General features: G+C 51.0%; 2 protein-coding genes across 6 annotated transcripts in view; both read left to right on the top strand.

Moving 5' to 3' along the window:
* Window positions 1-6,245, top strand: part of ZNF592 (zinc finger protein 592) — a 53,461-nt gene extending 47,216 nt beyond the window's left edge. For all 5 annotated transcript variants that reach the window (XM_032391907.1, XM_032391908.1, XM_032391906.1 and 2 more), the window contains 2 exons: window positions 1-91; window positions 1,389-6,245. The exon at window positions 1-91 is cut by the window's left edge and continues 45 nt beyond it. In XM_032391907.1, the coding sequence (XP_032247798.1) occupies window positions 1-91; window positions 1,389-1,874 (577 nt within the window). In that variant the 3' untranslated portion in view covers window positions 1,875-6,245. The remainder of the gene's footprint in view (window positions 92-1,388) is intronic.
* A 7,989-nt stretch (window positions 6,246-14,234) lies between these two features.
* ALPK3 (alpha kinase 3) lies at window positions 14,235-67,962 on the top strand. Its single transcript, XM_032392016.1, has 14 exons — window positions 14,235-14,377; window positions 19,482-19,520; window positions 22,904-23,025; window positions 33,768-33,885; window positions 34,484-35,711; window positions 50,367-52,446; window positions 53,705-53,852; window positions 54,261-54,388; window positions 54,547-54,582; window positions 56,723-57,003; window positions 57,548-57,636; window positions 58,406-58,629; window positions 61,100-61,148; window positions 61,727-67,962. Exons 1-14 carry the CDS (start codon window positions 14,235-14,237, stop codon window positions 62,070-62,072), a joined length of 5,031 nt encoding a protein of 1,676 aa, XP_032247907.1. The 3' UTR covers window positions 62,073-67,962.
* The last annotated feature ends 1,902 nt before the right edge of the window (window positions 67,963-69,864 follow it).

Genomic DNA, 69,864 nt, shown 5'->3' with positions numbered 1-69,864 from the left:
GGAGAGCCACATCAGCCTTATGCATGGTATCAGGAGCCCTGATCTGAGCCAGACGTCCAAAGTCAGACCTCCGGGCGGACATTCCCCTCAGGTGAGTGTGGCCCTGCCCCTGGAGCGGCCCGCTCCGTGAGCCCCTTGAGCAAGCAGCAGTGACAGCTTCCCTCACTGTGGCTCATTCTCCAGTCCTGTGTGACCCCCCTGGGGACCGCACACAGGTAAAGGACAGGGACAGAGCCCTGGGAGACAGCCCGCTAGCCTTTTTTTCCGAGGCTTTCCTGTCATTGTGATCCCTTCCTTAGCCACATGACCTGTTGTGTGGACCCTGGAGTGGATTCACACATGCCATCCTGAGGCTGCCCCTCTAGTCCCGGGGCGGGGGGTGCAAGGGGGGCTGAGGATGGCAGTGCTCACCTGAGTGTGTACACGTGCGTGTGTGTCTCTCTCTCACACATGCACACTCGCTACGGGAGGAGCCAAGCCTAGACTCCTGGGATCCTGACCCTCGTTCTACGACAGCATCCCTGTTCCATGCCCTCGTCCCATTTCTGGTGAACTTCTGGAACAGCATGGTTTCCCCTCCTCACGGCAGGCTCTTCCCACCCCATGGTAGGGAGGGCTGCTCCTCAGAGGGTCAGTCGTGTCTGGGAAATTCTGAGGGCTGCCTGGAGTTCCAGGGCATTCCTTCTTGGCTACTGGGAAAAGGGCGTTGGTCGGCAGAAGCCCTTTCACACACAGCAGGTGGGGTGTCTGCTGACGTTTTGGCGACATCTGTCTGTGATTGAGATGCACACCCCACCCCCTCCAGATGCACATGCCCTTTGATCCAGCAGTTCCGTCCCTAGGATTTATCTGTCCTACATCTTTGGCCTGGGGCCTGAAGAGGTCCGTGCACCGCACTGCAGGGCTGTGTGCCGTAAGCAGTGAGGGAGCGCAACTCCGTGTCGGCCAGAGGGGACCGTTCACCCCTCTGACGCGTCAGTGCTGCTGTTAGGAGAACGAACCCTCACAGAGACAGCGGCCAACACATGTCCTCAATTAGAAAAAGCAGGGTGAAGGGGAGTGTGCGTGTAATGCTCTCATTTTGTCAAAGACACAGTTGTCTCTCTGTGCGTGCACAGACGGGCTCTGGGAGGGACCTCAGGGAGAGCGGGCCTGGGGAGTGGGCTAAGAGGGACTTCATCTTCTCTCTGCCCTTCCCATAGCTTTGGGATGTGGCGCCGCATGCATCCGTTACATGAGACAGAACGCGAGCACGCGGGAAAACCTGAAAGACACCAGACGTAAAGCCGCGGTCAGGGCGGGGCCGAGCGTGGCCGGCGGTGGTTCTGCGCGTCCCGGTTGGGGCTCCGGCCTGGGCCGCGGCCCGGCTCACGCTGTCTCCCCTGCAGGTGAGCCATCTGAAGAGGCCAGGCGGCGGAGCCGGGGACGCTCCGGGCAGCAGCAGTGGCGCGGCGGTCTCCTCTACCAAAAGGCACAAGTCCCTGTTCCAGTGTGCGAAATGCAGCTTTGCCACAGACTCGGGGCTCGAGTTTCAGAGCCACATACCTCAGCACCAGGCGGACAGCTCCACGGCTCAGTGTCTCCTCTGCGGCCTCTGCTACACCTCTGCGGGCTCCCTCAGCCGCCACCTCTTCATCGTCCACAAGGTGAGAGACCAGGAGGAGGAGGCGGAGCCAGACGAGGGCTCCGGGGAGGAGGTGTCCATGGAGACCAGGGAGAACGGACTGGAAGAATGTGCCGGAGAGCCTTTGTTGGGCGACCCAGAGGCGAGATCACTAGGCCCGGCTTCTGAGGAGGACGGTGCCCAGGATGCTCAGAGTCACCCACAGGCCTCTCAGGACCAGGACAGCCACGCACCGTCCCCTCAGCTGTGACCGGAGGCTCTGCAGTGCGTGCGGTCGGGGTGGTGCCCCGGCGTCCCCCCCCGCCGCGGGGACAGTGGGAGAGAGAAGGCCCCGCGCCGGTGTGAGTGCGGCCGGCCGTGCCCTGGAGCAGTGTCTGCCCTGAGCTGCGGGTGCCGGGTGTCCCCCAGCCCTGGGAAATGTGTGGTCGCCCAGGACCCTCACAGCTCTGAATCTGCTTCTGTTATTTATGGCTTTGTGCTGCTTCTTGGTACCCCAACTCTTGTCCGTGTCCTTCCAACCCCAGGCTGCTTACGTGGCCCGGCCCCAACGCTGTCAACTCGGCTTGAAGCCCCTCAGCGCTGTGCTCTTCTGGGAGGTTCCCGGGTGCTGCCCTCAGCCGGGGGTCTCCTCGGAGCTCTCCTTCCTGCCCGCAGAGCCGGAGAAGGGCTGAGGTACCCGGGCTGGCTCGGTGAGGGCCCTTGATCACCTTGCCTTCCTTCCTGTCTTCTCTGACTCTTTCTCCCCCGAAATAGTCCTGGAGAACGAGGTGTCACGTTGGCTCCTCCTGTCCGTGGGTGGGAGAGAGTTCTGCAGCGCCGCCGCTCGGGACGGAGAGCGGGCAGCGCGCGGGGCAGGCAGGCGGCGAGAGGCGGAGCCCGGCCCGAGGCGCTGTGCGTCCTTGTGCTGCCCGGGACCGGGGACCGGGGGCCGGGGGCCGGGGGCCGGGGGCGCCCAGACCTTGGAATGTTTGTTCTCTCGCTCCTGTGCCGTTAGAGAGGCTGCTGCCTCAGGCAGGTCAGCCCCTCCTCCTCTGGCTACACTCATGTTGCTCAGACTATATTTCAAATAAAAAATCTTCTGACCATGCAGGTGGGCTCTTGTATTCCTCTTCAGGTGAGCCTGGCCCTACCCTGCTCCACTTCAGTCTCTCCCAGACTTCCCTCACTGTCCCGTCTCTGAGGGAGAGCAACGGTGCCTACTGTCCGAGGAAGGTCCGCTCTAGATTCTGGAGCTGTGCTTAGGAAACCAGGAGCTCGGTCCTCGGTCCTCTAGAGACCTCCTAAGGGCGTGAGGGGAGGGTCCTAATACTGGTCAAGGGGCCCCTGCAAGGCCTCCCCCGGGCTAGCAGCTTTGGCTTAGGGCCTATTGAAATGTTCTGGGCACCCCCATCTTTCCTACAAATGGATTTTCCTCCTAAGAGAACCTTTACCGGTGGTGGTGGTGGGAGGGGTAGAAGGGAGGAATTCTAGGATTATCTCGCCGAGGTCCCGGTGTTGCCGCTCCCACCGGGAGCTCTCGGGTGCGGCAGAATCTGGGTTGGGGAGGCTGGGCTGTCTCTCCACCGGTGGCAGAGTTCGGGCCTGACCAAGCCCAAGGGGCAGGCCGTGTGGAGGTGTCCTCTGACCTCCGACCCAGGCTGCTACTGCAGCCCTGCACGGCGGGGTGTGCCACTGGGCCCGGCAGGATCTAGTGCAGCAAAGGCAAGTGCGTGCTGGCTGAGTTCTTAGAGGTGCTCTTTCAAGGAAGGCATTGAATAGCGATTGTAAATTGTTAAGTCAGTTAAATACACCTGACCTTTCCACAACAGAAAAAAAAGTGCATTTTCTCTTTTCGTCCAATGCCAGATTTTGAGTGGAAATGCTCATGGCCCTGAGAACGCTTAGTGCTCGCCTCAGTGTCAGACTCTGCCGTTTAAGGATTGCTACACTGGGCAAGGCCGCCGTGGCCCTCTGTCCCAAGCAGGCGGTGAGGCCGCCTGCCAGGCCTGTGCTCCCCCCATCTTGGCTGTCGTCCCTTTCCTAATTCCACTGCAGGTGCCCACCCCGCACCGCATGGTCCGTTCACGGGAACACTGCCGAGGAGGCCCTGAGAAGGGTTTGGGATGGATTGTCGGATCTCTTCCTGCTCCCGAGCAGCAGTAGGGGGAGGAGGGACGGGGACGGTGAACGTGGGCACCGCCGCGCCGACCCGGGTCCGCCGCTCTTTCCTGGGAATGGTGCGGAGTGGAGAGAATGTCCAGCTACTCACCGGGAGACCTGGGGCACAGCCTGGATTCTGCCCTTAACCGGCTCTTAACAAACCCCCTCACTTCACCGCCGCCCCCCGCCCCCCTTCCAGGTAGTCCTAGGAACTCCCATGCAGCTGGCTCCCCGGGCTTCGTGAGACGGCGAGCGTGGAGGCGCCCTAGGCATGTGAGGGATTCTTGCCTTTAGGGCGCGCGGGGAGGGGCGGGGGGTGGAGTGCACACCCCCCTCCCCCTCCCAGCCGTCGGCCGTGGACGTGGACGTGGGTGTGGACGCGGATGCCGCGGGCCCGGCCACGCTGCGGCCGCGGTGACGCCAACAAACAGCACGTCGGCCCTGCTTGCGCGGCCTGCATCTTGCTAGGGACTTTGCCGTGATGTTCGTAATCACGAGGATCTCCCGGTTACCCCCCCTCCGTCTCACGGAGAAGAACAGAGAACCTGCGGGGCGGCCGGTACGTGCCGGTGCCGAGTCAGGCCCGTCTGGTTCTAAAGTCCACGGCGGCACCCCCGTGCTGTCTTGGTGGCCCGGCCGCTTTGGCTGGCTCCCAGCCTGTCAGCACTTTGCAGCCACCCAGACACCGGCTTTCCTCCCTCCCCGGTGGTTGGGGTGCCCCCCGGAGTGCCAGGTTCTCCTTGGAGTCCTGTGCCTCGTCAGCCCGAGGAGAACCCTGCGCGAAACATCCGTGCCCAACGGTCTGAAGCAGGGGAGGTGTTCCCGTGACCTTTCATTTACCTTGGGGTTGACCTTGCCTTTGAGACCATCATTTTGCGGGGGCATCCCAGAAAACATGGTTCCCTCAGGGTCCAATATCTTCTGCTCTTTTCGTAAGATGTTTATAATGGGTGTGCTATCCTATCATTTGTTATCATCAGCACATGCTTGCTGTAACAAGTGCTTATGTGCACGTTAGCTGGAGTGAACGCTCTACTGATCAAGTTAAACAGATAAGCTCCCCACCCTTGTAGAAACTACAACTTAATACACTCTCAGGCTTGACAAATGACTAGTATTTATTTTCCAACTGCTTTATCTCTGTACAACGATGTGCCGAATTACTATAATTGGTGTAGAAAGAACTGTTCCCCTAACTTATGTAAACAGTCTGGTTTTGAAAACTTAACAGTTGTGGCTTAGCAAGTTCGACAGACTTTGCCTTCCCCGAGACAGAGGAACCCCCTGCCTGCTCTGTTCGCCACTGTATCCTCAGCTCTGGGCACACTTTCTTTTACTTGTTTTAAAAATTTTTTGTTACTGTTTTTCTTTTTCTTGAAAAATTAATACACATACATGGTAAGATCCAAACAATACAAAAGAATATACAGTGCAAAGTAAGCTTCCTATTGGAGGTCAGCCTTCAGTTCCCCAGCCTGCCTCCAGAATTAATCACTGTTATCTAGATCTTGTGTACCCTTTCTGAGCAATTCTATGCATTTACAAGTTTATAAATATGTATATTTATATATCTATTTTTAATACAAATGGTAGCATTCTATGCACAGTGTTCTGAAGCTTGCTTTTTTCACTTACGTAATGGAGATTGTTCTAAATTCATCCAGTGGGTCAGTCTAATTCTTTAAAAGCTCCTAGCACAGTTCCTTGCATACAGTAGCAGTCCAAAGAGTGTTCGAATGAGTGAGTGAATGCATGCCCGTATGCACATGTGAATGAAAGAATCTAATTCAACTGGTAGCTACAAAGTTCTCTCAGGGTCTGCTCTGAGCAAAGCAGGATGTTCTAGATTCTAGAATGTGTTGTGTCATCACCCCTCCACCCCACCCTCGTCTTTTCCAAGGGATCCAGGCTGTTCTTGACCTTGTCCACCAACAGATGCCACAGCAGTCTTAGGAAACTAGGTGCTGGGAGCCTTGAGCCCCTCTGGAGGAAAGAGCAAACTGAAAGAGCCAGGTCCCAAGAATAGGATTTTTTTTTTTTTTTTTGAGGTCCCTATTTAAAATGCCTTTCTCTCATTGGAAAATGACATCTCATTATTAGAGAAAATAAAAAACGTGCGTATTTATAATTCCATCCTACTTTTGCAGTTGTTTTCATTTTTGTATATCAGTTTTCAGTCCTTTCCAACTGCTTTTCCAACTGGACTCTTGTTCAGTTCACAGATAAATATGATTATGATAATAACAGAAGTGGAACATTTCTGCATGACAGGTGTGATTCTCACCTTCATTCTCTTATGTAGGCACAAAACAATCCTATGAGGTGGATACTGCTATTCTTTTGGAGGTTCAGAGTGGTTGAGTAATTTCCCTAGGCCACAGAGCTCATAAGGGGGCAAAGCTGGGATTCATTCAGGTGTGACTAGCACTACTTTGCCTCTGATTTTGTACAGCACTTTTTTTTTTTAAAGATTTTATTTATTCATGAGAGACAGACAGAGGCAGAGGCTGAAGAAGAAGCTGGGAGCCTGATGCAGGACCCTGGGATCATGACCTGAGCTGAAGGCAGACGCTCAACCGACTGAGCCACCCAGGCACCCAGTACCCTACTTTTTTCTACTTAACGTTATATCTGGACATTTTCCATGTCTCTACAAAGCCCCTAAATCCTCATTTTCAATTATTGTAATCATTTTCAAATCAACATAATTTACTTACCCCTTTCCTGTTTAACATTTAAATTTCCCACTTCATGAGTGCAGGGAAGAGTCCTGCGTATACAGCTTTTTGCCTCTGCAGAATTATTTCCTCAGGGGGTTATCCCTATTTTTCTTGACTAAACTCCCTGGCAATGCGATAACATGAAGAAAACCAGTGACTAGAACTCAGAAGCCCTGGGTTCCAATGTGAGCTCTGTAAGTTGTTTGATCTTTCTTGGCCTCTGTACTCCCATCTGTCAAATAGGGGGGAGGGTGTTGGCTTAAAACTCTGGGGATCCTGAGCCTGGCTAGATTTTATCTTCTTGTTCCTTATGTTTATGCCAAAAGAGAGGAGACCTCCCTAAAGGCAAGAACTCTTAATCGGATTTCTTCTCCTGTTTAATTGTTTTATTTATTGACTTTTGGTCTAGCCATATACAGAAATAGAAATGATCCCTCTCTATCCCCTCCCCCCAAGGTAGTATCACTTTCATTTGCATTTGTTTACATTGTAATCTGCATCAGATTTATGCTTTTTCAGATGGGGTTCTGGCTCTTTGATAAGTACCTATTTCTTTTGGCTTTTGTCAGGCCTTTCCAAGTTTGAACTGTCTGTTTACTTGATAATTTAAAAGCATCTTAAGATGCATCTTTTCATTAGGGACCTGGGTCCGGATGAATTCTTGAGCTAGTTCATTGTATTATGCATTGGCCTTTTAAAATGCTTTTATTTTTTATAATATTTATTATTGCAAATTGAAGTTGAGTTTTTAGTGAAAAAAGTCAATATATATGTAACTGATTGTACTGAAAATGGGGCAAAAGGATATGATAAAGCCATTTAAGTCAGTTCTAAGTGGGAAAAGCCCCCATCCTCGTGAGTGCTCAAGTGACAGAGGACCAGCAGAATCATCTCACTTCATGGGTGGGTATGGTATTTGTATATACATAGTGATAGTCTAAAATCTACTAGATCTTGCTTCTACAACTTAGTCCCACAGCTTTTGCCTCTACTTTCTGTGAAGATGGGGATAGTTGATCATGCCTTTGATGTCTGAAGAGTGGTTAAGCTCCTCTCTGGTAGGGTGTTCATTCATTAAACTGGGAAGATCTGTTTCTCGCCTCCCTTTTTCAGTGATAGCCCAGGGCACACTGTATACAATTCCTATTTTCCTCTGGGGTTTTCTGGTCCTTACACCGATTTGCTTGGAATTTCTCCCTAGGACCCACTGTGCATAGACAGGGCCGAATATTTTTTGTATCTGAGAAGGAGGGTAGGTTTTGCTTCCTAAGAAGCTCTTTGCCTGAGATGGAGGCTTCACATTTCTACCCTAGGCTGGTTCTGGAATGTGATTTCCAAACAGGGAAAGGGTATGACAGACAAGGTGGGAAGTGGGGAGGGGACAGACAGCAAGGAAAGGGTAGAAAGTTGTGGAGGGCAGGCAGGAGAGTTTGGACAGGTAGAGGGTTTAGAGCCTGGAGATGGCATTTGACTTTTTGGGTGGGTGAGGGTGGTGGTGGCGACGGGCTTACACACTAGGAGCAGTCCTTTAGGAGGAAGCGTGGTGGGTGCCAGCAAGCTCAGAAATGATCTGTCGGTGGCGCCCCTTGGGTGAGCACTCCTGGCAGCCAGTTGTGGCCGCTGTTGCTGAGAGGTAGTAACAGTTGCTAAAAAAAAAAAAAAAGAGAAGATGTAGCTGCAGAGGGCTGGCTGAGATACAGAAGGGTCCTTAGAGAAAGACTTGTAGGGGAGGAAAAAGAACTGGTTCGCCCTGCAAGAAGACCAGGAGAGGCCTGGGCTGGGAGGCCTGGGCTGGGAAGGGCCTTTCCCAGGTCTCTCTGAGGGTGTGGAGCTTGTGTCCTGGGCCCGAGGGACAACTGCTGCCCCCTGACCACAGAGTCACCCTCTCATCTCATGATTGCTTTATTCTGGACAGGGCCTACATCTGTGGCAGAAATTCCTGACTCCTCCAATCCGATGTGGAATCAAGAGTAGGTGCATTAGGGAAGGGCATCTGGCTGGAGCAGCTCTATGCTTGAGTCCCCAATTCCCCTTCCAATCAAACCAAAATCAGGAGTGGCTCCTTGTAGCCTGTAATCCTTTAATTGGTGTCCACTTACTCCAGCACAGATGTGGCCATAGCTCCAGTCCCTGGAGTGCCCGAGTGGCCAGCTCATCCCAGAGTGGCAGGACCCGGAGTCTCCACCCTCCAGGGTCAGGGGCTCAGCTGCCCGAGCTGGGAGCTGTGGGGGTCCTTGGAGGAAGGTCAGACGAACACTTCAGAGCACTGCAGATTGACTAGCAGGAAGGGCAGCTTGCAGCAGAAGGCAGTAGGTCCTCACGGCCGGGGGAGTGGGGGCAGGACCAGCAGAAATCTCGGGCTTTGTTGAGCTCAGGGCTGAGACCTTTAAAATGAGTAGAATCAAAAGAAGGAAAAACACAAGAAGCAGGAGGGGTGGACATGTGTTTGATTCACTTACCCTGCTACATGACTTGCCCTGAGATGGGCCACAGGCCCCGGGGGGCATGGAAGACTGGAGTGGAAGCTGATGTTGCTTCGTAAGGAAGGTCTCACTGACCTCTGACCTCAATTCCTATGCCATCGCTTGTGGAAAAGGCCACCTCAGTGTGAGTCTACATGGGTGCCAAGAAGAAAAATATGATCTTGAAAGATCTTGATTCTATTGACCAGAATGGTGTTGATGGTAGCTGTGCTGTGCCCAGAAGAGCTCACAAGTGCAAGGTGACGTTCTCGGCCCAGCAGCTTAAGGTGGGCCCTGGCAAAGTGGACATGTTCTCGGGAGCATCCAGCATGGTGTAGGGCTCTCCAGGCCGTTTCACCCAAGGACGTACTGCAGGAACCTGATAATTCGTCAAGAAAAGAGGTGTTCCCTGATCAGTATTATCACACCTTTCCAGGGCTATTCTATCAAAAAGACTGCCACTCTAGACTTCCTCTGTGTGGCCTCAGAGGGCACAACAGAATTAGACTCATCAAAAGGAAAATCCTCCTGAACATGAAGTGGGCTGCCTGGAGGAGGAGTATTCCCAACGAGAGGTGGAGGGGGTACTACGCGATGACCAAGTCCGCTTCCTGCCAACCCGGAGTGGTTCCTGCGCCCCCCACCCCGTTTCCTCCCTTCCACATGTTCTTCCACTCGGACCTCTCCCTGCTCCAGGCCAGGGAGCCAGCTCTGACCCCCAGGAGCTCCACTGTTACACTCAGGGACTGGCCTCTGGCCCCTCTTGCTGGGCGGGCCTGGCTCTGACCTCCGCTTCAGCTCTGGTCATTGGGCTGCTTCTGTCTTGTTCAGGATGCCAAAGTTTGCCCTTTATAACCTAATTCTGGTAACTCATTACTGCTTGATATTGTGCCTGGTTTCCTCTGAACGCTTTTGAGCAACAGAGGTAGTGAGGGAAGGGAAAGAAGGGGTAAATATGTCAGGGAAAAGCAAACAATCATCCTCTGAGGTTGTGAGGAAGGAGGCTGGGCGGGGGAGGGCAGGGAGAGCTGACAGCAGATGTTCGAGAACCTTCTAAACAACAATGTCCATTTTGAAGCAGAGGTTAGTAGGACTCAGAGATGCTAGCTAGCCTGTCCTCCTTCAAAGTTGAAGTTCTTATCCAATGGTCTCACGTTTCCCTGTATTTTGAAGGAATAGTTGACCGCTGCAAGTCAGGAGGGCAAAGGGGAGGCTGGAATCTTGTTTGGAGCTGTTGCTATAGGGAAAGGAAAAGGTCAGCCTGGGGAATTGGGAAAGGATTGCCAAGCTGCCTGAGACCAGACTCAGGTTAGAAACCAGAGCTGGCCAGCCTTGGAGCAAGAAGCCACAGCCAGATTCCAGGTTAGGAACGGGCAAGGCAAATTTAGTAGAAGGTCAGGGGCCAAGGGAGAGGAGACCTCTGAGGAGAGTACAGTTGTCAGAGTCATTGTCCTCCCCACACTGTGCCTGTGTCCAGACGGGGCTGGGGGGAGGTGGATAAAGGAGCCCAGGAGAAACTCACGGGAGAGCATGTTAGGGGTGTGGAGTTCCCTTAAAGCGGAGGGCAGGCTTAGTAGGGGGCATTTTAGAGGTGGAGAAACTCCTCTGATGAGGTTCAAGTGATGGGCATTTGGTTGGGTTGCTAAAGGGAAGTGGGGGTGAAGGTCTTCGAGAGGGTGAGGTCACTGGACCTGCTGCCAGTGTGTTGACTGAGTTATTAGAAAGGCAGGGATGATGGCAGGGGGCCAGAGCCTGGTCCCACCCCTCATCCCACCCCTGCCCCTCATCCCACCCCTGCCCCTCCATACATACACCATAGCGCTCACTGTGCAGTGGCCTGAACTCGGTAAGTTCCGGGGGAGGATGGTGAGGCACACGGAATGGTGTCGTGGCAGCTAGTAAATGTTGGGTAATGTACGCTTCAAAGGAGAGCAGAAGGGGAAGAGATGGAACTCAGTCGGAATACAAGGCGTGTTCGCACTTATCTAGACCTCAACGAGAGGGGCTTAGGTGGTGGGGCCAGAGTGTCCGGGGAGCCCCAGCCACCCCAGGGCAGGGACCAGCTTCCCCCGCTGAGCTATGTGTGTTAATGGACAGTAGCCCAAGACTTTCCTACCACAAGCGCCCAGTTACTCCAGGGCCCTGGGAAGTTCAAAACAACCGGGAGAGGGGGTCCTGGCATCACTAACAAATGCCTACTGATGATGCTTCATCAGTACACGTAACTAATAGCAAACCTTGGATTATGGTTATTTCCAAATGCAGAACCACAGCATGAGCTTCTCTGTGCCCTTTCAGCACCATGCACGAACTTCTATCCGAGGTTCTATCTTTCAGGCTGGAGAGGTACAAACTCTCACATTCATTTCTGTACCCTCAGCACCTGGCATAATGCCTGGCATGGAGTTGTTAGCAATTACTTAATAAATACTTGCTGAAGGAACAGCCATGACCTACAGGATCATAAAGGGAATGCCTCATTCCTCTTTCCAAAGGAGAAAGCTAAAACTCAGGGATGGGGAGCAATTTGCCCAAGGTGACACTCAGTGGGAGAGGAGATTTAGAACCCAAGTCTCTGGACTCCCAGCCTAGGACTTGACACCACTCCACAGGTCCTCTCTCTCCTGCTAGACTGTAAGCTTAGAGAGGAAAGAGACTGTGCCTTTCTGACCTCTCCATCCCTAAGTGCCTTGGCACTCCTTACTCAGCTCTGCCCCTATCCTCATAAACGTCTGCTTATTTAGCTGGCACAGGACAAGAAGCTGGGAGGATAGTTCGTACACTAGATGACAGGAGCAGAACTCATAAAGGTTTAGACAAGAAGGAAAGGGAGTAGGAGATTAAGAAGATGTGCTTTAACTAAAAAATGGTACAAGTTTGCACTAAAGATAAAAAAGACTTTACAAGCAGGAGTAGGAAAGACTTAGACGAATGGTAGTTCGTGCTGAACACACACAGGCTCAGGATTAATGAAATAATTTGGCTGTGACAATGCTGTTCCTAGTGAGTGGGGCCCAAACTCAGAGAGGTGCTAATTCAGTTGTAGCCTGCCATGGAGTGACCTCTGTGTGGGTCACATTTTGAAAAGGAAATTGATCAATTAGAGGGTCCCTTGGGTGACTGACTAGTGGTACCATATCCATGGTCATGTGAGAGGCGGCCTCAAAGGGAAGTCTAGCTTCCTTGTGGACCAGACAAAACCTTCTGGATCTGGCCCTAATTGCCTATTTCCCCATCTCCTTTACACTTGAACACCATGCCCACCAGGCGATTCTGTATCTCCTTATCTTTGCCCACACTGTTCCCTCCATCTGGAATATTCTGTCGTCCTGTCCCCCCCACCCCAACAGTCCATTTGGTGAGCACCTATGAAATTTTCAAAATCCTTCTCAAATTTACTGCCTTGTAAACCATCCTAACCCAAACCCCGGGCAATCCACTCTTTTCTCTGTACTTTTGTGCTCCCCTATACATAGTTTTATATTATACATTTCATCTTCATTGTATTTTGTTTATATGCCTGTTTCTCCCACTGGACAAAAGTTTCTTGAAAGCACAGATCCTGTGACTCCCACCTGTAGCACATTGCCCTAGCATGATCCATGGGTGTTCATACAACTTAAACAAATGAACCAAAACTTGAAGCATGCTTTCAGATATTTGGAGGACTGTCCTGTAGATGACTGAAGAGATTTCAATACATGTACCTCCAGAGAGCCAACAACAAGGATAAATGGGGGCATGTGGTCAGGAGATGGATTTGGGCTCACTGGGAGAAACTGCCTTCGTATTGGTCAAGACTCACATTCTATCAACAGAAGCCTAATTCGAAGCAGCTTGAGCAAAGAGAACTTTTTTGGTACACAGATTCAACAAACTGGTCGGACTGCCAACCTACAAAAATGTCGGGGACAAAGCTGGGTCTCAGGAACACCTACAGCGATGTACCTGGAAGCCATCAGGACTCTGAGCCCCTTGCTTTTGCTTCTCTCTCTGTCAGCTTCCTTCTTCCTCACTGCAGACTGGCCTCTTCCGCCAGGTAGGAAGCATGGCTGCTGAAAGCTGAGACCTCACAGCTCACTGCTTTCCAGTGCTGCTTTTCTCACCCAGTTCCAGTTAAAAAACATTTTGGTAAAGAACTCCCATCGGCACAGCTTGGGCGTGATGCTTACCTCTGTGGTCAGGGAGATGGGTACCACGAAGAGCCTGGCTTAAGTCAGCTGTCAGCCAACTGAGGCCAGGGATGGGGTCATGTAGGAATAAAGGCATTTGCCATTGGGACCACACCGCGAGAGTGGGGGAAGAACCATTTCCAAAACCAGTGGGAATGTACAGCGTGAAGCTTCTAGGACAGAGGGGTGGTACTCCTTTGCTCTAACTTCCTAAAGATCATAGCCACCCGGCTGCAGGCACTTTCTGGATGCTTCCAAGGATAAAGGAGAGAAAAAAAATGGATAAATATTGGTCACTCCCAGTATTTAGAACCAGGTTTAGTCCGTGCTTACAATCTTACTCTTAGAAATTGTTGCACGGTTGAATCGTTTTCTGCGCATTAGGACTCTGCCATTTCCCCCCGAGGTGCGGAGGAATGGAGGCTGGGTGGAGTAGGAGGTCCAATTATTCTAGAAGTGGTTTTTGAGCCCTTCATCTATGCTAGATAATGGAAGGGAACGCAAGACACCTCCAGAGGAGCTCCGTGGAGATGTGTGGGCTTGTCTGAGTCGTGGACCAGCCCCAGTCACCGGCAAGGCGAGGGTCAGCGGGGGCTGCCACCAGGAAGAAGGGGGCCGGTCCCCGGCTGCGGCGGCGCCCACCGTGCGGAGCCCAGGCTCCAAGCGGCCCGACGCCCCTGAACTTCGCCCGGCCTGCGCCCCCAGCTCCTCGGGCACTTCTGCACCTTCCGCGCGGCCCGCGCTTCCACAGTTGCGCTGGCCACCCCCCCACCCCCACGAGCGGGGGAAGGAAGGTTGCCAGGAAGCCGGGGTCCTGGGGCCTGGAATTTGGGGCACAGCGGGAGGCCTCCCGAGGCCCAGGCCCCGACGCCGGGCTGGCTCCGGGCGCTCCACGCGGCCCCGGGAATGGCCGAGCGCAGGGGGTCGGGCCCTCGCGCGAGGCCCTGCGCCCCCCGGCGCCTCGGAGGCCGCGCTCGTCGGCCGGGGCCGGGGGAGGGACAGCAGCAGGTGACGACGGCCGGGCCGCGGGGCTATAAATAGGGGCGCGCGTCAGCCGCGGGCGGGAGCGGCGGCCGGCAGGGCAGGGGCCGGGCGAGCGCGCGCGGCCGGCGGCGGGATGGGGTCGCGCAGGGCCCCCGGACGCGGCTGGGGCTCGGGCGGGCGGGCCGGGGCGGGGGGCGACGGCGAGGACGACGGGCCCGTGTGGATCCCCAGCCCGGCCAGCCGCAGCTACCTGCTCAGCGTGAGGCCGGAGACCAGGTGAGTGGCGCGTCCCCCCGGGGGGCCCCGGGGCCGGGGGTGGGGTGGGGGGGGGGGGGGTTGGGGGGTCGGCGGGCGGAGGCCGCGGCGACGCCCTCGAGGGCACCCTGGCTCCCTCCTGCCGAGGCCTGAGAGCTGAGGCCGTGGCCGGGCGCAGTGGCCCTCGGGCCCCTCAAGGCTCCTCCTGACCCCTCAGGGCCTGCGGGGCCTCGGGCCTCTGGCAACGCAAGGCTCGAGAGAGGAGAAGGGCCCAGCTCTGGGGGTGATTTCTCAGGGGCCCGAAGGCCTTCCTTTATCGGCCCTCGTCCCGTGGGCACCCTCACCCATACTCAGCTACTCCCTGGCCTCGGATTCCACAGTGAGCGATAAGGAAAGCCAGAGTGGCTGGAATTCCTCCCCCAGCTGGAAGGGAGGGGGAGAGCATTGACGGGGTAAGGGTAGGGGCAGAGTGGGAGCGGGGGAGTTGGGGAGGGGCGCTAGGGGGACCCCCCCAGTGGGGGCTCCTTAGCTCAGCGGGGCGGGGGTGGTGGGGTTCACCAGGAAGAAGTAAGGTTCTTATTTCTGTGCAAATAAGGTTCTTCCTCTGGGCCCAGGGCTGTGGTCTTCCCCAGGATCTTTGTGGGGGCTGGTGAGGGGCAGGGGTGGGATGAGGGGCTGATTGGCCCTGTCTGAAGAATCAGAGCTTGCGGTTCTGAGGGAGCCAAGTGCCCTGCCCAGTTTGGGGGAGTAGGATGCCAAGGGAGGGGCCCAACCGAGGAGCCCTGTACTCGTCTGCCAAGAATTAGAGGTGTGGTTGCTTTGTTTTAGGAGCTAGGCTCCCCACAGATACAAAGACACACAGATAGTCAACAGAGAGGCCCACAGGCGCTCAGAAGCCCCCAGACACCCAGGGACACGTGCATTGCCCCGGAGACGGACATTTCCTGCACCCTCTGGGCAGCTCAGTTTCCCTCCAACTCTGGAGCCTGTTTTCCAAAGGGAATTGTGATGGTTGGCTGTTGGGATAGTGGTTGTGTCCCGGCCCCAGAGCTTGGCTTGTCGTAGCTTATGTGGAAAGCAGCCACTCATCTGAGAAGCTGTCTGGGGACCTCTTGTCCTCCGTTCCTAAAACAGCACAGAAACAGGCATCAAGGACATTCAGGAAAAGTCCCAGGCACTTCCTCGTGAACTGGCTGAGTTCTGTTGACCTTGGAGTTGGAAAAGTTCAAATGTAACCGGAACCGGTTTCTGCATAAAACTCGTCAAATGGTGTCACATGTCTGGGGCAGGGCTGAGGGCTGGTGTTAGTGACTGAGTGAGACTGGACAAGGCCCCTGGCTTCCCAGGAAAGAAAGCCCCTTTCCCCGAACCATTGGCTCTATGGAAAAACTGGAATGAGCATTTATTCCCATCTGTGGTGAAGCTGACTGCCTCGTGGGAGCCTCACACTTGTCTCACACTTGTCACGGGGACTCGCCTGGGCTTTGCCTCCTGCATCTGGCCTTACCAGATCAATACCAAAGGTCAATACCAGCAGAACACACAGCAGAGAAGCAGCGATGGAGGGAGGGAAGCAGGGGTGGCTTGAAAACCAGGCAGAACAGGGAAGGCAGTGGATCTGGACTGGTAGAGAAAAAGCTGGAGAGTGGACAGCTACCTGGCTGAGCTGTTGTATGGTAGATGATTTTTAATTGCCCGCCTGATGAGCACCAAGCAGTGTCCCAGCCTGAGAACTGCAGGCAGGATGGAAGTGGCCGGTCCAAGTCCCCTTGTATCTAAATGCGAATGCTACTTTTCATTAGGCCTTTGGAGGAGGCAGGGCTGGGGCTCCAGTGGGAGAGAGGGCTCTGTTTTGCCCCTGTCGGCTGGCTACAGACCCCCACAGGTCCTCAGGGACAAGGAGGGCCGGATTTATCTCACCTCTGGAAAAGCCTCTGGCCAAAGAGGGAAGAATGTGACTGTGAATGGCTGTGATGGGGGTGGGTGGGGGGCGATTCCTAGTTCCCTAGCAAGGCCTGACTCTTGTGTTAGAGCGGGCAACCATGCAGTCTTCTGTCCCTCACAATAGCTTGACTGCCTGTGGGGATGGGAAGAGGGCCCAAGAGATGAAGGAGAAAGAGGGTCCCTTGAGGACTTTGCCAGCTATCCTGGGCTGCAGCCCAGATGAACCCTGACTATCCCAGAGTCCTGACTGAGAGGCAGGTTCTTTTCCACTCACTCTTGGCTCCAACATTTTTCTGGGTCTACCTCTATGCATGGAGCTCACGAGGCGTCGTTGTCGGCTGCCTCTGGGAGCTGATGGACAGCTGGGCTGGGGGCTGGGCCACCAGAAGCGTTGGCCCAGGGCTAGAACCTGGCTCCCTGTGCCTGTCTCCCCTCGCCTAACCCCACGGCCCTGAGGTGGTTTCCAGACTGTAGTCAGCTTAAGGATATTTCCAGTGCCCACTGGGGTCAGAGGTCCAGCATGCAGATAGTCCCAGCAAACTGTTGGTCCAGCCTCCTAGGACATCCACCCTCTAGGACCTCATTCCTATAGGAAGGTGGGGCGTGGGGACTAGAGTGGGGTAAGGACCTACGGTCAGGTGGACAGACACTCAGAAGTTTCAGAAGTCCCTGCCCCCTCATTTCTTGGGGAGCCTGGCCCACGTGGGGTCAGAGGAGCCACAGGACCTAGGATGTTTACTGCAGACAGCTTTGGAAGACCTCTTCTGTTCTGCTTGGGTCAGGCAGGCTGTCTCAGGCTTTCAGGGAAACTGATCATCAGGCTGTTCTGTCCCAGAATATATGAAAGCCAGGAAGAATGGGAGACCCTGGCTTCCACAGCCAGTCCTGGCTCTCTCCAGGCTCACTTTCCTGCTTTACCAAGGGAGCTTTCCTTCCTGGGCCCTGAGTTCCCATTCTGTACAATGAAGGTGGCATTAAGAACCGTTGTAGGCCTTTCTGCACCCACGTTGGATGCCTTCGGATTCCGAGCCCCTTGCAGGCAGAGGAGGGAGACGCTCCTGCCTGGGCAAGGCCCTGAGCCTAGCTTTGGCCCGGACAGCAGGGCACAAGTACAGCTCCCCCCTCCGAAGACAAGGTCGCCTTCGTGGCGCAGGGCTCCTCCCGAGCCGGCTAACAGCGGAAGGGTGAGGCCTGGAGGAAGCAAGACAGGGGACAGAGCCGCATAGACGGCTCTAGAGGGAGCCAGGGTGGGGTCACTGTCCCCGCTCAGGGTCTCCTCTGCTTGCAGGTGGCACCTGTCATTTTCCTCTTGGAATGAGAGAGCTGATTCTCTCTCTCTCCTTCCCAGGGAAGAAATCCAGACCCAACAGAGGAGAGATCTCTCAATTACGAGGAGAAAGGCAAAGGAAGTTCATGGTCAGGAAAGGATGGAGTTGGCCAGTGTCTTGGAACCATGGGAGGTTCTGCCCACGCAGCCTCCAGAGGATTTTTAAAGCTCTGAGCAAGGCAGCTGCATCCTTGCCCTTCCCACCTTCCCTGGAGCAGCGGCTCCCTCTGGGGGGCAGCACCCTTCCTGTTTGAAAGATGCTCTTGCATACCTTCTCTCTTCCTTCTTTCTCTCTCTCTCTCTCCCTTCCATAAAACAGCTGTTGGATGCCTGCTGTCTGCTGAGCACTGTGCTGGGAGTAGGAAAGCTACCAAGAAAGCTAGGTCTGAAGGCAGGGCGGACAGGGGTTAGTTGAGCAGAAGGAAGGAGGGAGGGCTTTCCAAACGGGGAGGCCAGAAGTATGGGCTTAGAGGCCATGTCCGTGGCAGTTAGGGACAGGTCTGGTTCCAGTGGAACGTGGGTGTTGGGAAGAAGAGAACCATGGTTGTAGTGGGGGTGTGAGCTGAGCCGGGAGGACCTTCAGTGCCCAATTAAGGAGTTGAGACTCAACGGGAGGACTGTCACATTTTTTTCAGGGAAGTGGTGTGATATGGGGTGTGAAGGAGAAGGGGGCTGAGGTGGTCATCAGAAATGGAGCCATGGGGGTCTAGATCAGGCCACAACCGCAGGAGTAGCGAGAAAGGGAGAAAGAAGAGCCAAGAATTGTTGACCGGCGGGACTTAGGAGCTGGAGGAGAGGGAGGAATCCAAAGTGGCAGATTTACAGTTTGGAGTTTGGGAGGACGCTGGAGGTGGCCCCAAGCCCAGGAGCCCTGGAGTGGAAGCCGTGTTTTGGGGCAGAGGAGGAATTTGGGGTTTTGGTTATAAAGAGACAGGCTCTCAATGGAGCTTGCTTGTGGTTGGAGATGCAGACTCAAGTGTCATAGGGCAGGCTGGGCTGCTGGTCACAAAGGGAGAGCTCGCCTGGCAGGGACAGCCGAAGGGGGCCAGGGTGGAGGGGGTGGCCCCAAGATCTCCCAAAGGGCTGTGCCACAGTGGTCCTAGGCTCCCCTGGAGCTGTTCGTGTTAGGAAAGGTGGAGGGAGAGGAAAGTGGGGTGGTGTCCCTGTGTGGGTCCTCCGCCCCCAGTGGCCAGTGTCCACTTTGAGCTGCCCCGGGGTAGGAGGGGCGATCAGGGCCTGTAGGCATAATGGGCCTTGTGCTAGTCTCACCGAGCTGGGTGCCTCCTGGCTCCTGCTGAATTAACTGCTTTGTTTTTCTCCTCTTCTTTTCTCTTCCAGCTGGTTTGCCTTGTGTGGCCCCTTTAACCGTACTTTAACCTATTAATGGGTGTTCTCCAAGCCACCTGTCTCCTTCCCAGGGTGTTAGCAGATTTCTAAGAATGGGGGCCCTTCTCCCCCAAAAGGCCGAGGGTTGAAGCAGGAGCTGCTCCCCAGGCTGGTGCGCTGCGGGGTTGGGAAGCGTGCCAGGCAGCCATGAGCCCCTCTCTGGGGGCCAGTGACCCAAGTGCCTGGGACGCATTTTTCTCAAAGCGCAGCCCCAAGGGGCCTCCTTCCTGCCTAACCATCCCCCTGGACTCCTCTGCATTTAATGAGCTCTCAGATTCAGATACCCTGGTGTCTGGTGGTGAGGCCTCTTGCTAGCCCGAGCAGGCCAACTAAGACAGCTGGTCCCTTTTAATAGAAAGGCCTCCAGGCCCCAGATGGTGGCCAATTAATACTCTGCAGAATGTGGTTGGTTTCGCCTTCTTTCCTTGCTTTTTTGGCCTAATGATTCCATTTGCTGTTTTCGCTTAGCTTATCAAGCAACCGGTTGTCTCACCCCAGCTCTGGAAGGTAAACGCACATTGCATTACATTTCTCTGACTGCTTTTTTTTCCTTGGGTCTGGGCATTGAAGGGCCTCGGGGTGACAGTCTGTGCACTGACGGGGCTGCATGGGGTGAGGGGAGGGCTGGAGGGTGGTGGCGGGCGGGGGGTGTGAGAGGGCATTCTTGTGAGCACGGGTCTTACAGGGGCTAGAGCTGATGCTTGCATGGACCACTGAAAGGCTTCTGGGGACCCAGAAATAGGCAAGGCTTCCCTAGGTGCGCGCTGCTGTGTCTCTGTGCCCCCAGGAGAGGTACCACGGGGCCCGGACAGCGAACCACCAGGCATGGGCCCCGCTTCCCAGTCTGAGGTCTCCACGGTGTTTGTAATCCCATGTCTAGGTTGGACCCCTTACTGTCGGTCTTCTGACCAGGGTTCCTGCCTTAAACGGCTTCCCCCTGAGTCCCTTAAGTTCTTCTACCACCTCCTTCTCTAATCCCCCTCTCCTTTGGCTCTCTCCACCCCCGCAGGACTGTGCACTCTTTGAGGTCAGGGAGCACCGTGTTAGTGTTTTCCTGCATTCGCTTGTTCTCTGCACCTGCTTCAGAGGCAGGGCAGGACCGGAGCAGGCCCAGTGGGGGTTCACCCGTGGAATGCCTGTCCTCTCTCCTCCCGAGCTGGGGACAGCTTTTTCCTGTTGGCTGAGCTGACTTTTATAATCAAAGTGGGAACATTTCCTGGCTCTCTCCCACCACTTGGGCCTCCCACCACTTGGACCTCCCACCATCTGGTAGATTTGGGGAGAGTTGCCTACAGTTTCTGTACACAGAGAAAGATTCCTGAGTAGCCAACTGGTGTCCCAATAGGTAATAATGTCTACAGACACGATTAGGACCTACCATGTACTTTCCCTTGATATAGGAGAGCATTGAGGAACTTTGTTCTGGGTTAGTTCAGGGTCTGGACGGATGGGAGAGAGGACATCACAGACAATTCAAAGTGGAGTGCTAAGTGCTAAAAGAGAAAGGTCCTTGGAGGTTTATTTAAAGCAAGGTAAAGAACCAAACCTAAGGGCAGAGTCCGGTTCCTCTGAACACCATGAAAGCCAGTGATTCTGGTGTTCCTTAGAAACACACGATTAGGTTGTGATCTCCTTATGAAGTCACAGAGTTGAAAAGACTTGGAGGTGTCAGGGTGGGACCAGACCGTTTCCAGATGTGTGGACTTCTGGCTTTCTAGGACCCTGGAAGCAGCTCATTCACAGTCCGTCAGAGCGGTCTGGAGTTGGGGACAGAAAGCGGGTGACATTCGGTGGACAGCATATGCAGAGACTCTCCCTGTCTCCCCTCATGCAACCCACACCCACCTCCCAGAGGGCTTTCGGCTAGTCATGCCATGATTTTCCCATGTAAACATTTTCTGTAATGCAGCTTAGAACCTAGTGTGGTAAGTTTGAGAAGATGAGTGTTCTTTCCTGTTCAAAATCAGTAAGGACACAAAATGACTACCTGTTGTTGAATATCTCGTATGAGCACCGCCTCTGCAATTTCCTGGAAGCCGAGTTTCCCTCTTTTCTCTCGGGCACCCATTTCCAGTAGCTTATCTCCTTAGACTCGTCCAAGCAGCCTAAGCTGAATACTGGATCCAGGCTCATGTTCATGAGTAAGATAGGATTCAGGTTATGGAGGGAGGACAGAACGAGGGCTGTTTTGAATTAGCTGCAACATCATGGAAGTCCAAATCCTTTTGGCACAACAGTTTCCTTTGGCAACTGTTGGTGGGGATTTGGTATGCCCCAAAGTCAGAAATTTGCTCTTAGTGTGAGAGCAGCAAGAAACATTTTCAGATGTTATGTTCCTGAGTGTCAGGGAATTGAAGGACCCTCTCTTTCCGAGCAGGTTAGAGGAAAAGGAAGAGTTGTACTCGAGAGAGGAGTTCTAGATGAGAGCATCACAGGGAGTGTTCTAGAAGCCTGACTGTAGACCCAGTTCAAGCATTCAGCTGTGTGGGAGGTTAGGGTCCCCCTTTCTGGGTAGTCTTTGCCGGGGAGGGCTCCTGTCAATTCCCCGAAGGCCCAGGCATCTGCATTCCTGTGGAGACACCACGCCTGGAGCCCTGTGGGTCCAGAAGTCTTACCTGCTTCCAGACGCTCTTCCTGGGATAGAATCTGTCTCCTCAAACTCAAGTCCAGAATGACATGCACAGAAACAATGAGTTGAGTGTGGAAGCTCTCCCCACAAAGCACAGGGTTGTAGCCCCTCGTTGCTGTGCTCGAACAGACCCCCCCCCCCCGGTGGAGAGGTCTCGAGCCGGCACGCATTGCCTGGGTGGCAGCCCCTCCTCTGAGGCACAGAGAAAGGCAGACCCTCCCGCTTCTGTTCACTTCTCCCCTCATGGTCCTCACTGCTGCTCACAATGGGCTGTGTGAGTGGGGAGGGCCGGGCACGGCTTGTGCACCAGACAACTTGGCTGTGTTGTTACGCTTCATGCCTAGGGACGCATTGTGTCTCTGCGGGCCCGTGAGAGGGTTTGGCATGGTGGTTTGCTTCCTGTGCCCAGGAAGGAGAGGACTGGACATGCTAAGCAGTGTTGGTGAGTCCACGCTGGACTCTGAGCCTGCAAATGCCCTTGAATTCGGAGAGGCCGACTGTCACAGTGGAACTAAAAGTCCTGGCTTTTGCAGGGACGGATCTGGTTCTGGTTTGGCAGTCGTGCTGGTTGGTCTTGGAGCTGGCAGCCATGTATTCACTTGCGCATGTGGTATCCAGGGATGATCCAGGAGCAGACTCTCTTTTCTGATGCCCCGAGGAATTAGAGTCTAACTTTGGATCCAGATCCCTGGCATTGGCTGGCTTATTCTTTGTCTACTATGGTCTATGCTCATAAATTTGGGGGCATTTCTTTTGAGCCCAAACATTAGGGGAGACCCCTGAACTGCGTCTCCTTGAGGGTTAACTGGCTTTTCCCTCTTTGGCATGAATGGCAGCTCTGCTGTTCTGGGGTCTCCATCTCTGAGGCTGGACCTATCCATATGTGTGCCACCCCATGCACGGGCTTTCCGGGAGATAAATGGTAGAGGGTAAAGCAAAGCCTCCAATAAGGATGGGAAGGGGACACCAGGGCTGATGGTTTGGCATGCTTAGGAGCCTGGCCCATGGTCAGAAGACTGCCTATTGGAATGGGTCTGGATCAGGTTCCCATTCAGCCCCTCGGTACCATCCCTGCCTCCAACCTGGCCAAGAGATCTGGCTCCCTTGAAGACTTGCTCAGGTACTGGAGCCATGGCCATGGGATGATGGATGGATATGGTGAGATTTAAGTTGCTTTGGACAACACCAGTCCAAATTGGGCAATATCAGATATCTTGGCAAGGGGGGAAGGCCACTCTGAAAAGTTCTTTGCCTCTCCTAGGAGCACCTTCTGCTCCATCATTGCTCAGCTAACAGAGGAGACCCAGCCGCTATTCGAGACCACGCTCAAGTCCCGGGCTGTGTCCGAGGACAGTGATGCCAAGTTCACCTGCATCGTCACAGGTAATGAAGCCCTCTGTACCGTTCACACCAGGGTCACTGCACACAGGAGGGTCCCAGGGGGCTGTGGGGACAGGCATGGAAGGGGTTGGCTGTGTGCATCCAACTGTGCAAGTTCACATTTGTTTCCTTAGCTTTCTCTCCAGTTTAATCTCCCTGTGTGGGCTGGGGTCCCTTTCTCCTCCCATTCTGGAGCCACATATACACCCCGCTCTTCTTCAAAATCTATTTTCAGGTTCTTAACTCTCGGGCAAACATAGTCGACCAATGAATCTTAGTTGCAAGGAAAGAAGCTCTCCAGTTGAAAAAGGTTTTTGAGGCCGTCTCCCCAAATATCCCCATTTTAGAGTTGAGTAGGTTGACGCTTGGGGGTGTCAAGCCTGAGAGACAGTGATGTCGAGTGATTCTGACTGCAGACCCTGGAGCCAGACTGCCTGGCTGGAATGCTGATCTGTCCCCTTTCCAGTTATGTGATACAGAAGAGGTTGCATAACCTTGCATGACTTCGCAGCACCTCCTCTGTAAAGTGGGGAGGATGATAGTATGAACCTCAGAGGATTATTGTGAGACCGAATGCGTCAAACCTGCAAAGCGTTTGGAATAGTGCCTGGCATAGAGTTAGTACCATGTAAGTGTTAGAAATGAAGACAACTATTATTCGCATTTCCCTGAGCTCCATGGTGGGATTTGGCAGAAGAGGAAGCAGAGTGATACTCCTTGGGAGGGGATGGTGTGGTGGGAGGACTGGAAAGCTGGCCCTGAGCATGGCCTCTCCTCCAGACCTCCTGTCGCACCAGCCTGACCTGCTAGTGGGCCCGCAGGTCTGCCCCTCCCAGCCGTGCAGCCATCAGACCAAGGGGCCCAGATCAAGCTTCCCTCCAAGAGTACCCTTTTTTCCCCCCCAGTAAATCAAGGGCATTGGTAGTTTCCAGCTGTGACATGCCCTGATTCTGGGGGACCTGTCTGCCCCAGCCATCTAAACAGCTTCTCTGGGACTGGGTTCCCCCAGGCAGTTCTCACCCTTACCCAGAACCCTCTGAGCTCCACGCTGAGAACCCCGCCTGTTCCAGGGGATGGCAGACACCTGCCTATATCCCTTACCTTTGTGTGGCATAACACATTTTGCAATATTTATCTGTTTCCGTTGTCATTGGATTCTTACAAAACCTGGTGAAGTAAGTGCTATTATTAGTCAAATTTTACGGAGAAGGAACCGGCAATAGGTTAGATGACTTGCCAAAGTCCACAAAGCTGGTGAAGAGGAGATATTACTTCTGCTCTCTGTAGCATCTGAGGCTTCTCCTTTATGCCTGCTTTGTAACTGTCGTACTAACAGTTTTCTGGAAGAACTTAGCTCTTTCACAAATCTGTGCTTACATATGCTATTTTCCCTACATAGAAAGTCCTTAATCACTTCTTTTTAAAGGAAATTAATTTTTATTTGATCAAATTAACACATATACATAATGTAAGTCTTCAAAGTACACTAATAGGCATGTATCAAAGTACAGCAGTTCACCTCTCCCACCAGTTTGTCTTCCCGGAAGCGACTGTTTTCACCTTTTAACTATTAGTGTATACATTTAGCTATTCAATGTATTTATTAGCTATCAGTGTCTACATTTAGCTATTAGTGTATACATTTAGCTGTTTAGTGTATACATTTCCACAATGCTGAGTAATTATGTGACTGTTCTGCCTTCAGCTCGGGTCACGATCCCAGGGTTCTGGGATTGAGCCTCACATCGGGCTCCCTGCTCAGCGGGGAGCCTGCTTCTCCCTCTCCCACTCCCCCTGCTTGTGTTCCTGCTCTCCCTATCTCTCTGTCAAATAAATAAATTTAAAAAATCTAAAAAAAAAATAATGTGACTGTTGCTAACTTTTGACACTTCGGGTTTTCATGCTAGCTGGTCTTCCTGTTACAGTGGTTAGGGAATTAGCTCTCTCTATCTTAATTTTCTCTGTTTCTCCTGACTTATCTTCTCAATATAGTTATGTCATAACTTTTGCTTAAATCAATATTTACTGTTTACCTTATTTCTAGGTAATATTATTCATAACTGAAGATTGTAGTATACTATGATTATACTTCTTTCTTCTGTTTTTACTCATTAGTATTTTTTTTAATTTTTCATTTAATTGGTTGTTTTTGTTGTTGTTGTTGTTGTTTTTGCTACCTATTGCTAAATTTTCTTATCCCATCCAATAGCCTCTTACTACAGTTTCCTACAAGGTCACTGTCATCAGTCCTCCTGTCAGCTGCTTTCCTTGGAGACATCTCTCTTGGACATCTCTGTTCTTCTGTCTCAACTGGTGGCCTTTTAGGCCAGATACACAGCTGTTATCCTGGGGTTTCCCTTGCCTTTCTCCTGGGTTTGATTCAGTTTCCTGGATCTCATATGGTCCTTTTTCTTGGTTTATTCTCTGGCTTTACTGAACTACATCTTTCAGTAGTGTCATGAAAAAGACATTCTACCAGAGATGGTATGACAATGGGGGCCTTGTGATGACAAGCTCTCCACCTGTCTCTCCTTTGAGCCTTTCAGCCCCAGTGTGATTTAGTTGCTTTCTGCATCTGACACATGGTTGGCATCTTGGGATCTCCCTTTACCATCATCCTATGCATTCCCTTTACCTCTCTCCTGTGATGGATTTCCTGGTTTTTACATTCCACATTTTTCTTTTTCTTGATTTACATTCTTATTTTGGTAGCTTCCTAGGCAAAGTACGTGGGAAGTAAATGTTAGACAACTTCTGTCTGAAAATGTTTTTTTGTTTATTTTTTATTTTACTCTTGATGGAGAGTTTGGCTGGGTATAGAATTCTAAGTTGAAAATAATTGTCCTTGAGAATTTTGAAGACATTGCTGCATTGTCTTCTTGCTCCCAATGTTAGTGTTCAGAGCAAGATGACGATTTGACTCCTCATTCTTTGCAGGAGACTGTTTGTTTGTTTTCTTTTTTCCCTCTCTCTCTCTCTGGAAGCTTGTAAGAATGTTCTGATATTTCATAATGATGTATCTTGATATGGGTGTCTTTTCATCGTGGGGTGTGCTTGGACTCTTTCAATCTGGTAACCGATGGCCTCTAGGTCTGAGAAATTTGAGATTATTTTGATGTTGGTTTGTTCCTCCTGTTTTCTCTCCTCCTTCTTTCTGGAACTCTTGTTATGTGGATATCTGCTCCCCTGGACTCATTCTCTTATTTTCTTTTCCTTTCTTCCCCTTTTATCTGTTTGTCTTTTTGCTCTACTTTCTGGGAGATTTCCTCTGGGTTTTTAATTTCTAAGAGCTCCTTAAAAAAATTTTTTTTTCAGGGGCACCTGGGTGGCTCAGTTGTTAAGCATCTGCCTTCAGCCCTGGTCATGATCCCAGGGTCCTGGGGTCAAGCCCCGCATCGGGCTCCCTGCTTGGTGGGAAGTCTGCTTCTCCCTCTCCCTCTGCCCCTGCTTGTGTTCCCTCTCTCCCTGTGTCTCTCTCTGTCAAATAAATAAATAAAATCTTAAAAAATATTTTTTTTTCCTGTGGCAATCTGTTCTGCATGAACGTAATATCTTCTCTTAGCTGTCTGAGACTAGTAATGATAGTTTTCTAAAAGTTTCCTTCTCCCTGCATAGCTTGAGCTCCTTCCAATTTGCTTTTTTTTTTTTTAATTTAATTGTTTTGGTCCTTAATTTTCTATGTATAGGCTTTTCTCAGACACCTAGGGATCTTTGGGTGTCAGATAATGGTCAAAAAGCTGGTTGTCAGTTCTGAGCAAGCAGGAGGGGCCTGAAAACTTGAGGCTTCCTTGTAGGGTGATCTGGCAACCACTGTTGGAACTGACAAAGCAAGTTTCTTTAATTCCTTCATCTTGGGCTAGCTAGAGTCCCTAGTGAATAGTGTTCCCATACCTTGCCTGGAGGGTAAAGATTTTCCAGGAGCTATGCAGATGACAGGGTTGGGTGGGCTTTCATCAGAGAGCATTTATTTTATGCATACAGTTACTATGTTTTTCTGTTTCCCATAGAGTAGTCATGCCCTCAGCTGTGCTGGCTTGCCCTTAGGGTAGTTTTACCTTTCCAGATAATCCTCAGGGTAGTTTTACCTTTCCAGATAATCATCCTCGCCTTTTGACCATGGAGGCGGGGGGCGGGAAGGAGCGTACCTAGTGGCACGGAGCGGGTGAGGGGATCCAGATATCTGATGGTTTTTCACGCAACTTATAACCCCTCCTCCTTCCCTTTCCCCCAAGTGTTTGCCAGAAATTATGCCTTTTGGGGGATTTTCCAGTGTTCAAAGGGTAGCTCTCAATTCCCCCACTGCTACCTTAGGGTTCAGCTGTCCTTGGTCTGCAGAGCCTGTTTCCACTGTCCATCTGCTTTCCGACTTTCAAACTGTTGTTCCTCCTACTGCTTGCCTCATCTGTTCTCCCCTTCCCTGTGGTTTTATATCTTTTAATTAAAAAATACTCTTTAGAGTACTCATAGTGGAGAGAGAGTGAAAACAGGTGATATGCTCATTCTGTCTTTTTACCTAGAAGACTACTCCTTTGCTGGAAAATTCCTTCTCATCTTTCAAAGTCCAGCCCAAATGTCTTATCCTCTAGGACATCATCTCCAGCTCTTCTACAGAAATCTCTTGTTTTATCTGTTTCTCCATTCCTCTGGGAAGACTGAGATCTGCGAGGATAGAGCACAACCCTGGCACATGGTGCCTTTCTGGAGCAAGCACAAAGAAGGCGCTCAGTACCTATTTGCCAAATGCCTATTCCTTTAAGCTGCAGCTGCTGCTGGGGCCGTGGGCTGCCTGAGAGGGGCAGGCATCAGAGAAGGGCTCCCTTCTCTCTCTCTTCCCTTCTACCCTTCGTAGCCATGGACTCTGAGTGATGTTGGAGAAGCCAGACAGGAGTCTGACTTACAGAATCTTGGGGCATTTTATTCAATACATCCAATGTCATTATGAAACTTTGCCCTGTTTTAAGCCCAACCCAAAGGAGCAAAACTTTACCCCTTCAGTTGGGATAACATCCATGTCTCATGATGACCAACCAGGGCCACGGTCTTCTTTCTGCTCAGGAACACCTGCCATGCTCGGGTCTACAGCACTCCCACTTGGGGCTGTAAGATTTCCAGGGCTCTAGTTATTGCTAACATCTCTACCTCAGTCCCCTGTCGTACCTAACTTCCTCTTCCCCCACTCTTTGCCCCCCACACATAAAAACACGTCAGGTCACCTGAGTTTTATATAGTAGATTAAGGAGGAGGTCTCTGTGATCACCACAATACACCGTCAATAAGCCATTTCCAATTAGCAAGGAGAGAATGTAGACTGTATGGGGAAGAAAGGGGCGGGGGAAGCGGGATGCAGAAAAATCAGAGAACAAAGGAAACAGGAGCTGGGTCTCCTGATCTGGAGAAGTAGATGGTAGATAGATCTATGGCTGAGACTGGCCTCCACGTGAGACTTGCGTAGTGATCCCAGCATGTGTCGGTGGAGATAAAATGACCACATTTGTCTGTCTTCCTCCCACTCTGCTGGTAGCGTTCCTTAAACTAGACTGTGATGAGTCAGCCCCATCAGGGCCCTGCCAGGAACACGTGATGCTTTCTGGTGGGGCAGAACCTAGACCACGTGAGGGAGAGGAGTCTGTGCCGGTTCTCCGGCTGGCTGAGCTCTGAGAGAAGTCCTTGGGGTCTTGGAGAAGGAATATACAATCCTGAGGCTCTCCCCTCTCGGAGGGGGTGAAGGGGGGGACAGCAGGCCTTGACTCAGCCATCTGGCTGCTGTGTCCCCCAGGGGCTCCTTTGGCCAGAATGCTACTGTCCTCGTTGAGGTTGCCCATCTTTGTCCAGTATGGCGGCCCCATTCCCCCACTCTCCTCAACTCTTTGTGGATTCTGTGTTGGGGGGTGTGTGTGTATGTGCATAGATGTTGGGGCAGGGGAGGAAGCCACCGCAAGCCGCTGGGCAGTGACAGAGCCTTGAGACAGAACCAAGTTCCTGAAAAACACCTTTCTCAGAGAAACAAGTCTACTATAATGAATGCTGGGAACAGAAATTTACTTATTGGTCCCAGAATCCTCACCAGAAAGAGCATCGGTAAAGGGAAAAGGAAGCCAGATGCTTTGTGACTCTGGCTAAGTCACTTCACTTCCCAGAGTCTTGTCTTCCTTTTGTGTGAAACACAGATTAAAACCCCTGACCTGCCTGTTTTATAGAAGAGAGGGATTTGAATTTGGTTCTTCTGCATGTCATCAGCTGGATGATTTGGGACAGAAGTCTTAATTTCATGGGCCTTGAATTCCTCTTCTTTGTTGTTTTATTTTTTTATTTTATTTATTTATTTATTTATTTATTTATTTATTTATTTTAAAGGTTTTATTTATTTTTTTGAGAGAGGGAATGAGAGAGAGAGAGCACATGAGAGGGGGGAGGGTCAGAGCGAAAGCAGACTCCCTGCTGAGCAGAGAGCCCGATGTGGGACTCGATCCCGGGACTCCAGGATCATGACCTGAGCCGAAGGCAGTCGCTCAACCAACTGAGCCACCCAGGCGCCCTTATTTTTTTATTTTTAAGATTTTATTTATTTATTTGACAGAAAGAGAGAGAGAGAGCACAAGCAGGGGGAGGGGCAGAGGGAGAGGGAGAAGCAGACTCCCCCCTGAGCAGGGAGCCCAACATGGGGCTCGATCCCAGGACCCTGGGATCATGACCTGAGCTGAAGGCAGATGCTTAACTGACTGAGCCACCCAGGTGCCCCGAATTCCTCTTCTTTAAATTGGGGGTTAATAACAGTACATTCCTGTAGGATTTTTGTGATGATTACATAATACAAGAAAAATGTTCAGCTCAGTACCTGGCACATAATGAGTCCTCAGTAAGTGTGAAGAATTGTTTTCACAGGATTGTGAGGAGGGCCAGATGAAACTGTGTTTGAAAGCTCTTTGAAAACTCTATATTGATACTCATCCCTATTGATCTCTTCCACCCAAGCTTCTCAAACTGGGGATGGTTGGGACAAGGCTGCAAGTCTCCGAGCTGGGTTCCAGACTCAGGCCTGCTGGCTGTGAAGCAGAGGTCTTGGGGGGAAAGAGGGAAAGCCACAGGCTGCAGGACCACGTGGGCTCTCCTGGCCAGAGCTGAGCGTGTGTGCCTGCCTGCTTGTGGGCACACACACGCGGGCAGGCATGTGTGTGCAGCTGGGAGGGAAGGACCTTTCCTGCTTTTGTGTGTTTTAGACACACTTCATATTATCCAGGGCACAAGGAGATGTTTTCTGTCCAAATAAAAGTGTTTCAAAAACCCCCTGTTGCCATGGAGCCCTAAGCTGTCAGGCTGACCGCCACATTGTGCAGAAGCACCAGAGGAAGGCATGGGGGCTGAGACCTCAGGCTTGGGGTGCTGGGATCCATTCAATATCTCCTTCCCTGCCCAAGCTTGACTGGACTCAGATGCCCTAGAGACTGAGGCCCTACTAGGCAGATCAGGGGGCCGGGAGGCTCTGAGCTGGGCCCTGGGAGGGATGAGATCATCGCACAGGATGGTGAGGACACCTGTGCTGGCCTTGGCCACACGTGGTGATGTAACCAGGGGCTTTAGCTCACAGTGGAAACATGGGGCTCGCTTTACAGTGAGGGCTGCCCAGAGTTTGTTCCTGGCCGACTCAGCTTCAGCCTCGCCTCCCTTGCTCCCTGCTTCTGGACGTGGTCCCCCGGCGTGCCCTTCGCTCTCCACCCCCACACGCTACTGTTACGGTTCCTATGTCAGGCGTGCCGTCCCCACCTGTCTCCTGCTTGTTTGTTCACTCGCTTACTCACTCCTTTACTCACTCATCCATCAGCGTTTTACTAAGTGACTGCTATGCGCCGGGCACCGTCTCAGGTGCTGAGGACAGAGCAGTAGAGATCACAGAACCCCTGCGCACATGGGGCGCGGGTCTAGGAGAAGAGACAGACGGGGACTTAGTGCACTGCAGCGGCCTGACTCGTGCCCTGAAGGGGAGGTGCAGGCACCAAACTTTACGGTTTCTGAAGTTCCACCCACCCTTCACGGCCAGTTCAAATGCCGCTCCCTCCATAAAGCCCTTGCTGATATCCTAGCCACAAGTGCTTGCTCCTTTCTTGGCACCCTGAGCACTTAGTGTATTCGTCTATAAATATTTCCTGAGCGTTGGTTCCAGACCAGGGACTATTCTAGGAACTAGGGACACAGCAGTGAATAACACAGATAAGTCACAAACTGATGTCCCACTGGGGGTTGGAGAGGATGCACGTCGTCTAACAAACTCCTCTGTGTATCACATGTCAGATGGCAAAGCGTTCTATACACCAAACACAGTGAGAGGAAGAGAGGCACGGGGAGGGAGGGTTCCGTTTAATACGGGGCGGGAGAGAAGGCCCCCCTGACGAGGTAACGTGAGGACAGAAAGTGAGGGAGTCGAGGTGGGTTGCTCACACGGTGTGTTAGAGGTGAGCCAGTCGGACCCTGTGGCTGGGGGGGCAGCGAGCAAGGCCAAGAGTGTTGGGAGATGAGGCAAAGGGGTGCGGGGCCCAGATCAGGAGGGCCTGCATGAAATGGGGGCTCCTGGGTGTTTGGAGCGGAGGAGTGCCACGACCTGACTTGACTTGAAAAGGCTCACTCTGGCTGCTATGTGGACAGTGGGCTGAATAGAAGCCAGATTGGGAGTAGTGAGGTCACCGGGGAGGTTATTATAGAAATTGAGGCATGAGATGATGGTGGGGACTGGTTGGTGGTGGGGAGTGGGAAGAAGAGATCAGGTTCTGGATATATTCTGAAGGGAGGGCCCACAGGATTGTCTGATGGAGTGGACATGAGAAAAGGAAAGGAATAAAGGAATACCTCCAGATTTGGGGCCCGAACCAACTTAGGAGGATAAAATTGCCATGGACCCGAGCTATGTGGGAACTGTCCTGGAGAGGGGCATGAGGAGCTGGGCCTGGGGCATGGTAAGTCCGAGACCTATTAGATCTCCAAGTGGAGGTGTCAAGACACACAGTCAGAATTAGGAACCAGGAGTCCAGGGGGGAGGTCTGGGCTGGACGTACAAATGTGGGAGTCGTGAGCATATAGATCTTTAACGGCCAGAGGGCAGCATTAGGGCCTCGGGTTATATGGATAGAAAGTGGCGAGCGGTTCTGGGGCCTGAGCCCTGGGGTGCCTCATACTCACAGGCCCCGGTGGTGAGGGGGACAGATGAAGGAAATTAGAAAAAGTGGCCCGCGATGCAGGAAGAGCACTTGAAGGAGTGAGGAGAAGGTCTCAGGAAGCGGGGTCAACGCCGACAGATTGAGTAGATGAGGCGTAAGAATTGCCAGTAGATTTGGCGACGTGCGAGTCATGAGTGACCTCCACGGGCACAGTTCCGGTGTTGTGTGTGCACAAAAGCCTGATGGGAGGGGAGGGAAGGAAGAGAGCGCAGACAGCAGCTGCAGAGAACTTTCTTGTAAAACTCATACATCAGGCTTGTGTGCCAAGGGGGAAGATATCACAGAGGGGAACAGTTTGCTGATGGGGGCAAGAGCAGGAAAAATTGTTGGAAAGACATCCTTGATGAGGCAAGAAGAGATGGGGTCCAGTGAGGACAGCTTTGGAGAGACGTGTGGGCCGCAGATCCAGAGACAGCAGGGAGGGTGGGGCAGGTGTCCCCTGACTTACCTTTTCTACTGTACGGTGGGTTCCCTGAGACCAGAGACCCTGCCGGCCAGGCTTCTACAGCTGTGTAACCCCCTCGCGGCGCTCAGCACACACTTAATATGTATGTTGGAGGGAATGTGAGCTAGGGGTCTTTGAATTTGGATCAACAGTGTCAGTCATTTGGAGTCGGCTTAAGGAATGAAGCAGGGTTCACTGGTAAGGCTGGTGGGACTGATAAGTAGGAGTTCCTCGGTGCCCAGGCAAGGAATAGAGCCAGTCTTTGGAAGGATGTTGGGACTGTCTATCTGTCTCCTATCTCCTATTCTGTCCTGAATATCAACTTCATTTTTGCATCTCACTGCAGGCTGGTCCACATGGAGAACAGGGCTGCACCCCTTTGAAATCATAGCGCCAGGCCCAAGGGTAGATTGTCTCTAGGTTCTGATTCCTGAAACCTAGGTCAAATAACTGGACTCGATTAGCTGATTGGGTGTCCATTACCAGACCCATCAGCCAGGTGAGGACAGAGGCAGGGACACGTGACTCTAACAGTTGGAAGCTCTCCTTGTGGGCAGGGCTGGAAGTCCCACAGCAGTGAATGATTGGGTAGGGAATTGTAGATGGAGGGATGATGGATGGATGGATGGATGGATGGATGGATAGATGGATAGATGGATGGATGGATAATGGATGGATGGATGTTTTAGCTGTGTCAGCAAATAATGCCAGCATCTCAGCAACCTGGGATAAAAGAAGGCTCTTGGTGTTGGGGTACTGGGGGGAGACCTCTGAGGATAGAGCTATTACCGCAGTTGAGAATGTAGATCAGGACAGCAAAAGAAGGAGGCTTGTTACTACCAGCCAAGGCTTTCTGGAAACTTCTTGCTTCCCCGCTAGGAAGTTTCTCCTCCATATATGCCTCCCAGCTGCTGAAACGGAACAGTTTTCTGCCTTGACATGGGCTAGCTTCTAAAAATAAACAGAGCCAAATGATAGCCCTTTTCTTCCAGCGAGGGGGGAAGGTGGTCTGGGGAAGCTGTGGCATCCTATTCTCTCCTTCTCCTATTTTGGAACTGGTCTTCCTGCAACCCAGTCCCCCACTTCCTTCTTAGGATATCCAGAGCCAGAGGTGACCTGGTACAAGGACGACATAGAGCTGGACCGCTACTGTGGTTTGCCGAAGTATGAGATCACTCACCAGGGCAACCGTCACACACTACATCTCTACAGGTGAGGGAAAGCGGCCCGTCCTGCTCTCTCTGCGCTCCTGGGCATGCTGTGACCCCAGCAGAGATGGGCTCAGCTGGACACTCGTGTCCAGGAGGGATCCTAGGGTGGAGGGCAGGTTTCTGCTGCTGAGTTGAACCTGCTGGTGAGCTGCCTGCCTGCCAGGGTCTGGGATCTCCTAAGGCCAGGGTGGGAGGATTTCTGACAGCCAGAGAGTGAAGCGTAACCAGAGGAGGTCCCGACCCATGGAAGCATTTTCCGTGAGGTCAGCTACTGAAAAAAGCTCCTGTGTCATCCTTACTTCACAAGGGGCTGTATGGGTCACCTGCTTCTGAAGGGAGCTCTCCTGGGCCTCACGTCTAATCCCTCCTGGAACAGCGTGACCTGGGCCAGCTCCCTCCCTGTGGCCAGCCTCGGTTTCCCCAACTGTAACGGGGAGTGTTGGATGCAGTGGTATCGGAGGTGGGGTGTGGCACTCAGGCTGGGGGGGACTCGTAGGGGGTGGGGCAGCACGCTCGGTTCCAGGAGATGCTGGTTGTGGGGTATAGAGCCTCTCACCTGGCAGGAGGGGAGACTCAGCGTCTTGTGCTCCTACATTTAGGTGTCAAGAGGAAGATGCGGCCATCTACCAGGCCTCTGCCCGGAACACCAAGGGCATCGTGTCCTGCTCGGGGGTCTTGGAGGTTGGCACTATGACTGAGTACAAGATCCACCAGCGCTGGTTCACCAAACTGAAGTGCAAGGCTGCCGCAAAGATGCGAGAGATTGAGCAGAGCTGGAAGCCCAGGAAGGAGGTGGTGGGGGACGCCGACACTCTGCGCAAGCTCAGCCCCGACCGCTTCCAGCGGAAACGGCGGCTGAGCGGGGACGAGGCGTCAGTGCCCTCGGCCCCCACCAGGGAGGCTGAGGACGGGACCCCAGCGGCTTGGCAGAAGGAAGAGGCTGAGCCTGGTCAGCACCCAGCTTTGGGCCTCATCAACAGTTTTGCTCCCGGAGAGGTGACCACCAACGGGGAGGCTGCCCCTGAGAATGGGGAGGATGGGGAGCACGGCCTGTTGACGTACATCTGTGAGGCCATGGAGCTGGGGCCTCAGCGAGCCCCCAAAAAAGAGTCTGGGGCCAAGAAGAAAAAGAAAGACGAGGAACCTAAGCAAGGTCTACGGAAGCCAGAGTTGGAGAAGGCAGCTCGAAGCCAACAGTCTTCCGAAAGCCATGCCCCTAGTTCCGACAAGCCTGGGACACAGGGGCCCACGGACATGGAGCAGGTCCAGACCCGGCCCAGAGGCAGGGCTGCATGGGGGCCTGGGGCCCCTGGAGCGGATAGCCTCAGGAAGTCAGCTCGAGCTGCGGGCACTCGAGAGCAGGCCCAGAGTGCCCCGGCGCCAGGCCCCGTCCCAGGCCCCGTCCCAGGCCCCGACCAGCAAGTGTACTTCTCCCTGGAAAGCACCCGGGCGGGCAGGCCGAACGGGGAGGAGGGGCCCCAGACCCCAAGTGGCAGGGCACCTGGAGAGATGCCCTTGGGGAAGGTACCCAGTGAGGCTGGAGGTGAAAGGGGGCCTGTTGCCCCTGACCAGCCCACGTCCTCAGCCCCCCAGCCAACTAGGCCTTTCAACAGGAAGAGATTTGCCCCTCCGAAGCCCAAAGGGGAGCCCACCGCCGACAGCAAGCCCGATTCTTCCCCGAGCCAAGCTCCAGAACCAGGGGCCCAGAGCTCAGGGAAGGCCCCGCCTCAGGCCTCTGCCCAAGTGCCCACACCCCCTGCCCGGCGGAGACACGGCGCCCGGGACAGCCCCCTGCAGGGGCGAGCAGGCCACAGGACTTCGGGAGAGGTAAGCGTGGGTGTTGGGTGCCTGGAGGCTGCTCTGGGAAGCTGACCTCATGGAAACTCTTGCTCCAAGAGCTCGGCAGCCAGTGAGCGGTGGGCTATTTATAGAAGGGGGTGAGGTGGTGATGGAGTGCCAGCCAGGAGCAGGGGACCACAGGCCTGGCCTTAGCCCCAGCCAATCTCCAGACGCCGGGCATGAGGGCAACAGACTGCCTGTGACCCTACCCTCTGACAGCCTGGGAGCTCACGGCCAAGGCGGAAGGAGGGAGGTGGAGGGAGACGATGTTCTTTGGGGAGGAAAGAGCCAGGGGAGGGTTTTCTTGGGGGTATACTGAGGCAACAGTGTCTCATGGGGAGACTGAGGAGCTGGGGTCAGCTGTTGTGTGTGGTGGGTCTCGACCTGGATGCTTCTCAGAAGATTTTTAACAATATCGACTGTCCAGGAAATTCTGGTTTAATCTGGGTTTTTATCTAAGATTTTGGAGTCAGGTGTACCTATGGGCAAATCTGACTATGCTTAGCATCTGATGATTGGGGCAAGCTGTAAAATCAGAATAAAAATGCTACCTAATTTGTTGGCTGTTGGGAGAATCTGCCTGCTCAGTGGAGGGCCTGGTGCATGTTAAGAACTAACGAAATGGCAGGAGGAATAATACACTAATAATGACTCCAGTGGGGGATAGAGGCCAATTCTTTTCCTTGGGAACAGGAGGGTCATCATTTCCCGGGGGCCACGTGGCCAATGGAGGGAAGGTGATGCTTTGTGCGGAGGTAGGGATGGGGATATCCACGTTTCAAAGAAGAGGTGGGCGACAGCATTGAGGAGTTTGGGGAGCGGGGACGGAGGAACGGCATTGAGAGGAGTGACAGAGGGAAACACTTTGTCCCCTTTGGTCAGCACTGCATGTCTCAGGGGGCAGAGGGCAGGGAGTATTTTATTTTTATTTCTATTTTTTTAAATTTATTTGAGCAAGAGAGAGAGAGAGAGTGTGCACACATGAGCAGGGGGAGGGGCAGAGGGAGAGGGAGAAGCAGACTCCCCGCCGAGCAGGGAGCCCCACGATGCAAGGCTCAACAAAGCGGGGCCGGATCCCAGGACCCTGAGATCATGACCTGAGCCTAAATCTAGAGTCGGACGCTCAACCGACTGAGCCACCCAGGTGCCCCGAGGGCAGATGGAGTTTTCTGGAGATGGTTTTACGGTGGGCAGAAAAAAGGCAGTATTTCCTACAAGTGGCAGAAAGGAAAAGTATTTCACGAGGGGGGGCAGACGGCAGAAGGGACAAGCTGCCTGCCTCTGGACCTCGTGGGGCGGGGGGCAATGGGAAGGGGCGCTTCACAGATGACAGGCGGGGAAGGAGGGAGAGACCAGTCTCAAGGGTGGTGCTGAGTTAGTCTGTGGGAACAGTAGTTCAGAGGGTTTGGGAGTGGGGCGAACCTCAAACCAGACTCTCGAGTCTGTTGGTGACTCAGCCCTCACGCTTGGTCTCTGGGGCTGTTGGCAGCTGGTGTGATGAGTTCCTAGTGGCCTAGATGGGGCCGCTCTGTGTGCCTGACGCAGCCCACAGGGAGCTCATTCGGGAAGCGGCCAGGCCGGCAGCCAAGTCTGACAAAGGCGACCTCCCTGCCCACAGTGGTGGGGACACGCTCCTGCCAGGGCGCTCCTTGCCTCTTCACTGTCCCTGCAAGACGCTGTGTGGCTTTTGCTTTTCTCTACTTAGAAAATTGTGACATAGATCACCCACGTGAAAAACGCATTTAACATCTATGTATACGTACGTTGAAGCTGCTGCTTTTTAATGGCTGAATTTGATTGTTTTTTCGTATTCTCATTTAACCATGTCTTTAAAAAATATCTTTATTTTTCTGATTATGAAAGAAACCCATGCTCCTGGTGAAAAATATGAGGGGGAAACCCCTAAAAATGCAATGGGGAAAGTAACAGCTTACCTGTAATTCTGCCATCGAGAAGCATCGTGAGGTATCTACCAATCTTTCTGTATATGCAGTTTTCTTATTTTTAAAATTTAGTGTGTGCTCTTCTTCTGATTCAATCTTATATCCTGCTTTTTGCTCTTCTCATTATTTCATGAGCATTTTCTCATGGTTCCTAAAAATTATCTGGAAAACTTTAATGGTTGTATAAGGGGCCACATACAGTTTAACCATTCCGTCCATAGTTTATGCATTCCTTCCCTATTCTAAGGTTAGTTAAGTATTAATCTACATTTTAAAAGTAATTTCTGTTGTTTGAATGTCTCCATTTGACTTTTAAATTAACCTGAAATTGATTTGAGTAGATAGTATAGAATTAGTTTCCCCGCTCAATTTTTGGTTAATTAAATAGGTAATTTCCCCCAATATCATTTGTGGAATATTTAACTCTTAGATGTTAGTTTGTGGTTCTTTCTTTATATACTAATTTTTATACATACTAAAGCCTATTTTAGTTCCTATATATACCTATCATAATCCATTAATTTGTTTATTGATCCTTACAACAGAATGGTCTTGTTTTAATGATTGTGGCTTTAATTTCCAGCAGAGCAACGCTCTTAGACTTCTTTTAAAAATTTTCTTAGCTATTCTTTCTTGTTTATTCCTCTAGGGAAACTTTAGAATCATCGTTTGAAATTCTTTAAATTTCCAGATGTCACTGTGTTTTTTTGTTTGTTTGTTCAGTTTTGTTGTTGTTGTTGTTTTTAACCTTGTACCTGTATATTTACCACTTAAAAAAAAAATCACATTTAAAAAAAAGTGGTAAGCTATTTTTAACAAGATCAAAAGCCTGTTAAATCTTTTCATGGAAAACTCAAGTCCGCTTTGTATTTGGAATGATCTTTTAGTAAAACTTGCTAGATATATATTTTAAAACAACTTGATTGAGGTATAATATATATACCATAACATTCACTTATTTCAAATGTGCAATTTAATGTACGCAGTTTAGAGTTATGAAGATGCTACCGAAATCTAGTTTTCAAACATTTCCATCACCCTAAAAAGATCCCTGTTCCTTTTTTGCAGTTCATCCTTGTTCCCACCCCCTAGACCCAGGCAACCACTAATGTGCTTTCTGTCTCTGTATCATTGGTGTCCTGATTGGGATTATAGTAAGTATAGGAATTAATTTGGAAAAACCCATATCTTTAGCTTTCTCATCTGACAGCATGGTATTCATTTCCATTATTCAAGCCTTCTTTCATATCTCTTTTTAAGTTACGTTGTTTTCTTCATATGGGCCAGCATGTGTCTTGTTAGGGTCAGGTACTGGAAGGATCTCTGCCTCTGGGATGTGATGCCACCGCTCCCCTCCTCTGTCTCGATTTATTTTCCCGGATTTAGGGGATATCTCCAGCAATTCAAATTAGGCTTCCATATTGGATATGGATGAGGAGCAGATGTTGGGATTGAGGCCTCTTGGGTTGTGAAGAACATCCAGACACCACCACCCCCTCAGCCCCTGCCTTGAGCCCAGCAATGCTGTGCAGACAACTCTTTCCCTGGGCAGAAGCAATATTCCCTGAAGGTACTTAGTGAATTGGAACTGGCCTTCAGTGCCCTCAAAGACTGCTTTTTAGTGCCCTAGCCGAGATCTTCTCTGAGACTGGCTTAGATCTCTGGAGCTGAGGTACAGGAATGTGGGGACATGGTGGAGTGCCCCATCTGCCCACATTCTTGGAGGGGACAGCGTACATATGGCAGATCTCTGCTGAATGCCTTGAGACCTCAGAGTATCTCTTCTTGGGAAACCCTGGAAGTCTTTTTTTTTCTTTTAAGATTTTATTTATTTGAGAGAGAGAGCACAAGCAGGGGGAGTGGCAGAGGCAGAGGGAGAAGCAGCCTCCCCACTGAGCAGGGAGCCCTACATGGGGCTCAATCCTAGGACCCTGGGATCACGACCTGAGCTGAAAGCAGACGCTTAACCGACTGAGCCACCCAGGTGCCGCCCCCCTTTTTTAGTTTTTTCTTTTTTGATGGGCAGCAAAGCAAAGTTTATTGAGCAATAGTACAGAGTTCCCCAAGAGGGAGGGGACCTGAGAGGGCTTTCCAGGAAACCCTGTGAGTCTTGAGGATAATCATCCCAAGGTTTGGAAACCCCACTCCCATAATAAGAGATCTTTGGTTTTCAGAGAATACGTGAATACAAGTATTTTCAGAGAGCTGTTGAAGGAAGGGGGGCTTGAGGAGAGACATGATCCTTAAGGAATTATTTAATGAATCTAGGGGATTAGACTTTATACCAAATCCTAAGTACAAAGAGGGTGTGGTGAATGGTTATTGCAGAAGCTTTCCAGGGAAGGAGAGTGGGGTGGTCTGCAGTTTCTAGGGAAGGCATCTGGGAAGTGGCCAGACTGGCTGGCAACATGTATAGGACTCATTATTGGAAATACCATAGTAGAAAAACATCAAATAGAAATTGTTGTTATTTTTTTAGTATAGAAGAATGCCCATAATATCCCAGGTTGAAAGAGCTTAGATAGGTGGGAGAGAGGAAGGAAGACATTCTGGGAAGGACACAGAGCTTGAAGCAAAGGTAGGGTGGTGGGCTACTGAGGAATGCAAACCTGCCTGTCCTAGTCTTGATGCCCAGAAGCATTTAAAGCTTCTCAGTACTTTTTCTTCTCTTCTATGTCTTGTATTCTGCTTTGGTTTTTTTTAGCCTTAACTGTAACATCATCCAGGCTTGGGGTGAGACATAAAGCGGGGAGAACTAACATTTATTGAATATCAGCTCCCAGTAATGCTAGGTTAGATAGTTTAGACCAACTCCCTGTCAAGGACAACTAGTAAGGACAAAGTGAAGAGTTATCAGCCAAGGAGATGGAAGGAGATGGAAAGCCAGAATGGTGAATCCAGTGTTTGGCATAGCTTTTATCCTGTGGCTATTTGCTACTCAAGAAGAGGAGAATGAGAGCTCAGCAGTGTTTAAGACAGGCTCATGGGACTAGGGGGACAAAGATTGGAGTCTAAGGTCTCAAGAGTAGTAGCCCTGGTAAACCCCCTGGTCTTTGGGTTGGGACCCTGAAGAAGTAGTGAGCCAGAAGTAAATTACCCACACAGGGGTAATCTCTGTGTTGTCTCTGAGTTGCCCAGGTGACAAGAAATATCTCAGTCCCTGAAGTTAGGTTAAGGTGATTCAAGATACCTGGTGCCCCGAGCACCTGGAAGAAGTAAAAATCATCTGGAGGATGTTAGCATCACTTTAAGTCTCAAATTATTTTTAAAAAGTGTTTCAAATATAATATTTGGTATCCAAGTGAAGATAAGCAGCACTCCAAGAGAAGAAAACATGAAAAAGAAGTAGCAAAAACAGCAGACAATATAAATGTGTCCACAGGGGGTTCCAACTTTTGGAATTATCAGACATGAACTATAAAACTAAAACTCTATTTCCTATATTCAAAGAAGGTAAAAAGACAAGATTGAAAATTTCAGAGAACTAGAAGCTGTAAAAAGTGGGATAGACTTAAAAAATCAACCAACTGGAAATCCAGAAGTGAAAAATACAATAACCAGTATGAAGCTAGTTGTTAAGGTTATAACATTTCCAGTTCTGGATGAGATGGGGCAAACACACTCATCCTATATCTCCCATTGAATGCAGCTAAAAACTTGGGCAAAATGCATGGTGCAGCTATTTGGTGACTTTGGTAAGCAATAGTAGGCAGATTGGGAAGAAGACCAGATTTCAAAGTACCCTAGAACTAGCAGTGTTTACCTGTTTGTTTGTTTTTTAAATCTAGTATTCTCTGGCCTGGTCTTAATACAATCAGAAACTCAGAAGTAAGCATCAGCTTTACTTTAGGAGATGCCCTCTACTCTACATCGGGCTTGAGGAATAGGAAAGGAATCTCCTGGTAGTGACAGTAATGGCAGAAGGGACCACATGTGTCAAACTTTGAGGGAGGGGCATCTTTCCCTCCATTCAGAGAAGCTGTGGTCCCCAAGAGGGTAGGATGAATCCCTGTTGCTTTTTTTTTTTTTTTTTTTTTTCCTTTTGGGTCTCTTTCTTGGCCTAGGACACAAGTTCATGTGTGAAAGTATATGATGAGTAAATGGAGCCCCAGCTCTCTGTCCAGAGGAGTGAAAAAAGGGACCCTGTGGACCCACAAAGTACAGGGGAGATCTTGGAGAAGGAACATTTGAGAAAGTGACTTCATAAGCTGTTTATAAATTCCTTGTTCCCAAGCTATTTATGCATTCATGGATCTGGTTCTGCACAGTGTATCAAAAACTTTGAAAATGGAACTAAAAGACCATCATCCAGGTCCCAGGCTGGTCCCTGGGTGGCATACACACCGGATAGATCTGAATAGCCTGCAAAGGCTTTGAAAAATGGAACTCACATTGAAACTACAATCTCAACAGGCTGAATGGAACTTGCAGCCTGAACACAACCAAGTAGATTGTCTGCTAAGACACAAACATTAACATCACCCTTGGATTTATATAAGAACCAGGGTCTCATGATATTCAAAATGTCTAGGATACAATAAAAGTAACTTGGCATATGAAAAATCAGGAAATCTCAACTTGCATGGGAAAAAACAGTTAAAGAATGCCAGTGTCAGGATGGCAGAGATGTTGGAATTATCTCAATTAATGTCAGCAACTATAAAAATGTGACAAAATGTGGGTGCCTGGGTGGCTTATTCATTAAGCATCTGCCTTTGGCTCAGGTCATGATCCCAGGGTCTTGGGATTGAGCCCCGCATCAGGCTCCCTGCTCCATGGGAAGCCTGCTTCTCCTTCTCCCACTTCTCCTGCTTGTGTTCCCTCTCTCGCTGTGTCTCTCTCTGTCAAATAAATAAATAAATAAATAAATAAATAAATAAATAAAATCTTTAAAAAAATAAAAATGTGACAAAATGTAAGGGTAAACACAGGAAATAAATGGAAACATAGAAAATCTCTGCAAAGAAATACAAGATATAAAGAACCAAATTTTATTTTCAGAACTGAAAAATACAATAATTGAAATAAAAACACTTTCTGGCTGGGCACAATAGCAGAATGAAGATGGCAAGAAAATGTCAGTGAACTTGAAGATAGGTCAATAGAAATTCTGCAACTTGAATAACAGAGAGGGAAAATAAAAAGATAGGAAAGAGAAATAAACAGAGCTTCAGGGACCTGTGGTATAATATCAAAACATATAATGTTTGTGTTATTGGAGACCCACAAAGAGAGAAGCGTGTGGTACAGAAAAAATACCTGAATAAATAATGGCTGAACACTTCCCAAACTGGCAAAAGACACAAACCTACAGACAAGAAGTTCAGCAAATCCCAAATAAGATATGCCTGCAGAATTCCATGCCAAGAAGCGATAATCAAATTGCTGAGACCCAAAGACAACACAAAAATCTTGAAAGTAGTCAGTGAAAAACAACACATTATAAGGAAACAATGATTCAAATGACTGCAGATTTCACATTAGAAACAATGGAGGTCAAAAGGAAGTGGAATAATAGACCTGCTAAAAGAAAATATCTTTTAATCGCTAAGTCTACATTCAGCAAAAATGTCTTTCAGTATTGAAGGTGAAATAAAGACATTACCCAATAAAACTAAGAGAATAAATCACTGGTAGACCTGTTCTGAAAGATTGCTAAAGTACGTTTTACCTGTAGAAGGGAAATGATACCAGAAGGGAACTTGTATCATGAGGAATGAAGGAAGAACTACAGAAATGGTAAATATCTGGGTAAACATGCAACATAAAAGGGAGAGAATAAAAGGATCTATATGGTGATAAAATGACTATATTTCACTTGAAGAGTTAAATATTGATTCCAAATAGACTGTGGGAAGTTAAGTATATATATTGTAACCCTTAGAGCAACAACTATATGAGGAAATATAGTAAAAATCACAATATATAAATTAAAGTGGAATACTAAAAATGTTCAAATAATCTAAAAGAAGACAGGATAGGGGCAACAGAGGACAGAAAAACAGAGGAAAGAAATAGAAAACAAATAATAAAATAATTGACCTAAATGCAAACATATAATTATATTAAATATAAGTGGTCTAAACACACAAATAAGAGACAGAGATTGTGAGAATGGATCAAAAAACATTCGCAACTCTGTGCTTTTTACAAGAAATTGACTTAAACTATAGTATTATAGGTAGGTAAAAAGTAAAGTGATAGAAAATATACACTGTGCAAACACTAATCAATTGAAAACTGGAGTGAGCATATTAATTTCAGACAATGTAGACTCCAGTTCCAAGAAAATTACCAGGGCAAAATAGTGAATTAAATAATGAGAAAAGGGTCTGCTCAATAAAACATAATAAAAAAATGTGTTTGCCTCTAACAATTCAGCTTCAAAATATATGAAGAACTGGAAGGAGAAACAGACAAATAAGCCATTATAGTTGGAGACTTTAACATTCTGTCAGTAATGTCTTGAGCTAATAGACTGAAAATGAGTAAGAATAAGAATAGAAAAGACCTGAACAGCATTATCAACCGACTGGGTCTAACACATGCATGGGATACTCCATGTAACAACAACAACAACGACAACAACAACAACAACAACAACAGAATACTTGTTCTTTTCAAGTGCGTATAAAACATTCACCAAAATAGATCATATCCTGGGTCATAAACAAACCTTAACAAATAAAAAATAATTGAAATCATACAAAGTTTGTTTTCTGACCAAAATGGACTTATACAACAGATCAATGACAGAAAGATAACAGGAAAGGGGCGCCTGGGTGGCTCAGTTGGTTAAGCGACTGCCTTCGGCTCAGGTCATGATCCTGGAGTCCCTGGATCGAGTCCCGCATCGGGCTCCCTGCTCGGCAGGGAGCCTGCTTCTCCCTCTGACCCTCCCCCCTCTCATGTGCTCTCTCTCTCTCATTCTCTCTGTCTCAAATAAATAAATAAAATCTTAAAAAAAAAAAAAAAAAAAGAAAGATAACAGGAAAGTCTCCAAACACTTTAAAAAATTTATGACACGCTCTCATGCCCCATAAGGGCAACTGGAAAATATTTTTAACTGAATGAAAATGAAAATACAACACATCAAAAGTTTGCATAAATTAGTATTTTGAGGAAAATCAATATTTTGAGGAAAATTTTTGGCATTAAAATATTTATATTAGAAAAGAAGAAAGGTCTGAAGTCAATAATCTAAGCTCCCATGTTGAGACACTGGAAAAGGAAGAGCTAAATAAACCCAAAACAAGGAGAAGGAAGGAAATAATAAAGAAAAGAGCATTGGATGTTATATGCAACTAATAAATCATTGAACACTACATCAAAAACTAATGATGTACTATATGTTGGCTAACTGAACATAATTAAAAAAAAAGAGCAGTAAACAATGACATTGAAAACAGAAAAACTATGGGGAAAACAAATTAAACTGAAATCTGGTTATTTGAAGAAAACCAGTAATATTGATGAACCTCTAGCAAGACTCAGAAAAAAAATGAGAGAAGACACAAATGACCAGCATTAAGGATGAAAGAAGGGCTTGATCGTGGTGATCATTTCACAATATGTAGGTATCTCAAAACATCAAGTTGTACACCTTAAATTATACAGTCTTTGTCAATTATACCTCAATAAAGATTTTTAGGGGCACCTGGGTGGCTCAGTCAGTGGATGTCTGATTCTTGGTCTCGGCTCAGGTCATGAACTCATGGGTCATGGGATCAAGCCCCGTGTCTGGCTCTGCACTCAGTGGGGAGTCTGCTTGAAGATTCTCTCCCTCTGCCCCTCCCCCCACTCATGCTCTCTCCCTCTCTCTCTTTCAATCTCTCTAAAATAAATACATCTTTAGAAAAAAGATTTTTTGAAAAGGAATGAAGGGTGATATCACTAGAGATCCTGCAAGTATTAAAAGGATAATAAAGGTCCATTATAAAAAACTGTGCCTGTAGTTCAACAACTTAGATGAAATAGACCAATTCTTTAAAAACTACAAACTACCAGACTCCTGCAAATAATGAGATAAGATAACTTGAATAATCCTATATAATTGTTACAGAAATAAAGTTTGTAGCTAAAAATCATCCAAAAAGGAAATCTTTCAGGCCAGATAGTTTTACTGGCAATTCTACCAAACATTTAAAGATGTTAAAGCCTCAGTATCAGCCCTCAGTCTGAGTTTCAGAGGAAGGAGATTCCAGGTCCCAGACACTGCCCTCGCCATTCCTGTTAAGCTCCTGGTTTTGTCCCTGCTTCCCGAAACCAGCACTCCAGGACTATGTCCCACCTTGAGGGTTAGAAGCAATAATACTTGTCAATCAGGAGTTGATTCCTGGAATCTCCTATGTGCTTGGGCCTGTGCAGGGTGCAGAGGTGAATCACACTGCATCCTTAATCTCTGAGAATTTATGAGGAAGAGGTGTTAAGTCAGGATGGAAAATTAAACCTACTGCTTTTCTTTGTAGTGAAAAAGCTCACACAGAGCCAGCTGGGTTCACCCCTGCTCACAGCATGGTTATTTTAAAGAAATACATGGCAGTCCTTCTCATATCTCCACACAGTTCCAGATGTAGACGCACACGCACACACACACACACACACACACACACACACCACAGTGTTTAGAGAGGTCAGCCTTTACAGAAGTGTACAGATCATTCAACTGATCATTCACCATATAGTTACGCAGCACCACCTCTAACCTTGGGTCTCTGCTGGGTCCACCTCTTCGGAGAGGAAGAGTTTACACATTAGCAGGTGCCACATGCATGAAACAAACAACGACCACACAGAATGAGGGTATCCCGATACAATTAGGTACATTCACCGTGGGTGCATAGGGTAGGAAGCCACTAATGTTTTGGGGGGAGGGTGGAGGAGGAGACTCAGAAGTCTTCCAAGAAGAGAAGAAACTTAAGTGAGGTCTTCAAGGATGAGAAGGAGTCTTTCAGGTGAGCAAGAAGGCTGAGACTGTCCAGCAAAGAGAAAACACACCAAGTAGTAATAAAATAGCACAGTGGTCACTACAGTAACTTAGTGGTGTTGGGCAGAGGGACCCAAGAGGTGAACCTGGGAAGAGAGATCTGGGACCCTTGCTGAAGGGTGGGCTTCGTTGATCACATGAGTTTGATTTATTTATTTTCACTTTAAATTGAAAATTGTTGGATATGTGTCATGTGCACATGGTATAAAATTTAAAAAGTAGAAAAGGTATATGGAGAATATTGTGTTCCTCAACTGCATCACCCCCAACCCAGTTTCTCTTCCTGAAGTCAGGTGCCAGAACTGGTTTTTTGGGCATACTTCCAGAACTGTTTTTCCTGCATTTAAAAATAAGGGTGCGTCTGTATATTTGCCACACAAATGCTGCGTATTGTACTTTCTATCCACACCTTGCGTTCCTATTTGGATATTTATTTTATTTATTTGGAATTTGGATGTACCGTAATTCACTGGGTCAGTTCTGTTGATGGAATTTAGGTAATTTCTGGTCTCTTGCTGTTATAAACTGTGCTGCAGTGAAAATCCTTGTCTATAAGTCCATTTACACATGGAAATCTATCTGTAGGACAAATTCCTCATAATGGAACTCTTGGGTCAAAGAATATAAGTGTTTTTAGTTTTATTAAATGATGCTAAATCACCATCCATAGGGGCGGTGCTGACAACCTGTTTCCCCATACCCTGGCCAGCAGTGTTCTTAAACCTTTTGCTCCTTTAGGCTCAGGCTTTTAGGCTTTATCCTGTAAATGATGATGAGCCCTGGAGAGGTTTTTAAGCAGGGGAGTGTCACAATCAGATTTGTATTTTGCTAAGACCACTTGGGCTGCAGGGAGGGTAAGTGTTGCTCAGAGGCAAAGACTAGAGTCATGAATATAGGTCAGGAGGCTTTAAAGTAGTCCAGGCGAGACAGAATTGTTGGCAGTGTGGTTTAGGCGGTTGGCAGTGGAGACAGAGAAGGGAATGGGGATTGAGACACCGAGGAAGTAGGTTCGATAGGACTCAGGGACTGATCAGGCTTGGGGACGTGGGAGAGAAGATAGCTTTAATCAAAGGCTCTAGGGGTGCATGGCCGGCTCAGTCTCTAGAGCGTGTGACTCTTGATCTCAGTGAATTTGAGCCCCATGTTGGGTGTTGAGATGACTTAAAAATAAAATCTTAAAAAAAAAAAAAGCAAAAAATCTCTGTTCTCATGAGTATTGTGCAAAGTCAGCATTTTCTTTGTAAATTTATAGATTTCATGCCCATGTTAATGCTTCCTAATCCTAGAATACCAGGAGTTAACAGAAGGTTCTAACGTTATCCCTAATCTCTGTTTGTTGGCTCCAAGGGGTTTTTGTCTGTTAGTATCTTACTGGTGGTCAGAGAAATTGGAGGAGCATTTTTACTGTAATTCCTTGGCCAGTCAGACTTTTATTTGATGGCTTCTGAGCATCACCACACTCTTATTTTTCACATATTTGAATGAATGGTATCATTCATTCAAAATTCCATATTCAGTAACTTTAAATTCTATACTTAATTCATATGTAGTTTAATTATATATATTTTAAAGTCTTTCTTTATGTGATCTGTTTCCTTTGGTTTTGTGTGTGGTTCTTCTGATAACTAGAGATATTTGTATGTGGTAATGTATAATATATATTTTATATTTTATATGATACCATTAAGCATTTCCTCTGTTCAGGGTCTTAATTTCTTATGACGAGCTATGATAAAGTGTTTCCACTACTCTTTTTCCCTGTCATTTTCCATCTCATATTAGCCCCACCTCTTATTTCTAGGTGATTATCTCTGTATAGTTAGATATCCTGTATTTCTATTACCTAGTTTTTCAGCTTTGATTAAATCTTTGGTTCCTGGCTTATATAGGTGATAGACTCAAGGAACTTACTCCACTTGTCACCTTCTTCCTCCTTCCCCTTTTTGTACGAGTTGTATCATTTCTGCCTGCTCAGGGCCTAGAACGCTGACATTTTGCTCTGCCACTCTAAACCCCTTTGGTTCTAGTCTCGATTATATAATTAATAATATATTTAATGCTAAGCATGAATTTTGCTGTGGTTTCCCTAATCATCTTTTGGTGGACCGGAGTATGTTCTCTAGTAGTTTTCTCAAGCGGGGCTCGTGGGAACAATATTCCCTAAGTCCGCATATGTTCAAAAAACCATCTTCCTAAGCTTAGAGATTTTCAAGAAGTTTCTTCAGTAGCATGTTTTTGCTGGCATTTTCTGAGATGTGCTCCCGCTGGGCCATTCCACTCTCCTCTGCCTGCACCAGCTGGATGTCAACCTTGAGCGTCTTCTGTGTGATTCCCACCCAGCTTTCCACGATCCCACAGCTCTCCTTGGAGGGGGACTTTGTGGGTTCATCACACCAGGATGAGTCCTGTCTCTACCGTAACTGTGTTTTGCGGCCACGCTCTGAGATCCGTGGAACTCTTCGCTCTTCATCTGCCCAAGCTGTTTTCACGGTTTCTTTTCTCCCCACAGCTTTTGTTCCCAAACAGCCTCCCAGTGGCTCAGCTATCTGCTTGAGGCAGCCCTTGCTCGGTTTTTCTTTTCTGTTCTTCTTCTTTTTTTTTTTGAGACTGTAGATTTTATATGCCTCCGGTTTCACTCATGATGAAGTTTATAATTTTTTTTTTCTTGTTTACTTTGTTGGCTTTGATTATATTTGGGAGGAAAAGAGGCAACTTGTCTCTTGTGCCCCCATGTTTAGACCGGAAATCCTTTAATTATATTTGACTGGGAGGCATTCTCCGCTCACAGCTGGGAGCCTGGGATTTGAAATTAGACACCTGGCTTCTGAACTAACCTCTACCACTTACTGTCGGTGGATAATCACATTTCTCTTTCGGCCATCGGTGTGTTCTTATCTCTAAGGTTTACTTTTTTAAAAAAATGTTTTTAAAGATTTTCATTTTTACATAATCTCTACACCCGGTGTGGGGCTTGAACCCACAACCCCCGAGATCAAGAGTTGCACACTCTTCCGGTGTGCCCCGGTGTTCTTATCTCTAAAATGGAGAGAACGCTCACAACTATTTCATACTGTGAGGAGTAAGTGAGGTAGTGTGTGCACCATACATAGGGGCCTAGCAGAGTGCTTTGCAGATAGTGGGTGTTCAAAAGGGTAATAGTATAATGTTTTGTTGATTTTTCCAGCACAGGTGGCGTTCCTAATTACTTTAACCTTCTCTGTTTGGATGGTGTCATATTACTACCACTCGCTCAACGTTAATGGCAGATGCTGTCATGGAGGCCATTGTCAGGAGACCCTTCGGCTCTCTCCCATTTTGCCCATAATTCTATCTGGTGTCAGTTAGTGCCAAAAAAGAGGGACAGATTAATTTGCTCAGAAGCCCTGGAGAGAGGACACTCTTCTCCAAATAACAGGGGTGAGGGGTCTTTCAGGAAAGGCAGGGTTTCTTCAGGGAGAGGTGGGAAGGGCCGGAGCTAGACCTGGATTCTGGATATTCCTTGGTCTAGACTCTGGGATCAGGGATTGGGATGGGTGGGCTTGGGCCTTTGTCACACGTCCTTTGCCTCCCAACCCCTAGCAGGCCTGGAAAACCAGGTGGCAGGATTCCCATTAGGGCACGTCTGGATGAGGTCAGAGGAGGCTGGGATGCCAGGTTGAAAGAGATCCTAAGTCTCATGTAGCCAAGTGCTTGCTTTTGTCTGTGTGTTCTCAGGTCCCGGAATCCCAGGCAAACCTGGCTCCTACCGTGGTGGCCGGCAACAGCGCCGAGGCGGTCTCTGCTGGTCGCAGCAACTCCAGAAGCCAGGGCGTCATCGAGCCCATGGATACAGACACCCAGGAAGATCAGAGGACATCTGCTGACCAGAAACCTGGAGGCAGGAAGAATACGGAGGCAGATGGGAAGATGCAAGTGGATGGGAGGACCCAGGGAGACAGGCCACAAACAACCCAGAGGACACAGGCAGATAGGAAGACTCAGGTGGACATTGTGCCACAAGAAAGTGAGAGGCCAGCGTCAGCCAGGAGTTCCCAGGAGGATGCGGTGGCACAGGGAAGGGCAGGGACACAGGTGGAAAGGACACAGACAGGCAAGAGGACGCAGGAAGACAGAAGGATCCAGGAAGAAAAAGGGACACGGTCAGAGGGGAGCATACCCACAGCCATAAAAGGTCAGTCAGAGAAGGGCTCCGTGACCAGCCTCAGCCCACAGTCCAGAGCCCCCAAATGCCCCCCTTCAGAGGGTCCTCAGTCTCCTCAGATTATTGAGTGTTTTGAGCAGACCCCTGAAGGGCCCTCTGTCCCGGAAGAACCTGGTTTCGTGCTCAGATCTGAGGGGGCGGCAGTCACAGCCCCTGGGAGCTACGAGGCAGCCCTGCTGGGTGCCCCGGCAGGCAGCCGCACACTCCCAGTGCAGCGGCCTCCCCAGGGTGGTCTGGAGCAGCGGGGAGGGCCCGAGTGGTCGGGTCCGGTCAAGGACAAGCCGGAGGATGGCCCGATCCCACGGCCCAAGGAGGAGCAGCCGAGGGAAGTGCCGTGCATGGATCTGGGTGGCTGTCCTCCAGCTGGCTGGGACCCAGAGGTGCCTACTGTGCCCTCTCCTCCCGGGCCGGGCCTGACCCAGAGCTCACGGGACGCACTGCCCAGCACTCCGGCCTCTCAGCACACGAGGGCTGCCGCCTTCCCGCCCTCCGAGGACCAGGCCTTGCTGAGGTCGGCCCCCCCACTGCACCTGGGGCCAGGGACCCCCACCCAGAGTCACCCACCAGCAGCCACGTCAGCCGACAGCGCGGGGGCCTGTGCCCGAGGGCCGGATGTGGAGGGGGGGCCCCCGGGCCCCCGGAGCTGTGACCCTGGCCTCATAGACTCCCTGAAGAACTACCTGCTCCTGCTGCTGAAGCTCTCCAGCACAGAGACGGGGGGCGGGGGGGCGGAGTCCCAGGAGGGAGCCGCCCCTGGGGCTCCGGTGTCCTCAGCCACTCTGGCCCCCACTGTGGAAGTGGCTGGTCTGAGTCCGCGGACGTCCCGGCGCATCCTGGAGCGCGTGGAGAACAACCATCTAGTGCAGAGCGCGCAGAGCGTGCTGCTGAGCCCCCGCACCTCCCGCCGCCTCACCGGCCTCCTGGATCGGGAGGTGCAGGCTGGCCGCCAGGCCCTGGCTCTAGCCCGGGGCGCTGGCCCCAGCACGCTCACTGTCCCTGCCATCGTGGTAGGCGAGGAGGAGGGCCCTGGGCTCCCATCAGAAGGATCCAGTGAGGGCGAGGGCGAGGTTTCCCCCGAGGGGCCTGGGCGCTCGGGGGCCTCCCAGGAGAGCAGCGTGCGAGGGTCTCTGGAGGAGGCGGGTGGGCAGACGGCCTCTGGTCAGGGACCACTCTCAGCAGACAGAAGGGCCCAGGAACCCTTCCGAGAGGAGGAGGCCCCGACAGGCCTCCCCGCAGCCACACCTGAGGAGCTGGCTCTGGGGGCCCGGAGGAAGAGATTCCTCCCCAAGGTCAGAGCAGGAGGAGACGGGGAGGCAGCCAAGGCTGAAGAAAAGGAGAGCCCCACAGTTTCCCCTCGGGGGCTCAGGAAGGGCCTTGCACCCGGGTCCCCGGGGACCCCGGGGCGGGAGAAACGCTCCCCGACCCAGGGTAGAAAGGCAGGCCTGTTGGAGGTGCCGCGGGCAGAGGACGAGCCGGCAGCAGGAGACCCGGGCTCCGGCCCCAAGGCCAGCAGCGTGGACGCAGAGCAGGCCCTGGATGAAGGCAAGCAGGACACTTGGGCCAAATCCAAGAAAGCCAAAGACCTGCTAAAAGGTGAGCAATGGGGAGGGCGGGGGAGGGCCTCACGGGGAGAGGGTTGCACACTCGGGGCGCACACGCCCATGAGGGGTTTGCAGAGTCCCTCCTACGCATTCTCCTGGAATGACCCCCCAGGCTGTGCAGCCAGAGGGCTAGTTCTTGTCCTGGCTCTGCCACTCGGGATTGGGAAGAGTACCAACTGTGTCCCGCTGAGGCTGAGGCAGGATGGAAGAAATCAGGTCCTGAGCGCGGGGCTGGCTTCCCTAGTGTCCTACGTCTAGTGCCTTCGTCCCCACCGTCCCCTCTGCACAGACGTGTCCCCCGAGTACAGAGCAGGAGGGTCGGGATCCAGACACAGGTTCCTCGAGTTAGGGCCTAGAACCCAAACTGAAGTTCTCTCTCTCTCTCTCGCCACAAGAGCCTTGCATTTTATTTGAGGAGAAGCTTTATGTTTTGTTGTTGTGTTTTCTTTGTTGTCTTTAGGGAACTCAGTTCGTTTAATAGATGTAAGGTCATTGGTGTTATCTGTTTCTTCTTGGGTGGGCTTTCCTAGCCAATACCATCCAGTGAATTCTCCCTTTTCATCTATAAAACAAATACATCTAAAAATGTAAAATGTAAAAATACACCATCTAAAAAACAAATAGGGTGATATTTGCCATAGCATCCTCTGCGATCCATTTAATATCTGAAGGTTCTGACATGACCTCGGGAATTTCTGATTCTGGTAATTTGTGGTGCTGTTTCTTCTTCCCATTTATGCGTTTCGTCTCTTGTGGATTTTTTGTTTTTAAATTTTTTTATTTGAGTATAGTTGTAATATAATATATAGTAATGTAATATAACGTATATCTCTAATATGATGTATACACATAGATAATACGATATAACGTAATACAATATGATATAATGTAACCCAGTGTTACATTAGTTTCATAGTGATTCAACAATTATATACATTATGCTGGGCTCCCCACAAGTGCAGCTGCCGTCTGCCCTGGGCTCTGAGGCTGTCCCAGGCCCGGGGTGGGGGACACAGGAGTGGGGCCTTCCAGCTACGATGTGTGCTTTGGAGTCAAAGCAAACGCCTCAGAGAAACAGGTGGGACGCGGCTGGCGGCCCGGAAGCAGTGGGTTTGTGGGCAGGCTTGAATCCTGTTTCCTCTCAACCTGTCCCACCAGGGACACCCAGGGAAGCAGGGGTGGGGCCAGGGTGAGGGGCACAAGATGGCAGGGAAGTGGCTTGTCCCTCTTAACTGGGCCCCTGCTCTCAGCCCCACAGGTGATCCGGAAGATTCGGGTGGAGCAGTTTCCTGACGCCTCGGGCAGCCTGAAGCTCTGGTGCCAGTTTTTCAACATTCTTAGTGACTCAGTCTTGACGTGGGCCAAGGATCGGCGCCCAGTGGGCGAGGTGGGCAGGAGGTAAGCCAGCCGGATGCCACGTCCACCTGCCTGGCTCCCTTGGTACAGCGATGAGAATGTGGGCCATAGTCCTCCCACTGTGGCTCTATCCCATCTATCACGTAATGCTCACGGTCACCCTAGGAGGAGATTCTAGTATTTCCTCAGTAGAGAGGAGAAAGTGGAGGCTCGGAGGTATTAAATCACTTGCCAGGGTCCCACAGCCAGGGAGTGTCAGGATGGCCAGCCAGACCTGTGTGATCCAGGACCAGCCCTTGACCACAGGACTACTCGCCCCTGCCTGCGCTCTCGGAGCCGGGGTCCACAGCAGCCTCTGAGGACAGGGTGTCACGATCCTCAGGGCCACAGTCCGGCCCTGGGCTGTGCATGGCAATGGCCCTCACCGGGGGGGGTCTCCCCTCTCTGCAGTGCCGGGGATGAGGGGCCGGCAGCCTTGGCCATCGTGCAGGCGTCCCCCGTCGACTGCGGCGTGTATCGATGCACCATCCACAACGAGCACGGCTCGGCCGCTACCGACTTCTGCCTCAGCCCCGAGGGTGAGTGTGCTCCCCTCCTGCGCTCTCTGCCCAGCCTGGCTTCTGAGGGAGGGCCTGGCTCCTGAGGGAGGGCCGCGCTCGTCTCCGCGGGGAGGGTGCTTTCTCCAGGCCAGGCCAGCCTGAGGACAACTGCCTCCTCTTCTTTTTCTCCCCCACAGTGTTGTCAGGATTCATCTCCAGAGAAGAGGGTGAAGGTATGATGCCTGTCTGGGGGAGGAGCGGGTGGGCCTTCATCCCTACCCCTGCCATCCTCGGGGAGGACCTACTTTATCCATTCCAAATACCATGTTTACCTCCACACCCAGCTACCCTTGGCCTCCTTGTTTAGGATAGGGCTCGGGATGGAGGATGGGGAGGACTGCTATTTCCGAAGATCGTGGGGGAAGGAGTGGCCAAGGGGCCCTTCCACAAGAGGTTAATTCAGCCTCGTGCCCTTGGCCCATGTTGGAGCCCTTGACCAAGGGCAGGCCTGGCCGCTAGAGCCTGCCTGACCCTGCCAGCTCCCTTCCTGGAGTTTCTCACCGTGCTCTGTGGGTTCCTGCCTCCGATCCCCACGGCAAGCTTGCTAAAAATGCGGTTTCTAGGGCCCTGCTGTAGATACCCTTAATCACAACTTCGGGGGAAAGGGACCCAGAAAAACTGCATCTTCAGGAGGTCTCTGGTGATTATAAGGCATTTCCCCGAACATTAGAGCAAGAGGCTGTGCTCCTTCTGTAGGAGATACACTGAGGATTAGGGCCGTGAAGGCAGCTCGTGATAAATTTTTAGAGCCTCACTGCCAACTAATGCGTTCATTCATTCATTCGCTCATTTAATCACTCAGTCATTCAACTAGTGCCTTTTGATCAGTTGTCCAGTGTAATCGATATCAAATAGAACCTCACACCTAAACCCTTAGCAGTAGTTCTTTAATGTGCTCAAACACAGTCGCATTTCAATTGTCTCGTAAGGGTTGGTTTACTTGGATTAGGAACCACTCATTGCTTTGGGCAGATCGATCTTAAGTCTCTCTAATACATAACTGTTCTTGTTCACTGTTTTCCCTTTTTATTTGTTGAAGTCACTTGATAGATAGGATTTCTTACACTCTAGACTTTGTTGATTTAACCCCATTTAACATGTTCCCCTTCTCACGTGCTTCTCCTAGACTGGTAATCCGATCGAGAGGCTTGGTCAGATTCAGGTGCAATTCTTTCGGGGGGGGGGGCGGTGGGCAAGAACACCTCACAGGTGTGCTCTGTCTACCCCTTAGCATCCCATCTAGAAGCACACAATTAATGTCTGACTGTTTTACTCTAGTAACATTAAGATTGACCCCTGCATTCATTCAGTTGTTTTCTGCCCTATCTTTGAAAAAGTTTAAAAACTGTATCTGATACTTGTTACCTAGAGGTTTTAGCAGCTACCAGTTATTGCCTGAATCCACGATTTCATTAGGGTTTACAACTGGAGTATTTTAATTCTGTCATTTCTTCATTCATCCATTGAGTTTCTTTTGTAAAGAAGAAATGGTCCTTTCGTTGCCCTGAGTTGGTGTCCTAGCATCCTCCAAAGGTCACCAATGAGGTTTGGGGTTTTTTTGTGTGTGGGGAGGGAGGACTGAGTTTTTTCCAAACACAATTAAGAATGTAATTTTTAAAACATATTTGATATGTTCGCCACATTGTAGAAATCATTCTTTTTGGTTGGGATGATTGATTTGGGCCCGTGGAAGCCCCTTCAGAAAGTTGGCTCCTGCGTCCTTCTGACAAGCCTCAGGGGTTTTTTAAAAGTGGCTTCTTTGCTCTCTGGTCAGGCAGGATGTTTTAGGTCCATCGAGTCCACTTCCTGCCTGAGACCTAGAATCAGCCGGTTCTTTAGGGAGCTTGGGGTCCCTTGACAGGGAAATGGCTTGTAGGGATCACAGTCTGAGCACTGGGGCAGCTCATGCTACTGGATTGGTCCTGCAGACTGTTTCGGTCAAACATGTTGGTTGAGATGGAGATATTTATTCATTTGATCAAAACACCTAATTCCCAAACAAAATCCATGCATGGATTGCCGCTTCCACGGAAAAGCCGTGCCTTGTGCAGACACTGACCTTGTCCTTGCTCTGTGCCGGGCACACTCAAGCACTGTTAAACAGTGGGGGTTGTGTTCGGCACAGATCCACCCTCGGGAGCTCACGGGCTGGTTTGGGCCCCGCAGTGTACGGACCCCCAAAGAGCAGTCATGGGCGCAAGTGAGCGCGCCAGAGTGGCGGGTGGGAGACTGTTCTGGCTCTCCCTGCCCGACAGACCCACCTCGGTGGGGCAGCAACTTCTAGTTTTCCACATCTTCCCTGTTCCCTTGCAGTTGGAGAGGAGATTGAGATGACCCCCATGGTGTTTGCTAAGGGTCTGGCTGACTCTGGCTGCTGGGGGGACAAGCTCTTTGGGCGCCTGGTGAGCGAGGAGCTACGAGGGGCTGGACATGGGTATGGCCTTCGGAAGGCCTCCCAGGCCAAGGTCATCTACGGGCTGGAGCCCATCTTCGAGTCAGGCCGCACGTGCATCATCAAGGTGTCCAGCCTGCTTGTGTTTGGACCCAGCAGCGAGACCTCTCTCCTGGGCAGAAACTACGACGTCACCATTCAGGTACAGTGTCCCATCCCCGGTCCCTCCTTCTACTGTCACCTCCTTCCCTTCCCCAGCTTGGGTCCGGCTGGAGGCAGAGGCCACTGCGTCAACCTCATGAGGTTCCTGGGACGGGTCTCGAGAAGAGCTTGGCTATGTGGGGCCATAGTTTTCAAACCATATTTTTGTAGCAGAAACCTTTCTCGTTGCCTTCACCCATACCTTGCAGGGAGCCTCTGCGTGAGATGAACGGAGAGTGACTGGGTGGGGTGGGCCGCCCGGTGTCTCCCTTGCTCCCCACAGCCCGGCCCTGGGGACACTGCCTCCTGGGCTCCAGGGAACACAATTTGGAAACCACTTTGAAAACAAGCCCACAGCCTCTTGTTTTGCAAATGAGAAAACTCAGGTGCAGAGCAGGGAGCAGGGAAGGAGTGAACGCCACCTTTCCCAGGGCTGGAATACCCCCTGCAGTCCCCTGGCAGATGGCCCTCCCGCTTAGAGCCGGACATGATGGAGAGCGACGAAGCACCCTTGCTGACCAGACTTGGTTCTCTTTAACCCACAGGGATGCAAGATCCAGAACATGAGTCGGGAGTACTGCAAGATCTTTGCGGCCGAAGCCCAGGCAGCCCCTGGCTTTGGGGAGGTACCCGAGTAAGTGCACACGAAGCGGGGCACGCGGTGTGCAGACCTGCTGACTCGAGCTTCTGCCCAGAACAGTGATTTCAGGGTCCGTCAGGGGCATCCTGAGTTACGGCCCACAGCTAACCCCATGCTCGGCTCAATGGTCCCACAAAATTTAGAAATAAAGACCTCAAGATTAACCGCCCAATTTAGAAAAGCCTCTGCCCTGCTCTTGGGTCTCCCCCCACCCACCCCAGTTCCCCACCCCTTAGTTCCTTGTCTGCGGGTGGCTGGATGCCGGGACTCTCTGAAGGTGATAGGGGGTGGGGTAAATCTCCAGGCCAGCTGCTCGGGACTCCTGCGGGCAGTAGGTGTCTGTGTAGGTTTTTGTAGGAGTCAGCTGTAAATGGTTGCTGTTTCCATGTTGAGACCTGAACTCTGACTCTTGAACCCTGGGGTCTGGTTGGCATGGAGCATCCTCTCTAGAGGTGTTCCTTTCTGTTGGCCGCGTCCTGGTCTGGGTCCCTCACTCAAGCTCAGGGTTCTCCTGGGGCTATAGCACCATGCATTTCGAATCCCACTGAGCTCAGGGCATGGACAGGACCCTGAAGCCCATGGCCTCATTCCCTTTCCTGAGCTCAGAGCAGAGCTGGCCTCCGTCTCTGTCCTTCGGTCCCAGAGCTGAGAATTCCATTCTTGGAAGGACCCTCCTTCCCAACCCAAGAGTGTGGAGTTGCGGTGGAGGGAGGGGCTCTCTGGGGCCGCACTTCTGTTCACAGCGGTGTGGAACTGTGTTTAGGATCCTCCCACTGTACCTCATCTACCGGCCTGCCAACAATATCCCCTATGCGACCCTGGAGGAGGACCTGGGCCAGCCCCTGCAGCCTTACTGTTCTCGGGAGGGGGCCTGCGCGGCCGCTCCGGACGCATCCTGCAGCTCCGAGGTCCGGCAGAAGTGCCAGACCTTCCAGCACTGGCTGTACCTGTGGACGAATGGCAGCTTCCTTGTCACCGATTTGGCAGGTAGGGGGCTGCGCGGGTGTGGATGCGCGTGCATGAGGGCGTGCGGAGCATTGCCCCCCCCACCCCGGGACCAGGTCAAAGAGACCGGGCAGGTGCCACTAACACACGCCGGCCTCGGTGGCCTCACCTAGAACTGCCGTGGCATCCGCAGGAGCACATTCTGGGCTCCAGTTACAGTTAAGAAGGAATTTAGTTCAAAGAACATGACATGGGAGCTAATTAAACAGCCACAGCCAAAATCTTTTCAAAATCTCCCTTCCTCCCTTCCTGGCAGCTCTGCTCTCGACTTTCTCTCTCTCCATACTTCCCAAACTCTCCCTTCCGTCCTAGCGCCCCAGCTTTACTGCCCCTTCTCCCTCCTCTCCTTCCTCCCCATCTCCCCCTCCTCTTCCTCTCCTCCCCCTCTTCCCCCTTCTCCTCCTCCTTCCTTCCCTCCCTTCCCCTTCCTCCCCCTCCCCTCCCTCTTCTTCTTCCTCTCCCTCCTCCTCTCCCCTTCCCCTCCTTCTCTCTTCTTCCCTTTCTCCTCCTCCTTCCTCTCTTCCCTCTCTTCCCCTTCTCTTCCTCTACATCCTCCTCTCCCTCCCCTCATCCTTCTCCTCTTCCTCCCCCCATCTGCCCCTCCCCCTTTCTCCCTTCTCCCTTCTTCTCCTCCTCCCCCCCACTCCGCTTCCCTCTCCTTCCTCTCCTTCTCTTCCTCTACATCCTCCTCCTTCCACTTTTGTTAGCTTTTTATTATGTGAACCAACTTAGTCCCTGTGGCTTCCTCTTATTTCTGTCTCTCCCATTCCTCAGACCTCCCCCCAACAAAGGCCAGCAAGCACAAATCCTCCTTTCTCTGCCCAGTCCTTCCCAGGCTGCCCTCTAGCCAGAACCGGGCAGGGGAGAGGAAAGGAGAGTTTCTCTACAGTGGGAGGAGAAGAATGCTGGGAGTATCACCCATCACCATATCTGGTCCCCGATGTGAATCAGTGAGAAAGCCAAGGGCCAGAGATAGAAAACTGGCTTAAATGTGCTTCTCGTTGGGGTTGAGTGGCACAATAAATGTGGTATATGTAACTCCGTATATTGATGGGGAGCTGGTAGCACGTTAAGCCTTTGTCATTCTTTCTGTTGGTTGACTCCATCTGTCCAACATTTAGCCACTATTGGGAAGGTAAAAAGGTGAATCGGGAATCCTCACTGTCCTCAAGAGGCTGTGATAAGTACACCAGTTTCTAGAATGAGAGGATAATGTGATGCAGTAGAAAGACCTGGGACGCAAAGAAATCCGGCTTTCGTCTATGTCTCAGGGCTTTCCGGCTGGTCTCTGGAGACCCAGGAGAAAGCCAAAGCTCAGGCAGGGTGATTTCCACAATCTCTCTGAGCCTGGCCACACTTTCCCTCCCATGGAGTGACTGTCTCTTCCCTACCTCTCAGACTGGCTGGGAGGACTGAGTGAGGCCATGGCTGTGAGCGCTTCTGCAAACTAAAATTCTGTGCAAACGTAGGGGGCCATGGTTACTGGGGTGTAGGGTGGAAGGTGGCACCCCCGAGAGAGAAATGACAGGGACTAACGTCTAACTGCTCGACCACTATGCCTCAGACACTAAGCTAGAGCCCTGCACACCCCGTGAGCCTCTCACCCACCCTGCATTACCCGCCTCTGAGAGCTGAGGACTAGAGGTGGTTCTTGTAGCTCTTAGCAGCTCGGAAGGGCCGGGGCTGACATCGGTCCACGTGTGCCCGACTCTCATCCGTCGTACCCGGCGCTGAGCCCTGGTCGCGAAAGGCAAGCCCCCAGAAGGATGTGACAGGATGGTTTGAAAGTGGGGAGAGGCTCCCCCTCTAATGTGTGGATGCTGGGATGCCGGGGCAGACCAGCCAGGCTGGAGAGGCCAGTCCCCCAGGGCCCTTTTTGCCTGGCTCTGTTCTCCCAACACCGTCACCTGGTCTCGGCTTCTTGGGGCGCGGGCTTGCTGCCTGTGTGAGTAGGTAGAAGCCAGTCTTCCCCACTGTTACTTTTCTGCTGGTCCAGCCTGGTTTACGTCCACATTGCTACCTGCTCTCCCTTGCCTGGAGAGGAAGGAGCAGATGCCAGCTCAAAGTCAGCGGCCAGCCCAGCCTGTGGCCTAATGTCGCCAGTAGAGCAGGATTGCACAGCTGGAGGGGGCTGGGATCTAGGCGCAAGACCTGAACTTGTACTTTGACTCACAGTGGCCACTGCACATGGTCAGTGTGCAGTTAGCAAGTGAATGGATGAATGTGACCTTGCTCCGGCCCCTGACCTCTGAGCCTGTCTCCTCACCTGCAAAAGGGGGTCTTATTACTACTAACAATAGTGAGATGCCCACACTGCGTGTGAGCCTGGCCGGAAGTGAGGACGTGCCCTGAACCCTGGCACGCTCCCGTCCAGCGATATACCTGTTTTGGAGAGGTGGGGGCCCTGGAACTGACCCAGGCTGCCCCAGCTTCCAGCTTTGTCTCTTTCCAGGGGTGGATTGGAAGATGACCGATGTGCAGATTGCTACCAAACTGCGAGGGTGAGTAGCTCTCGGGGCCAGAAGGCCCTCTGAGAATCTTCTCGGGGTGTAAAATTATCCAAGTTCTTCTGGGTCTCCCTCCTCAAGGTTCTGGGCCTGTGGCCAGATGGGGTCTGGGGCACCGGTGGCCGTGTAGCCACGTCCCGGGGGCCGCTGACCTCCACCCACCGTGCCCCTGACGCCAGGTCTGGACCAGCAGTATCGATGCCCCCACATAGGATCATCTGCACCTCTGGGCTCCTCGTCCTTCTGGCTTGAGAAGGCTCATCACGATGCAGATGAGCAAAGGCCCTGGGAGTAAAATGGGGACGCCGAGTCTGCTCTAATTTGTACTAACAAGGCAGATCACCCTCACACCAGAGGATGTGGACGTGCTGAATTCCTGCACCACCGTGTAATGGGGCTTTGGGGTAGAATTCAGGTTTGGGGTGCTGCTACCTGAGGTAGTACCCAGCTGGACTCCCCAGCACCCCCGGAAGGATGGGGCATAACACCCTGGCCATGGCCACCCCACCGTAGGCCCCCCAGGGCTCTCCCTCTGGGTGGACTCCCGCTCAGCTCTCACTGTTTGGATGCAGATACCAAGGCCTCAAGGAGAGCTGTTTCCCTGCCCTGCTGGACCAGTTTGCCTCCTCCCACCAGTGCAACCCCTTCTGTGAGATGCTGGGGCTCAAACCCCTCAAGGGCCCTGAGGCTGCTCACCCTCAAGGCAAGGCCAAAGGCTCCAAGAGTCCATCCACTGGCAGGAAGGGCGGCCAGCTGAGTCCTCAGCCCCAGAAGAAAGGCCTCCCCAGTCCCCTGGGCACCCGGAAGAGTACTCCAAGCTCCAAGGCCACCCCTCCGGCCTCAGAGGCACTCGCCACCCAGTTGCTGGGACAGCCTCCTACCCAAGAGGGCGGCTGCAAGGCCCAGGGCCTGCGGTAGCCCCCACGGGAGGCTGGGGGCCTCCACCCAGCAGCAGACCAACAAGGAAGCAGCTCGAGGCGATGGAGACTCCAGAACTACGGAACTAACCAGAGAAGGTGCGCTGAGGAGGCGCCACGAAGGGGGCCTCTCTGAGCAGCCTCTCCTCAATCCACTCCTCATCAGACGGCTTTTGTGCATGGTGGCACCCGGGGGGCTTCTCCTGGTGCCACTGTCAGCCGGGGCTCCCACGCCCCACCCCCACGTGCCTGGTGGCCTAGGCCCTCCTTGAAGTTTACACTGGCCACTGCTGGAGGCTCCCCGAGTCCTCTGCATGAGCTCCGCACCCAGCCCCCCGCCCCACCAGACCCTGCCGTGAATGTCGTACTCTGGGGGGCACACCGGCCAGTGGTTACCCTTTACTTTTGCTTGGCCCTGACCTCTCCCTGTCCTTGGGGCTCTGGGTGTCCTGCGCTGTGTCTGGCCTGGTGACTCTCAGGGAGCCTTCTCCTTCCAGCTACTTGGCCTCGTGCCTCCCAGCGCGTCCTGCAACTAACCTGTCACTGAGCCCAGATGGGGCTCAGGACACTTCCAGAGCCTGTCTTGTTCTTGTGCGGTGGTCTTTGGTGATGCGTGTTCATGCCCTTCCTTCCCCCAGCACTCAGGCACTCACTCACCTGCTTCCCGCGCTCCTTTGCCCCCGCATCTCCCATCCCTAGCTTCCAGCTGCCTGGCAGCCTGCTGCCTTTCCTTCGCTGCCTCTCTGCTTGTCCCCTTGCCCAGGCACTTCCCCAGCCCGATTCCGCACCCTGCCCACCAGTCCGCGCCTCCCCTGCCTCTCCCAGGCCCTCTGCCCCTGCGGGAGAGGCGGCATGAGCGTTGTGTCAGCAGCTGCGGCCAGAGGGCAGGCGTTGACTCGGAGGGACCTTGTGCTCCGTCCTGGAAAGATGTGCAGTCACAGTGAAGTTCACATCCCCTCTAGACCAGGGATGGAGGGCTAGGGCTGGTCTCCGAAGGGGAGTGCACTGGGGAGTTGGAGGAAGGATGCAGTCCACCCACAGGCTGGGCTGAGGGCGTCCCTGTGCCTGGGAAGTAGGACGCCTGCCCCAGCCATTAGCTCTTGATCCCGGGGCTCCAGCTCTGGGGCTTCACGTATGGGCTCCCAGGGAATTGCTGTGCTCCGCCCAGCACCCCGGGGCCTTCCTGAGAGCCCCTCCTGGTGGCCTGGGAAGGGATGGGCCTGGTGCTAGCCAGCTCCCCTTGGAATGCAATAAAGGCAGCCACTGTGTGCCCTGCTCGCCCTCATCTGGTATGGTTGTAGGTGTATGGGGTCAGGGCCCCCTCTCCCCAGGCAGGTTCTCCAAGGGCGCCTTACAGCCCCCGGGCCCACTGCAATAATGAATCCAGGCTTGGGCTCCTGGATGGACATTCAGTCTCAGCCTTTGTGACCACAGCGACAGTCTGGGCTGCTTGCCCGGCTGGGCTGATGGGGATCTGGGGACTTAGGTCTTTGGAATTGTTCCTTCACTTGGGAGAGGAACACAAAGGAAGGAACCCAGGAAGGAAGAGCAGAGCTGGAGGCTCTGGGGAAATGTCCAGCATCTCTGGCTGTCTCCACTGCCCCAAGGCCGGCCCCGGGGACAACCAGCCTCTGCCTGCCAGCTGCTCACTGGCCCTTTCCTGCTTCCCACGCTGCAGAGGCTTCTTACTCCCCAACAACCCCATGCCACAACTTCCCTTGCCTGACATGTATGCCCCTCCGTTTTGACATTTCTGACTTCTCTACCTCCTCTTGTGCTCAGGGGACTCTCCCCACTTTTTCCTCTTGCCCTCATGTGCCCCAGTCTGCAGATCCAGACTGCCTTGGTGAACTGGGAGTTGGGATATTATCCATTCATTCATCTGTCCATTCAGCAGACATATGCTGAGCACCTCCTTCATGCCAGACCCCGAGTTGACAGCTGTGGGAGGCACAGATACATGAGGTGGCCTCAGAAGAGACTTTCCATTAGGTTTCTTGGGCTTTGAGCAACAGAAATGGACTCAGACCCACTTCAGCAAGGCAAAAGGGTTCATGGGAAGGGTGTTGGGGCAGCTCCCAGAGCCAAAGGAAGAGCTGAACGATTGGGCTTGAGATGGTGGGAGCCAGTGGTGCTCCAGAGCTTGCATTCCGGAAGCTGCTGCTATGGGCTGATCCACCCAACCAGCCACTGGGACTCCCTTCACTCGAGATTCAAATTCCTGTCCTAGAGCTCAGGGCACTCTGGAGTGGGACAGAGGCAGTTTTCCAAAGGACCGGGATTCTTTCCAGAAGAATGGTGGAGAGGGGGAGGGTAGAAAAGGACTTGGTGGCAACAGCAGAAACACTCCCCCACCCCCACCCACACACACACACACTGTTCTTCCCACCTGATGTATTACGACTCTCCCACATACAACCAAGAGTAAATTCCACTCTGCTTGGGGAGACCATTCAAAGTCACGTCCAATGACTAAGTCCAGGGGCTACCATTCTCCAAAGTCCAGTGTCACGAGTGACACTCTTCCCCCTTCTATCACAATCCCATTTTGAAATTCTGCAACCTGGGGAGTAAAATTAACCATCTTCAACCAACATTCTTGACCCCAGCAAGAAATGAAGCACCGGTAAACGCTGGAGTCCATTTCCAGAACAGGTCATGAGACCTAGTATTTCTGACTAGGGATTCTCTGCCTGTTGGAGTGACCCCAAGTTTCCGTCCTGAAGTCCGGCTCCTCAGTGGCCCTGCCCTGCCCGCTTCCAAGCAGCAGCAATCAGATTTTCCCTCGATAGGGTTAACCATCCTACTACTCCATGACCTCTCGCTGTGTGTCACTCAGAGCTATAAGGAGCCCGAAACAGCCGGGTGTGCCTCAGCTTCCAACTCACGTATTACTATGACATTTTGAGGATGTGTCTCCTTGGAGACTAAAACCTCTACACCAGCCTGGTCCCAACCCTCAGGTGTGTGGAAGGCACTGAGATGGAAGGATAGCTCGCCCCTCTCCGCCTGCTTCCGAGCCTGTGAGGGCAAACGAACGCCAGGAGATGCATGTCAGTTCCGAGCTTGTGCTATATCCTGCGGGTCGGACCCAACCTCTCAAGGTGGTGTTTCTCAGCTGGTGCCCTCACTGAGTTTTCAGCAAACCATCTCACCATATTATCAAGCTGACTGCTCCTGGACTGCTGGGATCCTGACCAGATGAGTGAATGCCTTAGGCATCAACCCATTACTTCACTTCTGCTGTAGAATGCATTCTTTGGTTGGATGCCCTATGTGGGGATGCCACAGTGATGTTTACAGCATTTGATAAGTCCACGGATATTGATGGTGGGAGGCATGATGGATAAGGAAAGCAAATCCAAATCCAGATGAAGGGCCCATAGTGATCGAGACAGATTCCTGCCCTCTTGAAGTGATAGGTGTAGACTCAGGGGAGGCTCAGCCGCAGGTCAGGAGGAGGGAGCATGGAAGAGTGAGTGAGGAATTCACACCCATGGCCTACCTGTGCCTTCAGAGACCTATCTGGAGCCTCCCCTTGAAGATGGAGTGCTTTTGGCCATGGCTCACTATGGCTGGGTGGATCAGATAAGCCCGGTTCATGGGGGGCAGCATGGCCCCCCGCTATGCTGTAGCCAAGCATTTAGGCTCCTCCAGAGCACAGTGGCAAGCCAGAGCGCCATGTCTCAAAAGGATGGTAGTTACTTGTTGGCCAGAGAATCACTTGGTTCTGAACCCTGAGTTTCCCCGCCATACTTTTCTTATTAGGACTTGCCACAAACTTCATTAGCAACAGGCCCCACACAGTTCCCCAATATGCCACAGACAGACAGACACCTCAAGCACCATTGGATCTGTCAGGTCATGGGGCCTGGTAGGAGAACCATTCTCCCAGCCGGAGAACCTTCACTTGCTCTCGGCCCAACCCAAAGCTGGTGGCCTTCTAGGTCAGTCAGTACATGGGTTGGAACAAGATGCCCTAAAATGACATTTTTGCCTGAATTGGGTCTTAGTGGTAAGGGATTAAAAATGCGGTAATTTGTTCTACATTATGGAGGAAATATTCTGACCTGATCAGACCCCTCAACCCCCAGGAATTTACCAACCCCCCCCCTTTTTTTTTTGCATTTTCACATGATTTATCTCCCACCTCTGACTCACATATGTCTTATCAAGGCATCTAGGGAAACTGCTGACTCCAGGCTTTATCAGCATGATTCCGTCAGTGTGAGGGAACACTGTGGTGGTGAGGGCAGTGTCCCTGTGGGCCAGGTGGTGGCACAGAGCTGGTCAGCTATGATATTCAGCTGAAGATGAACTCTTCCTGAAGTTCTTTGTTCATCAAAATAGAAGGAAAAAAATGAATTCACTAGAGCAAAGGATTCATACCAAATGTGAGGAGCTGGATGAATTTGCTTGAGCAAGAAGACCATCTCTGGAACAGCACCTGCAGTTGGAGACTTCACTTTTTAAAACTTACAGCGATCCAAAGACTTCTTGGTGTTTTGCACTGGTCAAGCTGAGCTGTGGTAGGAATCACTATGACTTCACTCTCAGGTCTTTGATAGTTACACTGATTTCTACATTTCCCCCAGGAATACGGTTCTACTTTTGATTTACCATTTTGGTAGGGAGGGGGGTTCCAATGGCTTGTGCTTGTCCTATCCTACTAGGGTCACTCTTACCCCACACATCAGAGTGCCACTGTGGGAGGGATGTCTCCTTCAAAATATATCCATTTCAACTATTCACTCAAAATAATCCTGGGTTGGCTTTGAGATTCCACTGTCTACTGTGGTGCAAATTTGGTCTATTAATTATCCCCATTGGTTGGCAAACCACATGCTTTTCTTTTGCCCCCAGAAATTGGACTTAGCTTGGAGCTAAGCTATCCTACAGAACTCCTCTCCCCAAGTTTGGGTATTTTTCTTTTCCTTCTATAGTTCCCAGATAAATGGACACAGATCCCTTTAGGGAAGGCCAAGGAAGGTTCACGATATGCATTAAGTGTTAAAATAAGGTTTCCCTTCAGAGATATTTGGCTTACTCTCCATTGAAGGTCTGGAAATTAGTGGGAGATTTTGACTCCACCTTGGCAGCTTGAGACAGACCTGTTTGCCCAACCAGAAGTCTTTAGTTATGGTTATAACTAGGTAATATCTTAGGGACTGTCTGGTCTTCATTCCTGGGACCCAGTGGTTGATTAGCCACCGCTCGAGGTCTGGTTTCCATGCCCATGACCATTGTGATGACTCCTCTACTTTGTTCCTTGTATCTATCTCTGCTGCTGAGATCAGGCTGCTAATTTTCACAGCAGCTCTCCCAACCAGCATTCCAGGCCTAGAGAGGAAAGCCAGCAGAACCTCACCCATGTATTTCTCGTGGCAAGGAGCAAGACCACCTTCTGGGTCCTGTCGGAGGACAGGGAGAGGATGGATGGGCTGGATGCATGCAAGGGACCCAATAAAGCATTCTATTCTCCTGAGATCCGTGAGTTCCTGCTTTCTTGGATATTTGGTCTTTTTAATATAATTTAGCATGGGTCAATGTTTGGTCCAGATTTGTATTATCCGCCCCCTACCCTGCAATGATTAAAAACTGTATCTAGCTGTTTGAGCTTCTGCATTACATGTAGATCTCTGGTGAGCAAACATATCAATAAATATCACCTGAAGCAAAATTATATTCTACCTATCTTGGTCAAACAGCCTTTAAAATTTTTCCATAAATGTTCCCTATAGTTTTTGACAATGTGTATTAGCTAGTGCATACAGTTTCTTCCAGGTGTGACTCTTCTTTTTCCTGATCTGATTCTGCCTCTCATCCCCTGAGCTATGTTGGGTGTGGATTCTGGTTATTGGCAGATCAATAGTGTAGTGTGGGACAGGGTTTGGGTCTCAATTTTCTGACTTGATGGTGCTAATACCCCTGAGTGATAAAACTCAGGGAGGCTGTCTCTTTCATTAAACTTAAGAGAAAATGGGATTTGTGCACCAAAAACCCAACTCACTAATTTTTTTTTAAAGATTTTATTTATTTATTTGAGAGAGAATGAGAGACAGAGAGCATGAGAGGGAGGAGGGTCAGAGGGAGAAGCAGACTCCCTGCCAAGCAGGGAGCCCGATGCGGGACTCGATCCCGGGACTCCAGGATCATGACCTGAGCCGAAGGCAGTCGCTTAACCAACTGAGCCACCCAGGCGCCCTAACTCACTAATTTTTAATGAGAAATTTAACCATCCAGGAGACTGGACATGTGCGTTGACCTGAAAAGCAAATTCTTCCCTTCTTCCGAAAGGAAAAGTTGTTTGGCAAGCTTAGAACAAGAGAGACAAACTTTAGTTCAAACCCAGCTTTCCTAGGCAGAGGAGTTGGAGCTTGCTGCTTAAATTCCCCAAACTGAGCTGCCTCATCATTGTTTAAATCCTTTTACTAGAATTTATAGACTACCTATCATATGTAACAATTCTACATTCTGGGTACATAACCGTGAACAAAACAGACATAGACCCCTCCCCCAGAGAGCTTACAGTCTAGTGGGGGAGACAAACATTAAACACACACACCAATAAATGTATAATGGCGAATATATGTGTTAAGTACTACAAAGCAGAAGAATGGGAGAGAATACCAGCAGGGTGTGGGACTCGAATTAGATTGGGGCTCTCAGGAGCCAACCTGAAGGCATTGATGCTTGAGCTGAGATCAGAAGGGTGTTGGTCAGAGGAAGGGGAAGAGCGTACCAGGCAGAAGAAACAATCCATGCAAGGTTCTGTGTCAGGTTGTAACAGAGGGATGGAACGAAAGCTCGTGTGGATAATGCATGGTCAGTGAGGGCACAGTTGGTATCGCACTATGAGGTTCAGAAGGGGGTGAGGCTAGACCATGGAAGGACATTTGCACTGAACCCCAAGAGCAGTGGTGCATCAGTTAGGATCAGTGGTTACTGGAAATGACAGAGAAGCCCTCCCATGATGGTAGTCTTAAGCAAGACAGAGTTATTTCTTCCTCAGGAAGAAGTCTGTAGGCAGTAGGAGATCTGGACATGGCCCACCTAGGGCTGGCATGACAATTCTAGGATGTTGTCAGAGGGAAGGCTCCTCTGGATCTCTGCTCTGTCCTGCCAACCCAAGCAGTAGCAATTGACCCCAAGTGCAACATCATGAATAGAAGAACTAAAATGGTAATACAGCTGTCAAACAACAGATCCTCTTTGTATAGAGTCAACAGAGAATGCCTGAAGTTGACAATAAAAAATAGTGTCTATATATTTTTATCTATCAATCATCTATCCATCCACCCATCTATTCATCCATTTATCTATCATTCATTTATTTTATTTATAGAGGTTGCTACCAGAAGTGAATAGACAAGAATGGTCTGTCTGTAGGCGGGGTGGGGGGTGGGTCTGGTCTCTGGTTTTCCTGGTTCTGGTCTCCCTGAGACTGTCCAGGGGTGAGATTCCTTTAAATTTCCTTTGCTGGTCATTGATGTGGCTCTTACTTGAAACAAAAATGCCTACCGAGGGACCCCCAACTCCTTCTGCTTCAGGAACCACCTATCAGTAATTGGGTCATATCCCATTCAACCAGGCAAATTTGAGCTCCGTTGTTGAATTACAGTGGCAAGGATGAGGATGATGGCACTCAGCCTTTAGCAGTATCTGTCTTCAGGAGGCTGTGGTTGTATGCCTGGAGCTGGCTCGGGGCAGGGGGTCCGGTCCTGGAACCCACAAGGCACTGTCCTCTGGCCTCGGAACGGATATGGCTCACAAATGGCTCTTTCCTATTATTT

This window comes from Phoca vitulina, unplaced genomic scaffold (genome assembly GCF_004348235.1).
Source record: "Phoca vitulina isolate PV1807 unplaced genomic scaffold, GSC_HSeal_1.0 scaffold65, whole genome shotgun sequence".
Lineage (NCBI taxonomy): Eukaryota > Metazoa > Chordata > Mammalia > Carnivora > Phocidae > Phoca > Phoca vitulina.
The sequence above is the reverse complement of the archived record's forward strand: the minus strand, read 5'-3'. Positions and strand labels throughout refer to the sequence as shown.

What these genes read in the sequence shown, in the direction of transcription:
- ALPK3 (XM_032392016.1), top strand. Translation starts at nt 14,235, where the DNA reads ATGGGGTCGCGCAGGGCCCCCGGACGCGGCTGGGGCTCGGGCGGGCGG. An exon ending in GCCACAGGACTTCGGGAGAG is followed by an intron (nt 35,712 to 50,366) that starts GTAAGCGTGGGT and finishes GTGTGTTCTCAG; the next exon opens with GTCCCGGAATCCCAGGCAAA. An exon ending in GTGGGCGAGGTGGGCAGGAG is followed by an intron (nt 53,853 to 54,260) that starts GTAAGCCAGCCG and finishes CCCTCTCTGCAG; the next exon opens with TGCCGGGGATGAGGGGCCGG.